At 34.8% G+C, this 72,089-nt stretch overlaps 1 protein-coding gene across 1 annotated transcript; it reads left to right on the top strand.

Annotated features, from left to right (window-relative positions):
* Nucleotides 1-16,588: 16,588 nt before the first annotated feature.
* Nucleotides 16,589-56,903, top strand: LOC129947923 (putative uncharacterized protein DDB_G0288537). Its single transcript, XM_056058689.1, has 5 exons — nucleotides 16,589-17,457; nucleotides 54,041-54,664; nucleotides 54,774-54,876; nucleotides 55,399-55,424; nucleotides 55,735-56,903. Exons 2-5 carry the CDS (start codon nucleotides 54,151-54,153, stop codon nucleotides 56,184-56,186), a joined length of 1,095 nt encoding a protein of 364 aa, XP_055914664.1. The 5' UTR covers nucleotides 16,589-17,457; nucleotides 54,041-54,150; the 3' UTR covers nucleotides 56,187-56,903.
* The last annotated feature ends 15,186 nt before the right edge of the window (nucleotides 56,904-72,089 follow it).

The following is a 72,089-nucleotide window of genomic DNA, read 5'->3' on the forward strand; positions in this document are numbered from 1 at the left end:
TCTCCCCTTCGCAATAATACTTCGGTTTGATTTTTGTTTTTACCTTTTTCTTCGCGTTCTCCTTGACAAACAAAAATGTTGATGAAGTCACGATTTTTCTTTCAATGAAAGCTTAGCCCATTGAAATCAAAAAGGGACCACCACGCGTCCATAGAACCATCGCACCGCCCGCCACCATCATCATGCCACCATTATAAATATTACGCTCGCAATTCTGTTCCAACTAAATGAAGATATCACCAAGTTCGCGAACGTCAAAAACATAAGATTAACAAAAAATATACCCAAAGGTAAAAAAGAACGCCTCGACCCAAAACGAAAGGTATCTCATTCTCATCCTCCGCTTTCATGATCTGAACATACATACGATTATATGAGGGAGTGATGCTGCATGAAAGACTCGCCTGCTGCATCTGCATTTGAATCTTGATTCGGTCTTTGAAAATCGGAAAAGATTCATTTCACTGCTACCACAACACAATCCTTCCTGTTTATGTGTTCTGCACTTCTGCTTCTGATGCTTCTACTTGGCAGAAGAACGCCCAGCAATTCTAGAAATTTAAGAAATGACAAACAACTGTCTTTGCGTTTGTGGTAACATACTCACATACTCAAGCGTAAAAGCGTAGGTACAAAAGGTATCTCGGTATCTTTGTGCTTAAGCAGCAGCGCAGCGATACTTTCTCAAACCATTTACCAAACCATTCGCATTGGTGATGTTTACCTGAATTGGAAACCAAATTAGTATATGAAAAGAACTCGCAGCATAGTTTCTGTCTCCACCGAAGCCGCCGCCGCCGAGTTCTTTGCTTTCGGGGTGGTTTCAAGAATTAGAGAATCTTGCAATCACATCTTCTATTCGAGAGATACGCGGGTTTGTCTCTGATGAGCACCCAAAGACCTCCAAAGCGAAGTTATATAGCGTTTCCTATACTTGTCCTAGAGTCACATCATCATCATCGTCCTCATCCAGGCAAACACACATTTCGCATTCCTAATTTTCATTTAGGAGAGTTAGTTTCGTTTTCCATGGGGTATGTCTTTCAAGAAGCCAGTGTTGGGTATTTTCCTAGTTGGGCTCTCTCTAAGGTACCCAGCATCAAAAAGACGAACAGCGATCGGGGCGCGGCTGCGGAAGGACGAGTAGCACAGCAGCCATAACATAACATATCCCAGAACCTAACTAATGCAATATCAAGCAATTTACTTTTGCATTCAATTAAAAGCAAAATTGTGGCATCGTTTCTAGGGGTTCCTTAAAAAAATATGGTTGCCAGAGGTTATGTTATAATGGTACCTCAAAGGTATTTAATTCATTTAAACTCTGGAAATTAGAGAAAGAAGGAACGAAAAGTTGAGTTGGAAGCACTTTTTCATTATTAAACACTTAACGACGATTATGATCAGAAACAACAAAAAGAAGCGGCAACCCTATTGCTATGGTTTTATATAGATTTTCTTCGATGTCGAACCATTTGAAGAGTGGTGGTAAATTCGCGAGCGATGTTGGCAATGTTGATGACAGTTCAAGGAATCAACAAGCTCCGGGGATTTGCCAACTAATCGAGGAGCTCCCTCTTCTAATACTGAAGCTCAATTGAAAAGACGCTATAAGAGATCTGAGTCGGGAAAGTCATGGTCATGGGACATAAGTCAAGTTAATTTATTGGTTCATTCCACCGCCCGGGGAAATTGAAAATAAATTAGCATGTATGTCTCAAAGAGAGAACATCATGCAGAGTTCCACAACACCGACCGCTCCGATCAATGAGGTTCAGTTCAGTAGATGAGTTGCTCATCGGATTACATTACCTACAAAACAACTGCATTATCCAATCCGAGGAGATAGAGTTGTGAAATCCGATCGATTGTTCCAGTTGGTAATTGATCAGATAATTTTTGTCTATCTAAGAGAGCTTGAGAGGATTCCTGGATGGTCTCGTCTTTTATTCGCTGTGTTTCCTCAACTTTCTGGGACGATTTTATTGATTTGATGACGACAATTAAAATGGAGATGTGATTGAAAGTAGACAATTGTTTGAAACCACGTTTGTTTGTGTGACAGGTGTTTGCAAATGCAGTGACATCACTTTTAATGGCTAAATAAGGTGCAGTTATTTTTTATTAGCAGTAAGTTGTCATCGTGAGTCAGTGAATTTTCAATTTATTTTCGATTAACTCCGACTTTCTTAACTTTGTCTAATGTACCTTGGGTATAGATTAAGGTCATTGATTTTTGACTTTCTTTTTTTTTGAAGGACTCAATACAAGTCGTAATAAAAATGCGCAAAATTTTTTAACATAAGAAAAGAAATCGTAACGTGAGAACTAATGTCACATGTTTGTGGCATTTTATTGATATATGAAGTTTTATTTTGGTGTTAGAACAGATTGTCTTGCTGTACTTTTAACGTATATCTGAAGGTTTTAAAAAGCTCATAAAGGTTTAAATCACATTGCAGAAAGCAATTAAACTTCCTTGATTTTAGCTGACTTAGTCTACACTAAAACAAAACCTCATTTTTTATAACTCATTCACACGACGCATTCAAAATGAGCTCCTTTTTCATTATAAAGTGATTAGCTTCAAGCATCATCATGTAGGTATAGGAAACCTGATGCGTTATGCAAGAGGTCCCTATACTAACTACAAAATGGTAAACAGAGAGGAACTTAAGCCAAATTAATTGGTATGGTGATGCTGATGGGCGAGCAATTCGCCTAGGCACCCCTAAATACATAATAGCTTTCTCAGGACATTTTGTTTATCCCCGGTAGGCTGTGAAGATGATAAACTTGCCAAGAGCTGGAAATTGCCCCAACACATGTTCAATAGGAATGGTAGTAGGTACCTTTGCACTGCAGGGGCACTTACCTTAGCAATAAAGCGTTAGGACGGCCGGTTTCGCATCACCATCGCACCTTTAGCGTTTAAGCATATAACATATCCACTAGCATGAGTATCTATAGGTTAGGTAGGTATACCTTCAACTTCGAATAGATTTATATTGTGTTGTGCTCGTGTTTAATTAAAAACTCATTAAGCTCGTGTTGCTGCCAATGACTATACGTTTGTTGTTGGTTGATGGTCGTTGGTCGACCATCATCAGGAGTTAAATGGCACGCATTGTGATCGGATGTTGCGGGATTCTCAATTCTTGATTCCCTTTGCTTTGTGTTTTGTTGTGCCTCTAAGGCTGTTTAAATGTCTTCTCTTAGCACACAAACTGGCTTTTAAGTAATTAGTATAGAGGTTGATTCAACAAGGATCAATCACTTAAAAGGTGGAATGTTGATGAATTGGATGGACTCTCAATTGTAATTATCACCTTGTTGCTGCAAAGAGTTGGTGTGCATATATGCATGCATTTTATATATGCATCATGAATGTTGGATACTTAATTATTGCTTTTTTATTCCTTTTTTTATATTTTTGAAACAGAAACAGAAAATAGTGTTGTTTTTGTAATTCTAGCATTTGCCAAAGTATAGGAAGTTGAATTTTAATGATTAAAGCAGTTTTGTATTCAGATTTTTTGTATTAAAAAAGTCGTTAGGAAAGAGCTTAAAGCAATGAATTGAACTCGTATCTTATCAAGGAAGTAAACTTAAAATGAAGAGATAGACACTCACTTTAAAGTTTTTGAATAAAGTATTAGTATTTCATACAGTTAGTATATGTATTTCATACACCAATTTAGTTTCAAGCTCAAATGGTTTTTTGAAGTCACACAATTAAACCAAACAACAGATTTGATTGTTCACCTGGGCGTATACGCACTTTTTTAATGCATAGAATTTCATAAATTTACATACACCAGTTAGGTTTAAAGCTCAAATGAAATAAAAAACGTTTATTTGGACTCTATTTGATGTTTGTTCAAATTCAAAAAATTAAATCAAACCATAGGAATTGCTCGAAATATGAATTTAAAAAAATATTCACCTGGGCGTATACGCACTTTTTTATTTTGTAGAAAAATTTATTAAATTCATTTATATGTCTGCTCGTTGCTGATGCATCTCTTTCTTAAATACAAATTTCATGCATATTTTTACATTTAAACTTATTAGCGGATATGGCTTAACCACTTCAGGTGCCGTTAGATGGTTCTAATTTCTCGTACTTAAGTTTTACCTATTAATTCAATATTTACAATCTTATTCTGCATTCTACTTAAGTTATATAGGAAGGAACCTTATTTATACTCTTTACTTTTTGTACGCACCTTCCTCAAAACTGTAAGCCGTAAATATAAAACCTCCGTCTCATTAATTGACCTTCAAGTAAATAAATTTAAATAGCAATTGTCAATGCCAGTGGATTGTCTTTTCCTTTTCCTTCAGCTTTAGCCAAAACAAACCACCACCGCTACCACCTTTAACCATCAAGAAGCCTTAATTGGATCAGAATCCTTTTCTGATAACCAAGAGTAGAGAGCTGTCGGTGATGTAGTTGGGTATAGTGTGGTTCAGTTGGTGTAATGCAGATGCGCTAGCACTGCACGGTGCTAAAGGATTAAGAAGAACCAAAACCAAACGAGAAAAAAAAGCGGATGCTTATAGTGTAGGCTGCGCAGCACAGAACGCGCACAGCACAGCACATCCCATCGCCATTGCCATCATCAGAATGAGCGTGGGATGTGGGTAAGTGATTGAAGTTGCATATATTTAAGGTAAAGAAACTGGGAATCTCCCTCGACTCAAGGAACTCGAAGCCAATTACTTTTAAACGAATTCGCCGCATAAATCTTCTCTCGCAATGATAGTGGAAAGTATTCATTTAGATTTTATTAGATATGTCCTCGATTATAACTCACAGGGCTTCATCAATAGGTCATTGTATAAGTTGAGATATGCATTTTTACAAAAAAAACCACGTGATGGGGGCCAACAAACTCTCGCGCAGTCGCCGTGGAGTAGGCACTCAAACTTTCGCATGGCTTGATGGAAAAACCCAAACAAAAGACCAAAACAATAAAAAAAAAAACGAATTGAAAAAGCACTTTTATTTTTGATGCTTGTGGCAATCTCTCTGGGCCACATTCATTTCATGGGGCCATTGATAAGGCCCTATCGCAACATGGGAACACTTTTAAAAACTGTTCGGCCCGTTCGCGTTTTTATGCCTGATTCGCGTTGCACTCGCCACTATACCGCCACCGCCGCTCCACACTACCGCGGGGCCAGCACACATAAAAATACAATCTTTATGAATGTGACGACCATAAGATGATGGTCGGACGATGACGACGACCATGGCGGGCACAACGTGAGCCTATGCTGTGCACTCGCTTTTCATATCGCCTTCTTATGCAGCACTCACGCGCCATGCCGCCATTTTTGCCACATACACACACACACCAAATAACTGCATAGTAATGTGAATTGTGCTCGTTTAAAAAGTCTCCTAGCGCAAAAACGTTTGTATCTGAACGTAACGTCATGGGATGTCAGTCAGTTAGGATATGCGATCGTGCAGCGGTTCGGTTCGATTCAGTCCGGTCTGGCTTATAGGCCAGTTGGCAGTTATCTGCATAGTGTCTGGCCCCGAAAGGTGGCTGCAGATATCTGCTAACCGAAAAGCTTGCTATGGTTTGTGTATATTGTGTGGTCTGGACTAATTTACTCACCCATCCAAGGCATTCATTTCGTGTCTAGGACTGACTACAGCATCAGACTACTTATCCTGTCACATGTTATAGCTCTCTGCAGTTTCGATTCCCGAGGAATGTCTTGCAAAAGCATATAGAACAGATACCATGGCAACAATAAAGCACCGCGGTATTGTTCTAATCTTCCCAGCAATTTGGAGCTGAAAAATCATCCCATGCTTGTCTACATACAGTGTACAGTGTAGGTTGGTAAAGGCACCTTAAGAGTACCAATATATTAAAATTTTATAACAGGAGGTCAAGATCGGTATCCGGCAGATATCTATAGCACTCTTTGAAATTCGAATTTCTTAAAGATTCGCATGCAAATAGATTCTCAGCATCATCCAGCATTCGTAGGTACGAGTATACCTTCAGCGCGACACGACCGAACTATGATGGCAGCCATTCCATTTGACAGAAACCATTTATTACCACACTTCCCCTATCATCAGTTTTGGCTTTAATGTTGCTTAACAGGAAAACGAAGGTGCAAGCAAATCGAACTCAATTGCCATCTTATTGTCACATCAATCTTTCAACTACAAGCTAAGGCCTGACACAGTCACAGAGTGCAACTAATCATCACCTACAACATATAACAACAACTACAAGGCAATAATGATGCTTGAAGATTTATACCTTCATAATGCACTGTTAGAAAATTACCAGGACAATAATTTCCTAATTCTTTTCTAAGCAATTGATGTTATCAAGTGTGTTTTTTCTTTCAGAAATGTAAACTCCGTTAAATTTCCGAAGACAATTCCACGACCTTGTAAGACCTTTATATTGTCAAAACGGAAATTAATCAATTTTTTCAAAATTCTAATTAAAGCTCAAATAAAAGACAACAATATTTTCAAGAACTTTATCTGGAAGAAGTTTTGAGAAACATTTCTCCGGTTATTCTAAACATATTGTCGGACTTAAATTTTCTTTCTTTCAGTGTATTTCAAAAAGGAACGCAACAAATGACATTTAAGAGCCAAGATCCTCGATCTTCTTCATCTTTCGAATAGTTGTAGTATGTCGCACTGTTGTCCGCTGCTGTTGTTGCGCGATGCGGTGCAGTCATTCACACCGTTCGGTCCGGCCGTTCTATGTATACACCACCTTCTACCATCATCATACATTGCGCTACTCGTTGCTTAAAGTTTGTATGGCTTCTTGGCTTCTTTTTTGAGCCTTGGACTCCTGCTACTGTTCTTGTTCGAAAGTGTAATTCAACTGACAAGCCGACAAGTCTACAGAGTCACTATGTCTTACTCCTTTCGCACCACACGTCCACATTATTTTATTATTGATTTATACCTTTCAGCAATTTACTGCATTTATCATAGTAATTCAGTACATTTATCATTATAACTTGCCAGCAGAGTATTATAGTTTGTTAACGTAGAGAGGGTGTCGGAGACCGAAAAAATCATTGTAAATTTTACTATAGCAGCTGTACCTACAATTGAGTAGGGGATTCATGCAGCTCAGCTATTGAAGTTTGTGGACCTGGTAATGGTAACTACTGCAACTTCTGCAACAGATCTCGAAGCTCTCTTCGCGATGATGATGATGATGATGATGCACTTCTAGCAAAAGGTTGTTTTGCTTGTTATTTTTTGGTATTTGATTGCTGCACTACTGCGCATGCACTGCGGCGGTGCGCAGTTTAGTGTTTATAGTTGTCTTTGTCTATGATGGTTTCAAGATACAATGGAAGCCCTGCGAGCAAAATAAATATTTTTACTTGTACAAATTTTTTGCTTCTTTAAACAATATTTTCAATAAATTTGCGAACTTGCGGGAACTTCATCAGCTTTTTGTTTTTGGTTTTCATTTTTCTTTCATTTTGTTTCGCAAGAGAAAGTATAAATGCAAAATAAATTGGCAACTTATATAAGAAAACAATAAAACTATTTATGCATATCTGTTACCGAATATATGTGTTGTTTATAGCTTTTGTTCTTACTTTGTAAATAATTTTAGTAATTTTTTATAATCAGTGATGCAATAAATTTACGTTCAAATATTTATGCTTATCCAAGTTTTGATTGTAAACCTATCATTGATAAGAGAAGTGCCAAGCAAAATGTGTTACTTTTTTGTACCTCTTCCAAGTAATAATGTTGGAAAACCGAGTAAGTAATTCCACATTCATGTAGTGCTGTTCAAGAAAAAATCTCTTTAATTGACAGTAAATCCAATGTTGGAAGTACTTTGGATGTACTAATGATGCAATTCTAGAAGTACGGATAATATGATGCAATCGTTTAAAGGGGCGTCCCTCGAATAACAACAGCCTCTTAATTTTTCAAGATCTTTCTGATGATTTTAAGCTGAATCTTAAAGATTGCTTTGATGATTTTACTCTTCATGATCTGCATCAGGGAAAAAACCTTTTCTTCCTCTCCAACAACGAGACAATTTAGTGGATTAGAAGAGGAAATATTGGTTTTAAATATAGGAAGAGTATAGGAGACAAGATGGAACCCTGTTTCACACCAAATTTTATATGATCATGTTGTTTATAAAGATTTATTTGTATTATTTCAAAGCTTAACAAATATTCTATTTAATTAACCTTCCACTGTGTCGTTATCTATGATATTAATGCAACATATAATTACAATGTGATAAGACAGTTCTCGAGAAAGTTAAATAAAAAGTTATGTTACCAATGATTTATTGTAAATATATCTTCATCCTAAAATGAACTCCAATAAATTAAGTGAGTGAATTAACTTAAGTCGAATTTGTTGAATATTTCACAAAATATTTAAAGTAATGTTCCAAGCCTTAATTTTGTATGCTGACAGTTCCTTAAATAGTTTTTCTTAATTTATCTAATTTCACATTTTCACCAAGAGACAGATTTTATCGAGTTTCTTAAAGTCATCAAAAAAATCTCACAAAGTCTCCCGCTTCTCAACGGAAAAAGCAATAGAACTTCCTCAGAATAATACTCTCAAATTATTTTATCAGCTTTCCAATCAAATGAACTTCATCCCACTTCTGACACTTTTCTGTATTCAATTGCAATTTTATAGTCAACCCATCCAATTTATTTTCTTTGAATCCTTGTTGCCCACGTTCATATAGAGTAGGCAGGGTATAAGGTACAAGCATCCATCCCATCATCATCCAACACTGAGAAGTCCAATATAAATTAAATTTAATACCAATCTTCGGGAAAAATCATTCAACAAAGTCCCTGATCCTAAGCTCTGGCTCACCTTCTTCATTTTTTCTTTTTTTGAACAGATGTCATGAGAGATGAAACCTCAAAGCATAGAAAACCACTTCATAGATCTCCTTACGCCTCCAACCCTTCTTTTTCTTTTGCTTCTTCTAGTGACGAATGGGCACGTCTCGACGACGACGCTGACGGTCGTTGGTGTCATTCAGCTTCGGTATTGTCAGTCAGTGCGCCAAGAAAGAAATATGATGGAGCAATGATGAGCTTTGAATGTGGCACCGAGTTCCGGTAGTGTGCGATATAAATTGATTTTGTTATCGCTCCTGATGATGAGGCTATACAATATAGGAACGTATGTATGTTAGTCATTCTCATAAATGACAATGTGGGTTTGAATTGTTGAGTCGCGTCATCGCCACCTTATTTTGATGAAGATTATTGTTATGAAAAATAAAGGACGACGGACGTGTTGCTGTATCCTAGAGATATATCGTCCATTTGGAATTGAAATATATTTAATTGATGGATAGAAATGACTAAGGCAGATTTAAAAAGAAAAAAGGTTTGAAATGTGATGAAAACAGGTAGCACCAAAGAAAACTCCACCCTTTAGTCAGTATAGCCTTTCAGAGTTTTTCATAATTCTATTCCTAGAAAAACTTATTTCCTATGAAATTAAATAATTTAATCATGTTTAAAGAACTTTTTTCCCATGGTTTAACATGAGAGCTTATTAAACACGAAATGTAATGGCTTTAATTAGCAATACTTTGTTCAAGCTACATTCATAACTAAACTTAACCAATAATAAGTCTTTTTGTTGCTTAAGTTAATCTCTTTTGCATGCTTAAAGTATATTTATTCACTCCAAAGATGATCCCTCTTTATTTTCTAGTTAAGCCTTCTAGCCAATTACTTTTTGTTCTAGTCAACACTTGTAGGTACCAATCATCTGAAGATAGCCTCAGCTTCTATAGAGAAGTTAAAAAAGTACCAAAAACCAGACCCAACACCAAGTGAAAAAACAACCTTTAAACCGATATAAACAATGTCTGAAAAGGAATGCCTTGTGGCTTGAAGTTTCTATGTGAAAATCAGTCAAAATAAAACTCACTCTTTGGTCTGCTTGCAGCTCGATTCTCTGCAGCATGTTGCTGCCGTGATGCACAATACACCATTCGTAGCTATATAGAAGATTGCACCTTTGCATAGGACCTGGGATCCATCCATCCATGCATCTCTATAGACGTTGTCCGCGATCTCACTCCTCTGAGCTGAGCCGTGCCGCTCTACGCTGCAATACCTGCTCGTACAATGTACTAAAACATACATGTGGACCTGAACCAAACATTGCATACCACGTCCGCGCGCCGCTTATACCGCTGTTTCGTAGTGAATTTTTCCTTTAACGACTTAATTTGCAAATTACACCCGAGAGCTAATTATAATTTAAGTAAAATAAAAAATTCAACAACAAAAAGAAAAGGTGAACAAAATTTAAACGAAAAAGTTCGTCCGTTCACCTCTTTTGAATGATGCCGTGTCGTGTGTGTAGAATGTAGATACAAAAGTTAACCACAAAGTGTCTGCAAGAGCCATATGCAACTTATTTGCATTTCAAAACTTTGCACACATAAAATAATAAGGAAAAAATTTATAAAAATTGAGAGAAAAAATTTAACCTGCAATGTTTTGGTGTCAGTTTCATCGCACGAACCTGTCATGGATACACCGAAAGACCGGTGGTGGTGTTATACCTGGGCTGGTATATGAGTATTATACGTAAATTCTGAAGCAGGTATTTTTGATGAGCTGCACCGGACATTTGAGAAGAATGAATGGTGTAATCTACACCTACTCCTCACTGTCATTTGTCCATGAAATTACATCATCAGAAAGACAGAAAGGTCCTGGCAGGCGTGGTGAGGCGAGACACAGCAGCGCAGGCAGGCAGGCGGACAAAACCATCGTCCTATCAAAAATACTAATATTTCTATAGATATCTTCTGTATAACATCAGTGCAGAGTAGCGATGCGGTGAGGTGGTGGTTTTAGGTAGAAGGTACCTCTGCGTCTGTATGCTTGGGTCAACATCGATCCTTTTTAACTCATAATCAACTATACGACGACTTTTTACGGTTCATACCTTTGTGCCAAGACAGAGAATACCTGACTTTGATATTTTAATTAAAAAATGTTAACCGCCTTTCCATAGAAGGTTTATGTGTTTTTGTAACGTCTCTATGCCCGAATGCCCAAGAGAGGCCGCATGCAATGATGCGATGATGGTTGGTGATGATGGGAATTGTGAAGTGGAGAAAAATCCTGTACCTGGATTTTGGTCCATACTGAGATTAAGGAATATTTAATCGTGAATTTATTTTAACTTGCAAGGTGAAATCAAAATTCAAGTAAAAGTGTTGATATTGAAAAAAAGTACATATCCCTTATTTACACTAAGAGTTTAAAGTATTAAACTATAGATGTAAGCTTGGATTATTGCAGTTCTCAACTAAAATTGTAAAAACATTAACAATTAGTGTTATTCTATCCAACACTCAAGAGATAAAGGCTTTTCAAATTTGGAAAACTGCCAAAAAAAAAACAAAATCAAGCTTGCAGGTACGAAAACCTGGCCCTTAAAAAATGTGTCTATAACTAACAAGGAAATAGTATTGAATTAATATTGTTAAGGGAAATTTAAGACAACTTTTATCAGACCATGGAATTTGTTTTGAAAGAGATAGTTGTATTCTAATGCAGCAGGATGCATTGTTTATTTATAATTCGGGAAATACTAACGTTAACAATTATTATTAATATAATATATACTTAAAATCTTAAAACTGACCATACTGTACAGGCATATTTCAGGACTGGTCTCACAAACGAAACAAAAAGTAATTTTAAAACATAAGAGTCAAGGAAATCACGACCAAATCTCTTAATAGAACTCAGAACTCTATTTCCTTTTTTAACTATGAAGTTAATATGTTCATTAAATAATACTTTAGAATCTAAGACAATACCCAAGTCTGAAAATAAATATACTATACTTAAAGGACAAAAAACAAACATGTAACTTAAAACGATTTGAACTTTTTTATGCGTAAAACTCATGGTTTTACATTTGTCAACATTTAAAACAAGACGATAATTATTGCACTATTCCCTGAATAATATTAAGTCTTCTTGCAAGAGAAGACAGTCAGATGTAGAGTCAATTTTGCTAGCGTTTTTCAGGCTGAACTGCTGGCAATAAGGAAGGCATGTAAGATACTTAAACAAAACCCAAACCAAAACCGAAATGTGGCTATCTTTACAGACAGTCAGGCAGCTGTCAAAGCCATTAACTCGGCCATATCCTCATCTAAATGGGTCCAGCAATGTCGCGATGAGCTTGCGAGCCTGAATATTAACCTCGGTGTCACCTTGATATGGGTTCCGGGCCATAGTGGTATCGTGGGAAATGAACGGGCTGACGAGCTAGCCAGGCAAGGATCGGCCCTTCATAGCTCACTTGCGGAAATGGTAAACATTCCTCTTGGTGGAAGGGTAAAATCTTTTCTATCTACCAAACTGAATCAAGCCGAAGGTGGAGCAATTTACCCAACTGCATTATATCTAGGAAGATATGGCCCACCTATAACAAAACCCGTACAAACGATCTTCTATGTAGGCCAAAGCAAGACATAGCCAGGATTGTTGCGGTTTGTACCGGACATTGGCCTATAGGAGTACATGCAGAGAAGTTGGGTACCTCTTACAACACCTTTTGCCGTAGCTGTAGTGACTAAAGGGAAAGTGAAACCATAATCCATTTCCTCTGCAAATGTCCTGCTTTGGCAAACACCAGAATGAAATTCTTTCAAGAACTCGATGAGCTATCTGAGACAAAGATTAGAGACCTAATCTTTTTTCTCAATGCGACAAAATGGCTCTAACATAATCGCTATGAAGCTTCTCTATCAATCTATTCCTTTCAATCAATGGTAAAACGAGTTTTTGGTATCAAAACGGCGCACTACAGCTCTAATTGGATCTCAGGCTAGGTTGCCTTGAGATCGCCATTTCTACCTACCTACCAACCTAGAATCAATTTATTTAAAAATTTGAATGTCATCAGCATATTTTAGAACAGACGAATTTTGTATGAGCGAAACCAAGTCATTTATAAATAAAACAAATAGAATAGGACCAAGGTGACTACCCTAGAGAACACCAGAATTCACAACAAATGAAATCGAACACTCATTACGAAATTTAAGACTATAACGACTATCTTTCAAATATGAGGAGATCCAGTTTATGAAATAGTCGTTAAAACCTTGCTGTGATAGTTTTAAAAGTAATGTTTTATGACACAATTTGTCAAAGGCCTTGCTGAAATTAGTAATGGCACAATCTACTTGTTCACTTTTTGAAAAACATCTAAACAAAATTACGTAAAGTGAAACAGATTAGTAACAGTTGAACGCTTTTTAACGAAACCATGCTGGTTGTCACAGATTATTGAACTATAGTGAAAAGAAAGGACGCTACGTACAATTAACTCAAACAGTTTAGGTATTACAGATAGTTTAGAAACAGGTCGGTAATCCATTATTTCGTTTTTATGACCTTTTTTTTTACTGGTATTATTAAGGAGCTCTTCCAGATAAGTTAAGAGTTTCTTCAAGACGTGTTGAAAAGAACACATAACGCAGTATATTTCTTTAAATGGATGATGGTACACCGTGGGGACCAGGACTAAAACATTCGTCAAGTTGTAGGATACTATTAAAGACAGTATCTTTATTTATACCGATAGAAGGGAAGGGAAGTTTGAAATAGTAGTAGTTGTGTTAGGGAAACTTATAATAATATGATCTTTAAAAGCATCTTTGAAGTAGTTTGCAAGCACGTTCGCAATTATACTTGGCTCATTACTATTTGATGTCGAATCAGTAATTAAGTTAGGGTACCCATATGATTTCTTCTTACGATTAAAGAACTTCCACACACTTTCAGGACTATTTTTATGGTTTAATTCAATTTTCCAAATAAAGTTATCTTATAGGATGTTAGAATATTCAGTGTGAAGTTGTTTTAGTACAATAAACGTCCTATGTTCATCATCAGTTCCTGTTTGATTATACTTCATCCAAGCTTTGTTGTTTTTTAAGTTTTTAACGTGAGAATTATTTTGAGTCTTTTTAAATGAAATCATTTTGTATAAACAGTGAAAAAGAGTTAAATTAAAAAATGTTACACATATCGTCAATATTTAAGTTACATTCTACTTTGCATTCTATCTTATGCACCATCGAAAGCAGAGTTCAAGATGAATCATTCTTAAGAAATTTTGTAACATGTATCTTGAAAATTTTTGCAAGTAGTTTGGCAACATGTATCATGAAACTTTTAAAACAATGTTAATTGAAGCCATTTTGTGTAATGAGTGCGAAAAGTTGAACTTCCTCCGCTGCTGGATCGAATAAATTTAAGCTGAGAAGCACAGTGTAGCAATTATAGCCGTATAAGAGCAATAACGTACTGAATATCCTCTTTGAAGATGTCAACCGTCCCTAACCCCACAAATAATATTTCAGCGGCGTTATATTACACGATCAAATGAAATACGAAATTCAGAATAAATCAAGTGATTGCTATCAAAAAAACAAACTCCAAAAAAATGTTTTACTAGGCTAAAAACGACACGTTAAAAGGAAAGAACTCTGCATAGAGGACCTGCGTTAAGTTATAATACTTATTAACGTCTTAACTCTTATTTTTAAAGATCATTTGAATTATGTTAACCTTAACTAAATGCTTTTCAAAATTGTGTTGTTAAATTTAATGCATTTGTACAAAATTGGAGAGAAAAAGTAAGTATACGACCAAGTGACCCATTTTGGAATGTTCGTTTCTAAAGCGACCAACAAATGAAACAAAAATATTCTTGTAAGAAATAAAAAAGTTTTTTATTTATACTTCCAAAAATCTTCAAGTACTGTTACTTTCTTAAAAAAAAGTGACCCACATATATAACTTCCCATGGATGCCCTTTAAAATTGTTTTGTCTTGTAATTGTATAAATTTTAGCAACTTCGAAAAGTATGTAATCAATAATTAAGTTGTAATTCTTTTTTTCAAAAAAATTGAAATCTTAGTCGGTTCTTAGTAAGTTTTTTTTTTCGTAATTAAAATATCAGTTGGTTTTTGTTTAATATTTCTGACAGTTAACAACAAGAAAGTTAAAAATCGATGTCTTCAATTCTTCCGAAGATATCCGAGTTCGAATTGTAGTTTTTAGTAAATTCTAGAAATAGTTTTTAGGGGTTTATAATTTCTAAAAAAACATAACTAGTGTCTAAAAGTTTATTCTTTGAAACATACAATAATTATTTTGAGATTACACTACTTTTTGGCTTTTAAAATATTGGAAGTGTCAAACATTTTATTATATATTGAATACAAACTTGTTATAAGGCCATAGTGTATAATTTAAAATCTCATTGATATCCTTTCTGGTTCGTGAGAGATTTCAAATCAATCCCATTTTTGAAAATATTGCTATAGCGAACAAAACACCATTGACACAATATTCGATTTCATCTGTTACTACAAGTCTTGCTATCAATGCCAGAAGTTTTTTTAATTAGCTTCGGTTTATAGATCCCTAAAAAAGAAGATTTTCAATTCTCAATAATTCTCATTTGTAGATGAACGAACTCTTAAGAGCCTCAATTAGTGTCTCAATTGATAATGTCAATCAAATTTAATGAATTAACAGCATCATCATCGCAAATCTAAATTTTCAACTCAATCTTATACCTACTACCAAGCAAAACCAAATCATTGAAGTAGATAGTTGGTTTGGTTCTCTTTTGAAATAAAGGTAAATTAATTGGCTCTTTCACTTATCGCTACTCAGCATTTATTGCTTAAAGAAACTCAAGCTGTATACAAGCTTAAGGAACAAGTGGTATGAGTACGAGCATTCGAATCCATATCCAAAAGATACAGATACAAATATCTATATCTATAATATCCAAAACACTAAATGGAAACCTCGCTCTTGAGTTTCCACTCATTTTCAGGTGTTAAAAGTTAACATTTTTTTGTATGATACAAGAGAGTGGGAGTTGAGACTGAAAACGAGAAGAGCCCAGGCCGCCCAGGCACAGGCACAGGCCCAGGCCCAGACTCCAGTGACAGTTCAAGTACTCTGTCTCAAAACTCCAATTGGAATACTGGAAGCAAATTAAGAGGGGAAGTGCACTTACATTTTTACCTGTTAAAGGTAACTTACCTAGCTTATGCTTGAGTCGAGTTAATTAAGAGCGGTTTGAGTAAAAATACCTGTTTAATATCCACAAATTCCAGTTTTATAAACACAGGTGAGAATGAGTGGTTTTATGAGCTGATTGGATTTCGAGTTTGAGTCTTTTTAAATACAAAAGATACGAATGTATCTTTGGATACAAACCGGTTATCGGAGTTCTTTTTAAAACCAGTACTTAAAATATACCTGACAAGGTATATGCTGTGCAGAATGGTAAACAACTTCTCTTTGAGTCTTACCAATGTTTCATTTATCTTCACGTTCCTACAGCTGTAGACGTACGTACCCAACCCTAGAAGATTCGACTCAACAAAATTAAAACCTCTCTGGAAACGTCGTCGTCGTATACCCATAACTTCTTTTCTAAGTTAAATGTTCCCAACAGAAGAGCCTGGCATTCAATTCGGGAATTTGTATCTAGAACGCATGCCTGGGGATTTTTCATTTTGGTGGCTCTTTGGCGTTTCCCGTCCGATTCGATTTTGGTTCTCCGTCAATCTGGTTGAGCTTTCCATTCGATTGAGTAAACGACTATAGGAGTGTAATGGTCAATCGCTAGGTCCATCTATTTTCATCCAGTGCCAGTCCGAGAGTCCGAGTCCGATTCCGAGTTCCATAGGCCCCCCTTGCAGTGGCTTTGGCATTGAGTGCGATTCAGTGTTTGAGACCGGTTCAAGTTGTACGAGGCGATTTCTTTGAATTAACGGACTGCGTTGCAGTTGAAATCGGATTTAAACAAAAAAAATAAATGCACTTATTTTTTAATTGAATTAAAAATTTAGAAAAAAAAATACAAATAACATAAACGAAAAAAAAATTGTGAAATCTGTTAATTAAACAGTGTACCGTTGTTTATATTGAGATTGAAAAATAATTAAAGTTTTCAAATTTGAAGTGAAAATTAATTAAATTTTCTTTTTCGGAAAGTGTGAAAAGTTAGCGGGGTGTGTCGTTTCGTTCGTTCAACGACGACGACGAACGTTTGTTTTTCGGAATTTTCTTTTCCTATAAAGAAAACGGAAAAACGAATTGCAATCGGGAAAATTTCTAGTTTTTTTTTCACGTGAAAGGTAAACGCAACGTAGAGGTCGAGGTGATTGGAATGTGCGTTGGTTTGTTTATTTACTGTGAAGTGCAAACACCCCATTAAGATCAATCTAAAGAGATTAATATCTTTTTTTCCTGTGTGCTCTACTGAGGATTAATTAGCTGCTGGAATTTGTATCTAATTTTTGATTCGATTCTGTGTTGAAGAACTTTCCAATTTGAAAAGAAAAATTAAGGTGAGTGAAGCAAATTTTATGTAGATAGTTTTTTTTTTATATGAGAGTAATATCCGTTAGGGAAAATTTAGTTTTAATGAGCCATTTATTGTAAGGAAAGAAAAGTGGCTAAAATATTTAAGATTTTCAATTTTTCGTGTGCTTAGGTAGAAGACTTACAAGTTCTTAAAGATTTAAATGAAAAAGTAGAACATTTATTGTAACTTTCTTAAAAACATTTACGAATAGTCAAAATGTTCAACTGTAAATAATTAGTGCGCACTCTAAAACTGCATTTTTCGTTGCCTTCTATTTGTTGTTCCTTTAAGATTTGAAAAATTGTCTTGCCTAACTAATGTTACTTATACTTGTATAAATGTACATATACATACATAGGTTATTTTGTGTTTAAAGTATTAAAAGAAAATTCACGTTCAACGTTCTATTTGAGAACAGGGGTGGAATCTGCTAAAATGATAATTTGACGATCATATTTTTGATAGTCAAATTTGACTATCATTTTCATTCCGTCCTTCAATGTCACAATTCATTGTTGCTATGGTGAAATTTTTAAAAGATTCCTATAAAATATCTAAATAAAAGTATCAAAATGGGTCTGTTTTAATAACATTCTAGCTTTTCTTGTGATTTTCCGAATGTCGAAAGAATGTGTTTTGTACCAAAAAAGGTAACTGATAAAATTTTCCATTCGTTTTTTGTAAGCGTCTGGTAGCTATTTTTGGAAACTACATACGAGTAGTTGTAGGAAAATGACTATGTGACTTGTGACAGCTTTTTAGGTAACAATTTGACCTCATATCACCTTACATAAGAACGAATAAGATTATTTTGACTGTCATTTATCAACAATCACCCTAGCCGATTCCATCCCGGAATAACTTTGCAGCTTTACCATAAAACATGGAATGACTTTTCCTATGGAATTGTTTTAACATTTCTGAATACTTCACCCACTTATTAAGGAAGTAGATAATTATTGTGATAATTTGGAATCTAAGCTCGTTGATAAAAGAACTTAGGTTTCCTTTTGGTTTCATAAAGAAGAAAAGTAAAAGTAAAGTTTAGAAAAGAACAACTTCAGAAATGTTTTTTAACTAAAAGTGCTGCTTCTTATCTCTTAATCAATAAAATGAGGGATTTGTTTAAAGAACAACTTTTATTGAAGCTTGGAAAATTTATAATTCACTATAGGTGCACAAGTTTGGGAAATAAATGATACCAAATCATCAAATTTATCAAATTTAAAAGCTCGGAAACTCTGTACTTTTTGATGCATAATTACTATTGATTTCGAATATATCAACTTACATATTTAAAGCCTCTTTATTATTCCGAATTTAAAAAGACTTTTGAGAGTTTTCCATTTTGGAAATTTAATTCAAAATAATACCTATATACTGATCAAAAGGTTTTATTATGAAACCCTTTCTTTTGGTGGTCTAAACGTTATATTAAAATTATCACAAAAACTCTTGGGTATATCTTTATTTATTGAACGCCAAAGGTCACAAAAATCGTTTTTTCAATTCCGTCAAAATCTTGAACCAATATTTTCAATGGGGCAGAAAATGCAGAGTGCGCTATTTATTAATGTCTGAGATTAAATTCAAGTTAGAAAAAGTGTAATTTGTGTTAGAAAACTATTCAAAGCTTAAGCGTGCCATAACTTATGACTCAGACACGAGATCTTACTAAGCTTTAAACGCAATGTTTAGAACAGCAGAACAAAATTGATGATGGTTCAGATTTACAGCTCTCATTTTTAGGTGTAACCTCTAACTTACAGATCTATGGATGTGAAATATGATTTAATAAATTAGAATCACAACTTTATTTTCTTTGCACAAAAATTTTGTTTCTTTATTTTTTGTGAATATTATTGATAAAGCTTTTGGTTTTCTAATTTAATGTGTCAATTTAATAATAAATGAAAAGTCCAGGACTAAGAGGCTAGATAGTAAAACCAATCATTAGAACTTTTTTGGCAGGTCGATTTTAGCAATCATTCAAAATTTCTATCATTGAAAAATGTTCCTTATTGAAATCAAGCATTTTCGATGAAAGTTATTCAAGGTGACACTGACAGATATTCAAGGAAAACTAAAAGCTTTCAGTGGAATAATTTTTGTCTTAAATTGTGAAATAAAAATCAGAGGTTCGTTGAAAACCATTGACCCACTAAAATATGGTAAAAATAAACTAAATCTTGGATCAGGTTGAGCTCAAGTTTTTTTTTGACTAAAGAATAGTCTTAAACTCTTTTCCTTGATTTTGATACCAAACATCACAAATTCAACTTTTTCAATAACTTTTAAACCTTGGAACTAAATTTTCAATTATACAAATTTATGATACTTATAACTAGCCTCTTAAAATCTAAAAGTCATGTTGGGGCGTTATAAAAATATGTTGAACTCCAATCAATAGAAAGGATGTTTAGAATATGTGTTTTCAGATAAGCATTTGTCAATGTCTACAATCGGAAAATTGCTTAGGTACTTTCATAGAAGTGATATGAACAAGCAGTTTCTTTCAGAGCTGAAATTAGTGTGAATTTATTGGCATTGTATATGAAATGATTCTGAAAGTAGAACAGAATTAATTTAAAAATCCACATTCTTCATAAGACAACTCATATACCCTATGTACATTTAAACTAAGACCAAATGAGTGTGGACTCAGTGTTAACCCAGCCTTAAATTACTTGAAATTCCCCAAAGAGAGTCCTTTTGTTTGTGTCAAGTGCATTCATTTTAATTTCCCATTGCTTTTAAAGTGACTAAGGGTATTTAAAATTCAAACTTCTTCCAAGAATATCAAGGTATAGATAGGTTTGGTAGGGTACAGGGGTACTGTACGAGTGTATTGTAATTGATACCCATGTAAACCAATCAACATCAACTTAACTTATGGTTCGAAGCGTCTCTTTACTCTTTTGTGTATCTTATATCTACAATGGCACTATGGCCGAGGTATGTACGTATACAAGTCGAAGTATACGTTAGGATATAGGTATAAATGCAGCATTAATTAGTTTGTCTTATCTGATTGACGTGCATTGATTCCAACGAATTTATACTAAGGTTAATAAAAACGTCGTCCGAGACCAAATTGTTTGAAAGTTATAATCTGATCGTGTCGATAAAATATTACAGAAGCGACAGGCTTATAAAAAGCTTTATTAATTTTGTTTCTTTTATTTTCTGTTTGTTGTTGTTTTGTTTAATTTTTTTTTTTTTTTTGAGAAGAGAAGAAAATTATCTTTTTTTAGTATCTTAATGGTTTTAAAAATAGGTAAACAAATAAGCTATTCGATTTCAAGAAATTAATCTTTATTTATTTCTTTATTATGGAGGCATGTAAGAAGAAGTTATTGTTATATTTATGAGTGAAGCTTTGATTCACCTAAAGGTACTATGATCGCAATAAAAATTTTTAGTATTTTTGTTGTTGCTGTAGTGTGGTTAATTTTTGTTGTGTTTTGATAATAATCATGGATTTTTATACGTGTGAATGGAGTATTGGAAGAGATTATTAAAGATATAAAAATATCTATAAAGGAGAGACTTAAATGAATTGATCAATTCGTTATGTGTGACATGAGCCATTGGGAAAAGGTATTTTCAGAAATAACAGAATTTGGAAATTAGGTTCTTAACTATTGAGTTATTTTGAAAAAATGGCTTATAGTGTGATCAAAAGTTTAATGCCTTACAACAAATGGTACGAAATTTCATCTAACTTACAAATTTCTCATTTCTTTATGAACATACTCGTAATAAAGTTTACAACTTTCTTATTTGAGATTCACCTTTTCACCATCATCATCTCAATCAGTAGATATTTGGAATCCGGAAGTAAGCCAATAGAGTAAATCAAAATTGAAGCAATTTTCCATTATAATTGCCTTAAAGTGAAACTAGTTTTGGTGAGATTTTGTTGATTCTAATATTTCAAATCATTTCAACAACTTTGAAGGTGAAATTTAAATGGAATGGGTACCTTTATCCATTTAAAGTAGTTCAAATCGTTCCTTCATATCTCAAAACACGTGACATCAATCAAAAACTGAACCAAGCGTAGCTTAATGTACCACACTATGTTGTTGTTGTGATTGAAATCTTTCTTTTTTTTTACTACAAGAAATTAATCATCTCCGTTACTTAGAAATAAAAAAAATAATTTCTTAAGCCACAAAAATAAACAAAAATTAAACGGGAACACTACATCAAACAACTTATGGTTTATTTTATGTATAAAAAGAAACTCCAGACTCTGGGAAGATGACTTCTTCCGATTAAGTCATTGTTCGTTGAGAGAGCTAATTAGTCGTCGAATAGATAAAAGCTTTTTCGTGTCATCGCCTATGTATTTCAGTAACCAACGACTGACTGCCATCACCAAATAACATCAACCAGCATTCTTTTTACTATAACCCATATCCCCCAACCTTTGAACCTCCCCTCTTCCTCCTCCTCCCCCTCCCAATCCACCTCTCTCTTACCAAAAACGAAATATAAAGAAAATAATAAAAATGAAGAAAAATAAGTTACAAAATTCCAAGGCCTTCTTAAGTGCGTGTTGATTAAGTCATTAAATCGCTAGGCATCCGAGCAAAAGGTTGACTGAGGTGTGCGTTAACTGCATACCATAGTATTTTCTTCTTAAAGACTCTTAGAGTAGCAGGTAGCATCTTGAAAAAGTAGCTACCTACCTCAGGTTTTCTTCGTCAGCTTCTTTCACCTCTCTATACACACATAACATAGATAGAAGATTGTTATGGCCTCTAGATAGCTGCTATAGAGCATAATTATTTCTTCTGTTTTTTTTTTCTCTCACTAAGTGTGTCGTTGGCGGACCAGTATTAACCATAATTGGATAGGAAAACATTTTAGGTGAGATTTTTATTGCTTAAGCTGTCTAAAACTTATCTCATTTTCCATTTTTCGTTGTTAATTTTTGGTCTTCTTTTGGAAAATTTCTCTCCATGTAAAAAACCCAATTTGTCATTGGAACAAATCTTACATATTGAAGAGACATCTAATTCTCGATTCAACCGATAAATAACAAATACCATATTGTGGGAAACATAAAGACCTTTAGGAGAGTTTTGGTGGGGTATAAGAAGCTCAAGAAATTATTATTTGATTAACTTCTCCTTATCAGTCAAAATCTCTTATAGGTCTTCGTTTCTGCAATAACACACAAGAAAAATCACCAAATCATCAATTTTATGGGAGAAGATGGAAGAAGAAGAAGAAGAAAGTTGATGATGAATCTTTCTTTCTTGACAAAATCTGGTTCTTTCAAGGATCACAATTCATTCAGCACGCCTACGCCAATGTTACATTATCCCATCAAGTCTATGGCAGACACGTGCACAACCAAACAACTAATTCAAGTGGAAAACAATCTAATTTTGTTTTCCTATCGTGAGCAGTTTTGATAATCACATATGTATACAAAAGAGGTAGAACAGTCATTGAGCTAGGTTATTGCTGGAGGCCGTAATTTTCTTGTATCCTTAGATTTAGCAGTCTATTTTCTATAGTTTGAAAAGTTTTCTTCAACTCAACTAAAAATGGTTTATGAATATTAAAGATTTTCAAGGACGTATTGGAGAGTGTTGCCAGTAGGAACATTTGTAAAGGAAAAGTTTTAGATGACTGCCGGACATCCTGTTAACGTTTTCTTTTTATATTTTGGGCACTATCAAAGGGTAATGAATGCAATTTTAATCATTAAAAAAATGCAAGCATTTGCGAGCATTAGAAAGTTACTCTTAAGTTTACACTTAATTTGGTTTTGTAGCTGGTAGATCCACTGCAACTAACCTCACTATTAAGTGTTGAATGCACTTGAGAAAGGTTATCAGTATGATGTTGTCTTTACTGACTTTTCTAAAGCTTTTGACAGAGTCAATCATGATGCTTTACTCAAACTTTTTAAAATGGCTAAATTCATACTTAAGGGATCGTATTCAGTAGGTTCGTATAAATAATAACATTATTTCTGCACCGGTATATGGTAAGTCGGGTGTCCCGCAAGGAAGTCCTCTTCTTTTTTTGTTGTTCATTCCCGATGTGTTTTTAAATTCAAAGTGCTTGATGTACGCAGATGATCTTAAGGTATTTCGTTGTATAAAATCTGAACATCATTGTTTTCTTCTGAAACAAGATCTTGATGTTTTATCGGACTGGTGTTTAGCTTACTGTTTACATTTGAACATTTCCAAATGCCAAAGCATAACGTTTTCTCGAAACCATCGTCCAATTAATTTTATCTACAAGATCAATCATATGCCATTGTCCGTTATAACCTTTAAAAAAGATCTTGGTTTGATTTTTGATAAAAAACTTCACTTTGTTAAGCATATAGATTTTTAGTTGCTAAAGGCAGTTCAATGTTAGGTTTCATATCGCGAAACTCAAAGGAGTTTTTCGATCCACACACCTTAAAGTGTTTATATTTTGCGTTTATAAGGTCTTATCTTGAATACTGCAGAAAAATCTGGAATCCTTCATATTTTCTTCATTCATTTAGAATCGAAAAGATCCAAAAACGATTTAAAAGAGTTGTAGTGTATGAAACGAGGTGTAAACTACTCGGTATTTTGCCTCTTAACATTCGTAGAAAGTATACAGTGGTTATGTTCATTCGTGATATAGTAGCAAATCATATTGATTGTTGACAAATTTTAGCTCTAATTGGGATTAATGTTCCTGCGAGATTGCTTCGAAACCAACCATTTTTTAATGTTCCATGTCATAGAACTGTGTATGCTTCCAATGAACCAATATTCAGGTGTTTAAGAGAAACAAATACTGTTTGCAACATGATTGATTTCAATGTTAGTAGATATTTATTTAAATCAAATTTATTGTTAATTCTAAATAACTTTGCTGGTGGTAATGTTTAAAATTTTAAATTGTATGTATTATATTATCTAGTAATTACTAAAGTACCTATTGTAACTTTGTTTGATGAATAAACTAAACTAAACTAATTTACTTGTTTGATTTAAGCCAACCACCTAGTTAATACCAACCAATCTTTTTCGGTTAATTTCTAAACCTTCCTAGATAAAAAAATAAACAACTAGTGTGAATTTAGTTCAGCAATTAAGGTGGTTGAAATTAACTAGACTACTCAGTTTAAATTAAGAAACTACTGAATAGAAGAACCCAACCTACTCAATGTAATTTGTTGAAATAAGCCTAGCTACTTGGTAAAGGCTTACCAACCTTCTCTTTTAACCTTCTCTGCTGAAATTATCCAACTTCCTTCGTTGCAATTTTTAAAGTATAAACACAGTGAAATCACTATTAACATACTTCTCCATATAACATTCTTAATGTACGGTTTAAGAAAGAATCTCTATGCTTAACAGAACGTCCTTAATTCAAATTCGGGGTAAACTAGTGGGCTATCAATAATAACTTCTGAATTATTTAAGCTTGGTAATGCAACTTACTTATTCCAGACTTACTTATGTTTGTGATTGTAACGGTCACAGATGAAGTATTGCTGAGAAGTGAACTGCTAATTCAAATTAAGAAATAGAAAAATGTTTCAAATTGCATAAAATTAATCAAACCATATTTTAAAGTCAGTTGCTTACTACAACAACATTCTTCTAAATCGAAATTGGTTTTGTTTTAAATTCGTTTCCTATTTAAATACTTTAAATACAAAAAAAGTAAAATTTCAAGACCTATGACTTCGGGTCTTTCATTTTCCACATTGTCAACCCGAAATACATAGAACTCTAGATTGATTATCACAAACAATTCCAATAATATTGGTTTTCTCCAAAAGGAAAAGCAACCAATAAAACTCATGTGCAATAAAGTAAACGCTTGACATATAAAAACAAATATAGATACTCTTACATCAAGAAGTGGCTCAACTTTTAATAACACACAAATCTCAGTTGGTATATATAATAATTGACAATAATAGGACATCCTGGCAACCACTTACAACTACTCTCTTTCCTATCCTTGTCCTTAAAAAAGGATATTCCGAACTATATTGTCGTAATCACAAGAAAATATCTAACAAAAACCCATCAACAGCATCAAAAGATACAAAAACAAAGAAAATACAAAGACAAAAAAAGAGGTAATAATAGAGAAGAAAAAAAAAATAAAAGATAGCAATTGGAGATTAGGAAAAGACCACCATAAAGAGAAAAAGGACTAACCGAAAGGAGTGGATACAATATTTACGATTATTACGCCCAAGAGGTATCATCGTTTCATGTTCTGGTACAATATACTTCTTCCACTAGCATTTAGAGAGAGAGAAAGTCTCATAAAATCCAAAATGACAACATAACCCAAATAAGGACCTCCTACACACACTATATAAATGTACCATCATCATCATGAGGCAAACTTAATTTTTGGTCCTTGATATTAAAGTATCTACCTATATATACCGATATCTACCTACACGCTATATATACAAGGAATCAGCAACATTCACTTCACTTTCAACTTTATATCCAGGATATCATCAGTGATAAGCGAATAAATGGTATTTTATCTCAGAATTGTTTGTTTTTGTTTCTCCTTAAAAGGATATTTTCTATTATGAAGACGAAAAATATACCGACAAAAAAATTCAATGGCTTAGCTACTCGCAATTGTATCAAAATCAAAAGACTATTATGAGCATCCAAAGACAGCACTCAAGGATATGGAATTCCATGAAGAAGTAGTACATGGCTAAAAATAAACAAAAACCAAGGTAAAAAGGAAGGAAGAAGAATAAAAGCTCAGGCATTTAATGCTCTTTCTGTTTAAATTCATCATTTATCATTACACATTCTGTGCCTCGAGTGAATGTCGAGGGATAACAAAAAAAGCAGTGACATGAAGGGGCTAGAAAATAATCTCCAAAAAAAGACAACCAAAAAAGAACCTTTAAATCCATTTTTTAAGCAAAAGCAAACACAGTTCTTTGGGAGGAATCAGAAGAGATGAACATAAACATTTTTGAACGTTTCCAATCTCCAGGGCTCAAACGGGACAAACTAAGAAGCATTAAGAAAGGAAAAATATCTAGGGAATCACCATAAAAAACACATCTAACAAAATTAATCAATCATCTATTTCTTTCCCTAAGACCATAGCCCCACACATAATAGGATACTTCAATGGCTCTTATACGTTATGTACTGTTATATTCCAAGAATGAATATTGGTCAACTTAATAATAATAATAATTCAGCCTTGTGGGGTAATTTATATTTCATCTTGAGGAATTTTTGGAATTTTCAAAAACTATTTAATATAATTTTTTTAAATTTATATCGTGTTTTTTTCGGGGCGTATATTGAAGTATGCTAATGGTGTAAAAGGCAGCACACTTTTTGTGTACCAACTTGATTAACATTTTGAGAAAGTTATTTTCCATTTAGATTTTCAAATTAAGAACATAATTAATTTTTTATCATTTTTTTTATCGTAACTTTTTTTGTTTATTAATTTGATAGGTTCTACATTTGGTTGGAAGCTATGAGTCGTATAAGTCGTTTCGTTATTGGTTGCAAAAGGGCACAACATTCTTCGTATATTATTGATTGATATGGAATTTTTAATCAGTTTTGGGGAATACCCGTATAAGATGAAAAAGTTTTTGAATTTTTCTTCAATTAATTGTTTTATAAACTTTGTACGAGAATATGATAAGAAAAGTTGACATAGAAAATGAAAATTCATACTGCCTCCAAAAATCATTTAGAGTTATTATCCTTTCTCTTTTGTTTATATTTCTATACAAATGTTCTGGACAAATTTTTTTCAAACTACTAAACAAGTATTTTTAAATTTGAAGTTTTATTCCATTTATCAAAAACGCTAAATATGCCTTTGTTTCCGATACAGATTATGAAACCAGAATTTTGACAGTGACAGCTGTCAAATGTCCAACTGTCAGATTTATTTGTTTTCGTTGTTCAGTAAAATTAATCACTGTGTACTGTATTCCGTCTATAATCTGAATCTAGAAGAGAGTCTTAGAGAAACTCTCAACTCTCTTTCAGAATTGAAGTCAATAAATAAAGTTTATAATAATTGATTTCAAAAACATATTAATTTTCAAATTAATTTCACTTACCCAAACATTCTAGAGCAACAACAGCAAATCTAGAAAAATTGAAAGAAATAGATTAATATGTTATAATTCAAATATTTAAAAAATATTTTAATAATTTATTTGTGATTTTAAAGGTGTTTCCAGGTTAGTCTTAAGTGACTGTGCATGATGGAAACGGACATACTTAGGCCAGTTTAATGGCCCATTGTGATACCACATGTATCTAGAGGCTTCCTTCTAACCTCAATGGAATTAGAGTTAGTGATATGATATAGATCGTTTGGAAGAATTCTCCCAGGCAATTCTTGCGTTTTTGAGCTAGAGCAGGGCAAGTACAGAGAAGGTGAAGAACTGTTTCCTCCTCTTCCTCATCCATACAGCTTCTGTAAAAGTCATTTGATAATACACCTATTAACGTGGCGTGCTCTCCTATTAGACAATGTCCGGTAATGACACCTACTATCGAGCTAATATGCGGTCTGCTAGGAGATAGCAAGCACCTTGAACGTTTTAAATCTAATGTTGGCCACATGTTTTTTGTGACCTGACATAAAAGAAACATTTTTGAACCAGAAGAAAATTAAAATGTTTCAGATTTTTTTTATTTATAATTTACAGGCACTCAAAGGGCTATTAGTACCCTTTATATGTTTATATTTAAACACAGTGCATTAGAAAAATAGGGAAGGATTTAAGAGGAGATACCGATGCACATTGGTCTTAAAGTCCTGAACATCAAAATGTGAGGGAAGAGCAGAGTTGGCCAAAGCATTCCACATTATCGATGTGCGATTTAAGAAAGAATATCTGTATTTGACAGTACGCCCGAAATTGAGCTCAAAGGTAAACTTATGAGCATTCCTGGAAGTGTGAGTATTACGGCTGAATCGTTTAACGGTTGGAATGCAATTGGCTAATTCAACAGAACATTGTTTGTAAAAATATCGATAAAGCAACGAAAGGCATGAAACATTGCGGCGGTGTTCTAGATACAGAAAAAAACATTTATAAAATGTTTTCTTTGGTGTCTTAGTCTAGACACACCTTAAGAAACAATACAATAAAATTCGCTCAAAAGAAGCACCAACACTTCAAATAAGAATATTTTAAAATTGAATTTACTGGATTTTTAAGGCTATTAACGAAACAGCAATATTTTAAACGTTTTTTGAAATCTTGAAACATTTTTTTAAAAAACTCAAAACGTTTCAGATACAATAGAAACTTTTATGAAATGTTTTTTCTTGGTCTGGACGCTCACTAAACATGTCTGAAATGTTTCTGTATATACAATGCAGAAATGTTTCTCAAAGCGTTCACATCAAAAAATAAACAAGTCAGACACAAATTGTTCTAAGCAATGTTACCTGAAATGTGTCTTAGTCTGGGCACAACACAGTAAAACTTGCTTAAACGAAACATAAAAATGTCAAATAGGTATATTTTAAAATTCAATTTACTGCGTTTTTAAAGCTATAGACGAAACAGCAACATTTTAAATTATTTTTGAAATCTTGAAGCAGTTATAGAAATTTACTTTACATAAAACAATATCTTATCTCTTAACAATTTTCTAAAGTTTCAATTCCGAAATGGCTGACTTCTGAGTTTCTGATATTTCAAATTGACAGACTTGTTTCCTAGATTTGTTTTTGTTCGTTATGCGTCTTACACAAAGAGTAAATTTTAAGACAAGTCTGCTGAATGAAACATTTTTGACAAAAATTAATATTTTACCAATTTTAGGCTAATTTTTATTGTTCTTTTTAAAAGCATATTTCGTACCAAAATGTTAATAAATAATAAATGTCGAAATTATAGGTGAGAAGAAATGAGAGCTTTCAGAAAATGTTGTCTTCGATTACACTTATCGACAAAGCTTTGTTCATTGGAAGCGACCGATGGCTTTTAAAGGTCCTAAATTTAAATCAATATATTTAAAAAAATATAAGGGTTTCTTATTTCTTGAAGTATTTTATTTTTCCATGAAATGTGTGACTGGTTTCCAAACTGGACACAAGTCTTTAAATGGTTTGGCCAAAGGCCGTCTACCAGATTGAAATTTCTTTTTTAATCTACAAAAAAGGTGCAATCCTTAAAACCTCACCAATTTTTCTCAACTATTCTGGTTCTATAGCGAAGAGCGATAAATAATTATTCATACCGACGGTCCCCACCTAGTTTTCCATTCAAGAAGTTGATCGTCTCTTCTAAACCGATTATATCTATCCAAAAAAGCGATTTCGGAACTCCTGGTGTATTGGGCAAACTTCGCGTTCTTTGAGATTGCATTGATCGCACAATATTGGCAATTCTGGACGGTGAGGAATGTAGTTCAAATTGATGAGTTCACATTTTACTATAAATTACAAACTGATTTTTTTTGTACTGTTTTTGGCCAAGAAGTAGGTGTTGTGGTTAAAGAAATGGTTAACTTTAAATAGATGCTCCAGCTTCAGTCATAAACTTATCGTACATCATGTTGCCGACTTTTTTTCAGTGAGTCATCAAAATTCAACTTAGATACTTTCATCTTCTGATATTGAAAAAGTAGTTGAGCATTCAAGTGCCAGCTTCTTCCACTCTTAAACACTCGAAACTTCAGAATTGATAGTTTGCGTCACCCATCGCCAAAACTCTTGACACGTAATTGAAATGAATTTTAAGTGTGTCTAAAAATAGGAGTCCTATTCCTGTTTTAAGATGTAACACATAAAACGGGGGAACTTTTCCACAGCTTTAAACGATCGATACACCCATGCTTGCGCTCCTTAAAACAGTATTGCAATTGCGGTAGCTCAAAATAATTGGTGTTAAGCTATGTGCGAAACACTATTTCTTAGAATGGAACTTCTCCACAAATCTATAATCCCTTCTAGTATTGAAATACTTATAGTGTTTCATAAAATATTTAAAAAATGTCATTAGCTGTTATTTCACCTGTCTATCATCATTTATCTTAAAGAATCTGTTAAATTTAAGTTAAAATAGACTTAAAAATAAAAGTCTATAGAGTTTGAGAGCCATGTTTGTTCTTGTAACTAATCGTTTTCCTAAGCAAGACAAGTACTGAATATATAAAAATAATGTTGAAAACGGGTATTTTTAAAATTTTACTAGATAGTTTAATCATAACTTCGAGTTCAAAATCAGCGCTAAGAATTTGACTCAAAACGTATTTTTCAAAATCACGAAAGCATTACATTCATAGCTTCTAAAACTTCATAACAAAGTCAAATGAAGACTCATAGTCATAAGAAATAGAAATTTCCTGGAACTGAGTATCTAGAAGACACATATTTTAAATTTGCAAAATAATCATAGAATTTGTAAGGAACTAGTAACATTTTCCAGCACCGTTTTTGGTTTTCTTTTATATTTTTAAAGTGACATTTTATAAGAACCTGATATGGTAAAAAAATGATAGGGCGAGTTTCTTATTCAGGACAACTTAATCCTTTGAAAGAGTATTGTTTTGATGTTAATACAGAAAAAAGACTTAAATAATCGGAATGAAAAACACATATTTCAGATAAGTGGGTTTTACTCTTAAGATTCTTTTTATCTTCTCTTGTAATATTATTTAAGAATTTGAAATAATAAATGAACAAAAAGTGAAGAATCCTTACGTTGATATTTTTATATAAGCCTGATTGATTGCTTTCAAAGTAATTTTTGGAGCATTGTTTCAATTTGAAAATTATTCAAAAGTACCCTAAATATACATAATCAAAGAAGAGCCACGTATGAATATTTTACGAGAAAGTCCTTAAAATCTTCCAAGAAGGTGTATACTCTTTACAAGTACCTATATGTTTATAGGATGTAGCACATCCTTGTTAAATCGCACTTGACGAAATGAAATACATTTCCTATTAACTACAATATTAGACTTCTCGAAATAAGTCGTAAATTGTGCATGAAGATTTATTCATAGAGGTAGATATTTTGTGATGAAATGAATTTAATAGAACACGATATACTTAAAACCCAAAAGACTGAAGAAACAAAATACATTGAATATATATATGAACCAGAATAGACTCACACTTACAATACAAATGTAGGAATTTCTGTAGGGCTTACATAATATGACGGTGTCAATTGTTTATATAGAATATTATGGTTGTACGTACATATCTTTGAAAATCTGCAACAAATGCGAATGTAAATGGTGTCTGGGAAATATAACATTCTGGTTTTCTGGAATCTCGAAGGGAATTGTTCTTTGGTTGGAGTTGGAGGTTGGCAAGTGGTCTCTTGAGACGATACGCAAACTTTGCCTATGCTTCTCATTATGATGGCGTTTTCTTGCTCCAGTTGGCATAAGGAATGCTATGAGATTGTGTTTGGTGGTGGTGATGGTAAGGGTGCGGAAGTGGGAGGGTATTCGGATGGAAAATCTCAGCATAGGAAGTAAAGATATTAGAATCCATTATCCTCGTTTGCCTACTGTTTTACACCATGATACTGTATTATATGTAGGCTGTATGGAGTCTGAAGACTAACGACGATGTAGACTTTATAACATCGTCGTAGGTGTGTTGTACTTAACGATTGAAAGAGAGTACGATGGCCTTCGTTAGAATGAGATTTCCTGCAAAATATAATTCTCGCAACTTCTTGGCAAAGGCATCATCTTTATATAAAGTGAGGAAAACACACAATGAATCTCTGTTGAAGCTTAAACAAAGCATTTCAAAATGTGTGTAGAGAATAAAATTACACAAAACAAAAGCTTATATTCAAAATGATTAATCATAACTTCTTATGGTTGGAGGAATTGAAAAAAAAAACTTTTTAAATAAATGAAGAAAAACATGACTTCGAGGAAAAGATGGAGTTTCTTGCACATACCACAATAAAAAAATGTGTGGTTTCATATTAAAATATGAAAAATTCATAAGAAAAATTATTTTCGGAACCCCACCAGGTTTTCAAGTTGAATTTTTGAATAATAGGTTATTAAGGCTCAAGGTAAACATTAAATTTTTCGTTGCTTAAGAAAAATTACTTCAAAAAATATAAGTGTAGGATGTATGAACTCAAAACAATAAATATTTAAAATTTCGTGGAAAAAATTGAGTTAAGTTCTTGTCTATTATTCATAATGCATAAATTATGTGGTGGTAAATGTTGAATTCTCAGAAGAATTAAGACATTTTTTGTTATTTTAAGGTAAACTAATTTTAAAGGCAAATCCAATATTTACTCCCCTCGAAAAATTTAAAGATAAACTTTGGTGGAGAGCTTGAATTAAACGTCCTTCACACTTCCTTAAAAATGCCATAGATTTGGAGTGGGGAACAAAAATTCAAGAGAGGGCTGACGATGTTAAAGGTTTTTGAAAAGAAAAGAGCAAGCAGTTTTTTCATAAATGAAGAAAACTTGGAACGAACATTTTTAACGAACAAAAAGTGAAGAACTTTCGGAATTGGAGTAGAGGACACAATGCAAAGAAGTGTAGGATGTCTTCTGGTTCTTTGGTGCTACAAAAGCTATTGAATGCGGCATAGAGTTAAGATTCAGTATTTCGACTCGGGCTCTAAATATGTAACTAATACCCAGAAAAAAAAGTTGTCATGTTACCAATCATCGATACACAACCTGAAATTTGGCCAAATTGTCGTATTGACTACCAACATAGTCAATATGACAACCTTATTTTTAAAAATTGACTACTGGATAGTCAAAAGAACAATTTTCGATTGTCAATTTTGGGTAGATATCGGTTTTTAACAAAAATTGTTATATTGGCTACCGCAGTTGTCATATTGACTACCAAAATTGACTATCGAGAATTGTTATATTGTCATATTGACTAACGTAGTTGTCGTATTGACTACCGCAGTTATCATATTGACTATTACAGTTGTCATGTAGACTACCGCTGTTTTCGTATTGACTACCGCAGTTGTCACAATGACAGTTGTAAATATCCAAAAACTTGGGTACCGTAGTATATACAGCAGTGCACAGTTGCTTGAAAAACACGATATTTGGATTTAAGATCAATATTTGGTTAAAGTAAAACTTAGTCCTTATCAAGCTTAGAGCTACTTTGGCTTCGTTGATTTTTTCGTTAACGTGTTTCGAAACATTACGATTGTAAGACAGCAAAACTCCAAGATTTTTGAAATAATACACGACATCAATAGGCGCGATTTTTAGTTACCAGTTTTTTTCTGCGAGTCTTCTTCTCTGACGCGGTTCGAAAATCATTATTTTTGTCTTGTTAGTATTGACACAGAGACTCCAGGATTCACAAAATATATTAAGTTTGTTGATTTGCAGCTGAGTATTCCACCCGAAAGTACATCATAAAAGTCATTAATAAACAAGGCGAATAATATCGGGCTTAATATACACCCTTGAGGGACACCTGATATTGTTTACAAACATTCAGAGAATTTAGTTCTGTCCCACACTGATGCAGTAGATGAGGCAAGAAAGTTGAAAGCATTAGGAACTTACGTGAAATTCTTAAGGATGACTTTTTTACCAACGTATCTCAAAGCGTTGGTATCCAAAATATATCTCTTGTATATCAAAGGTTGGTCCCAGGACACTACCTTGTGGTAAATCGACTTGTATTTTCTTTAGATTCGAGTAATTTTGGTGATTCCATTATCTAATACCGCCTGGGAAGCTCGATGAGCAGTTTTTACTCAAATCCCAGTAACCAAAACTTTATGGAAAGCTTGAATACAACCGAGCATATCTGCGTTTCTTCAAGTACTATCGGGTTTACAATCCATTTGCAATATTAAGATGACGGATTAAACATTTATTCTTTTAAAAACATTCTAGATCAATAAATGTGTATGTTTTCAAGATTTCGAAACATATAATGAAACTACATATGCAAATTAGTAGGTCAAGAAAATTAATTGAATGATATTTTGGCTTTGAAGAAAATGCAAATTCAAGATAAATTCACTATTTCTGTTTATTTGCTGAAGGCTAATTTATGCAATAATATTGCTCTTTGCTTTTTGAACAGCTTTGCAGATCCTTTTATTTCAATAAGGACACAAAACAAGTTTGATATAGGTTAAGGAAGAAAATGAATCGCATAGTCATAAGGACACATTGATATTTACTATAGAATTGAAATTTTCAACCAAATTCGATTTTTGGTCTAAGCTTTTCAACAATAACCATTCACCATCCTGACGGATAAATAGTAACATTAAATTATGCCAAAAATGTTTACACAAATGTGGTCTTTTTAACGAATGCGATTGTATCCTTATATATTTTGTTTTCCGAAACGAAAAAAAAAGGAACCCATTAAAATGCTAAAATTACAATACGAACATTTTACACATTTATATTTATTTTCTCGTATGTTGAAGTTGAAACCTACATAAGCCCAAATTGAAAAGTCGTATAATACATAAATGTCAAACCTACGGTTTTGTTTTTGTTGTGTTGTAATAAAAAAATAAAAAATATCCCAAAAAATACTTTTACTCACAAAATAATACAAAAAAAAATGGAGAAAAAGAAAATAATACGCCAAATATTTCATTTATTTTAACACAAGGGTAAGGGTTGTCCGTTGTTATTGTCAGTACTTCAGCCCGCTCACCCTTTTCTGTACCCCTACACAAATATAACCCGTCTCGTCTGTTCTGTTTTCTGTTTTCTGGCTTTAAAACAAAATCCCTTTATTTTGCGAATTGTGTAGAGAGGATTTTGTTAAGTCGACAGAAGAGGAAGACCCCCGCGGGGAGAGTATAAACAAGAAACGTGGTAGGAATTCAATTCAGCTCAAGCAAAGTAAAGAATGAAATTCAATATCATACCCACTCTGGATGTTCTGTTGTGTTGTTAGCCATGCAAGATATTATATCACACAATCACTCGTATGTACGTACGTTCATACGTTTTAATATAACGAAACCCTGTTTGCTTCCCCCCGATGTATACCTACCTTCCTATTGACTCGACGGACTCGAGTATACACCAAAACAGCCCCCTCCAAAAGTGATATCATAGAATTCCAGGATAAAGGAATTTCGTCATTTCGCGCTTCATTTCAAAACATACAAATATACCTTCACACTCTGGCATATACCACAGGATCAGGAGCAAGAGCCGAGGTGGTTGATGTGTCCTTATTGTGTTCAAGTGCGAAAATGAAGTGTGAGAAGCAGAAACGCAGGTGGAGAGAGGCTTCAAAAACCATACTGGATATGTACCTACCTACAAATAACTCTTCTTCAGCCTTTATGTCTGGCTATACCTACTTTGTACATAGCATTATTCTATCCTGTCCTGCTGGGCTTCCTCTTTCCTCTTTCCTTTTTCCTTTTGCCTCTGAATGAAACTGGAAGTGTGATGTTTCACGAATGATTACGCGTAATGGTGGCAAATTGCAAAGGACCGCAACCCAAAAAAGGACGAGGACGACTATTTGTCGGAGTGTTGTCACTTTTCATTTTGCCCATTGTCCTTTGGTCTTTGTTTTAACTTTTTGATAAAATTCACACCTCTTTTTTTTTGTTGCGAACTTTGTGTTTGTTGTCTTGGTCCTTGGCTCTTCTTCTCCTCCCCGGTTTCCCTTTCTTCTGAGTCTTTTGAAAACAAAACAAAAAGGTCTCGAGTCGCAAAAAATAGTTTTTGCTAAGCCGAAAATTCCCATGACGCAAAAGAACATTTAATTATATTTTTCTCTGCCCTAGTCCCAGTCCCAACGGTCTCTAGGTTTTCTACAGAAAGGAAGTTGTTTTTGTTTTTTGTCCTCGACAGAACGATACAGTTACAATCAAATCTTCTTATACTGATCCCTTAAGAAAGATCCTCCTGATGGGAATAGATATAGTACCTAAAACTTAGATGAATATCTATCTTCTATTACTGTTGGTAGAAAGGAAAAGTCACCTTTCATCCCCGCCAGAACCAGAAAAGTTGTTTGTCACATTTGTCCGGGCTAAAAGCTATAACTGGTAGTCCAACTAACCAAACCTTGCCCTGTTACTCAATTCAAGTCTCGCCTGTATAAGGAAAACGACGACGGCGCGCGGCGAGGGAAAAAAGAACTGAAAACAGTTTAAGAAAATTCCCATCGGTTTTGAGTGGGTGACACATTTCCAGTCCTCTATATTTTTTTTCTTGTTGTTTGTTCTTTCTTTAGCTTGTCCTTATTTATTTTCCCAGGCGATTGCGGTTAAGCTTTCTTTAAAATTCCTTCTTTTTGTGTTGTGTACTGTTCTGGGAAAGTGTAGAAATTTGGGGGAAGGACGAGTAGTTGTTGTTTTCCCTTTTCACACTTTGAACAAAGTTTTTCATTACCCCCATACCCCTCCGAAAAAGCCTTTTTCTTTTGCTTTAATGGGCTAGTCAGTAAGCTGATAAAAGTATTTAAGTTTTAATCGGCCATAAGGATAAGAAAATTAGGGGGAAAAATTTATATAAGATTTTTTTTCTTCTTCTTTTCTCTGATGTGGGGGTGAATGTGATGGGTGGAATATTATAGAGGGTTGAATTAATCTTGAAATCTTAAAGGGGAGATATACATAATTTAGGGTTTTTTTGTTGGCATCATCTGTGTTGTAACATTTAGTGGAAGTAAATCAGCTTAAAGTTGACTAAACGATATTTATCGGTCAGTAAAACAAATAGAGGGTTTCTTCAAATGAAATTTAAAGCCTTTGAAGGAATTAGGTAAAGGAAAACAAACAATTATTTTGGAAAAGAGGTCAGACAGAGAAAAGTTGGAGACTTATTGATTTGTTCTTGTTATGTTTTCGATTTCGGGTTGTGGAGGAAAAAAGATACAATCGGTTTACAGGATGTAGGTGAATCCATCGTACAAAAATAGGTCAGTTTGCTTTCGAAGAAACATGTTTCTTAAATTGAGCTAAGTTATATGTTATGTAGAAAGGCGAGTGAAAAAGCTTCAAAAGATCTCAGAACAACTTTTCATTAGATGAAATTAACAAAAAAAAAATGTCAACCATCAATTTCGAGTGGGAAGGAACTTCTCTTACCTACTCTTTGACACCAACACCGAGGGTTTATTATCATGCCGATGAGACTATAGAAAGTAGCACATAACATTTCGGGTTTAGAAGGCGTCTACTTGCTTCAGGACAACATGGTTAAATTAATTTAGGAAATCAGCGAGACACACAATGCCCACGCTACTTAGCTACTTAATTGCAAACAATTTGATTCAAGCACAAGAACAGCACCAACAAAGCCAATTGATGTAAAACCTGGTTTGGTTTTGCTAGCCATGGTCAGATCCAACCAAAGACGTATTCCGACATGGTTTGGATAAGTTTAATTTATTTATTGTGCGCGTATGTAGAATTTCCTAGTGATTACGATGGACACAGCCGCACAGGGGTTGAAATTGATTGACCGATTATTTGAGGCATTGACTAACAAAGTACCAGCGATAAGGACATTTACCAATCCTACTCCTGCAGCAATGAAATTATTATCCGAAAAGCAGAGGTATTTATTTTGAAAATATTTAGCGTACTGCAAATTAGAGTAAATATTTTCCAAAATAGGCTTAGTTAAACTTTGAACTTTTTAGTAAAATATAAAGGAACATTCAACTAAAAGAGAATGAAAATAGTAAAATGGCAGCTAAGTTTGACAGGTATAAAATTTCAGAACTGCCAACTTAAAACTATGAAATGAAGTTCAACGGCTTAAGTGTCTTTTAAGTAACGTGAATTCATTTAAAAATATTTAAAATGATTAGTTCTTGGAAGAAATATGAAATCACTCTTATTTGAGAAGGGTTGACTAAGTCATGAATTGTAATAACTCGCCGTTCTTACAATTTCGAAAACAGTCTTTTAGATGCAATAGAATGAAGCTTAACAAACAATAATGCACCTGATTTTTGACTTTTTATAAGTTTGAAAACAAATTTATTTGCCTTAAGTAGACTTAAGTCGTTTTCACTTTTTTGCACAGAAACAGAGTCGTAAATAATGAACTTCCACCTGGATGTATTTAATGAAAGGCACTGGTGCATGCCAAATGTGTCTCTGTTAATTATCGTTGAATTAACAATTTTTACGCCAAATTACTTCATGTGTTTACCTTCATCTTTCATTCTTATCCAAAAGTTCTAAAGGCTTGATGAATCTCAGCAATTTTTTTTAAGTTAAGTTAACATGTAAATAATTGTAATTTAAAAATCACAAATTCATGCACATACTGCGTACACGTGCCTACTCTGTTTCTAGAAAAACGCCTTCAAAAAAGAGGTATACATTAAAAAAAATCCTATCCTATATCTCAGCTATTAATTTACCCCCTTCCTGAATTGAGGAAGCAATATTCTAACAGTACTTAACGTATGTGCAATATATTTTTCCACCACTCACTTACTTGATGATGATTATTCACACTTAAGACCTCCCACACAAGTCGCGCAAAATTCTAGACTCTATCGCGCCTTAAAGCCTCTTGACGCATTTGACAACAGCAACAACAACAACGAATACAACAAAAAAGGAATAAACTTTATTTTATACAAATTTCCTGTCATTTATACTGAAGGCGAAATAATTACCAACATTTGCTGAAGACAAGCAGAAGGTATCTTTAGTATTTTGCATTTCGGATGGAAATGGTTAAGAGAAAAAAAAGATCAAAATCAACCTGTGTGCAAAGTGCCCACCAGGAAGACGTTACGATAAAGGTAGGTCTAGGAACCTATACTTTCATTGTATATGGCACATACCAGTACCTTTGGCCTGGGATATTCTTAAGGTAGGTTTTTTCTTTTTCTGTGTATTGTGCTGTATGTTGTATGTTTGGAAAGTTTCGAAGTACAATTTATTCTCATCACGTTTCCCTTTAAGGTGTGCACCTTCTATACCAACCCACCTCCAAGGCTAGAAGATATACATAGGTTTCAGATGGTCAAGAGAAACAACAATCCTAGACCTATTGGTAACTTGTATGTCTATGTTGTATCTCCATAAGCCCGCCAAAAATGTATTCCAACAGTAGCTGAAAAGCTGAAGGTATGTTGGAATGAAGATATTTTATTAACCACTTTGTTGGTGATGTTGTCGGAAGACCCAACACACGGTGGGTCGAAAAGGTGGCGGCGCAATGATAGTTTCCTTTAAAGTGTGGCGGCGGCGGCGGCAGCACGCAGTAATTTTTATCTTAACAATTTGTATTTTCCATGAATTTCTTATGATTAGTTTTTTCATCCGTTACATCACACTTGGGTGGTAGTGGCAATGTTGCCGGTGGCGGCTAGCCGGCGGTGTTGCGCACCATTACCTTAACAATGCTGCAGGTAGAGTCCGATTATTCTTCATAAGGACTTGGTTTTAATCACTATCGAGAACGTGACATCGATTAGAATTGATAAATTTTGAAGAATTTTTTCGAAATTATGAAAAACATTTAAAAATTAAATTGTTTTCAAAAGTTTTTACGTATCTACAAAAATTAAGCTGCTATACGTCCGGGGTGATTTAATAGGAAGATACATTTAAGGCTTATAAGTAGGTTCCGATGTAATGATTTGTTTATAAAAAGAAGGAAAACCAAACAGGGGTATTTTAGAAATTATTCAAGAACAATAGATGGTGCTTACATTTGGCTCCTTAATCTGTGACTTGTTTTATTGTTAAAGTTAGAATGAAGGATATGAAATTAGTCGAATCTAAAATTTTGTTAAGAATTAAATGTAAAAGAAAAACAATGTTTAACTAAAATTTAACCATAACAAATGTTTTTAAGGTATTAGGGTTTTAAAAAGTTACAAGCTTTATTAAAAACTCAAAAGATCAAATTCTGGATTTAGTATTTTCTTCTGACGCTATTAGTACTCTTGTTCTAGAATCTAGACCACGAATTACTAATTTTGATAAATATCACCCCCCCTCCCCCCTTGGACATTTTTCTGACAGTAATTCCTTTGATTGTTTATTAAATTTGGACTTCAGAAGAGCTAATTTCCAGTTGTTGTGTGAAGATTTAACCATTTCGGAAATAACTGATAACTTAGCTTTTTCTAATTTTGACGAAGCAGTTTCAACTTTTTATAAGATCCTTCATAATTGTTTAGAAAAAAATGTACCTTTTAAGAAATCAATAAATACAAACTATAGTACACGAAAGAATTGCGTTTACTTCGTAACAAAAGAAATAAGGCATGGAAAACTTATCTCAAAACTCTGTCTCCAATCAACTTCTCTGTTTATGTTGAATTCTTTAATGAATTTAAGTCTCTTTCTAATTTTTTATACGCTAGTTATGTTACTCATAAGGCACCTCTTTGAAAGAGAATCCTTAAAAATTTTGGAAACTTGTAAACTTAAAGAAAAAATCAGATGGCTTTCCAGTAAACTGCTCTTACAAGAACCTTTCGTTAGATACAACTGTTGATAACTGTAACGCTTTCGCAACAAATTTCCGTGAGTCATTTGTTAATAGCCCTGAGGAAGTTGATGAAGTTTATTTTCATAATCTTCACTCCTTTTAACAAACTAGCTGTAGTCACATAACTGTGCTACAGAGTACGGTCCTTGATCTTTTATCTGCGTTGAATGATGACTGTTAAGCCGATCCCTATGTCATTCCCCCGATAGTATTAAAAAAGTGTAGTTATGCCTAAATTAAACCCCTTACGTTCTTATTTAAACTTTCTCTAAAAACAGGCAAATTTCCCAGTAGATGAAAGAAGTCATTTCTAACACCAATTTTCAAGAAAGATAACAAGTCGGATATAAGCAACTACAGGCCAAAAAGCTTTCATGCATTCCTAAATTGTTTGAACAAGTTTTTTGTGAAAGTGTATCATTTTTAAGTGAAAATCTCATTTGCGAACAGCAACATGGTTTTGTGAAAAAAAGATCAACCTTTACTAATCTCCTTACATTCTCAAACATGTGTTTAAATGCTTTCGAACATGGTTATGAAGTTGACTGTGTATACAGTCAGACACTGCCTTTTCTAAAGCTTTTGACCAAGTTAGCCACGGAATTATTTTATTTAAACTTAAAGCTCTTGGTTTTCTACAATTTTTCTTAGCTTGGATCAAATCATGCCTTGAAAACAGATCGTATGACGTAAAATTTAGAAATGGTATTTCTGAACCTTTTGTTGCTCAATCTGGTGTTCCCCAGAGAAGCAATCTTGACCCTTTTCTGGTCATCCTGTCTATTAACGATGTATCGTCACTTTTGTTGATGACATGAACATTTTTAAAATTATAAAGTCCACCCATGATCGGATCGTATCCTTTTACAAACCGACATTGATAGTTTCACTTTTTGGAGTGGGAAAAATAGCTTTACCCTCAACCCTGTAAATTCCAAGACGATAACTTTTACTAAAAAATGAATCGTTGGTGTATTTGATTTGATCTTCACATATAAAGATTTAGGTGTTTATTTTTTTTCCAACTTAGAGTTTACGCATGACATTAATTTTATTGTCAATAAGTCAAGTTTTATGCTTGGTTTTATAAAACGATGGGCAAAGTTTAATGATCCCTATGTTACTCTTTTTTTTTACAGTTGCCATGTTCGTCCTCATCTTAAATATGCATTGCAAGTATATGGACTCCTTATTACGAAATTTAATTGACAAATATTTGTGTATTTAATAGATAAGCTTCGATACTAAGTCCTACCATATTTAAGTTTCCAAGAACTGAATGATCCTTAAAATAATCCCCTTCCTGCATTTATAATTGAAAATCTAATTCAAATCGAAGCATTAAATTTATTCAACCATCAAGCCTCTCAATAATGTAGATCTGATAAAATATGGAATCCAAAGTCCTCTATTTAAGCTTAAGTGAAAATTATTTGTGTGTGTATAGCAAATCTTCTTTAAACAACTTAGATGTAGTAGAATAAGTTTCCCTAGCTGACTATTTCTTAACTTAGATTTGTCATTTTCAATTAATTTGTCTTCACATGCAATCGTCTCATGAATGTAATCCCTTTTCATTTGCAAAAATTCATTGAAAGTAAAATATGAAATTGAATTGAAGCCTTCCACATCAAGGACATCTCCTATTTTAGTATATTTAACGTTCCCAAAATATTCAAGGAAATGTTTAAGTCTTCAGTTCATTATAGAAATTAGGGAGGGGGGGTTAAGTCTATACTCAAGACAACAATATTCCATTTCCCTATATTTTGCTGTGCAAATATGATATCATAAATATACATCTTAAGGATCAGAAATAGGTACTTTGAATGTCTCATTGTTCAAACATGGACTCAGGATAAGGCATATAGCATTTATGTTTGTTTTCTTCAAGACGATAGAAGAAAAATATGGCCGTTTTTCGGAATCGAATTTTCTTATCATCTGGCACTTGCTCTCGCACCCTGGAGCTATTTTCACCTATTCCGCATTCAAACAAACCCACTTATTTTTCTTTATCCCTGACGAAACTTCTTTTATAAGTCTTGACTCCCCCTTATACGAACTTACCTATATAGGAAAAGGTTCGATTGTACGATTGTTTCTTGTATTTCGAATCATCATAGGTAGAAATTAATTTGCCGATCGTAATTTGTGATTGCGTTGAATGGCTGAACACACCATCTAAGAGTCTTACAGACCTCCCCATCTATCACCTCTCTATAGAAGAACTCCCTCTCTGATGATGTTACACACCTTAAAAATTGATTCAAAAAAATAGGTAGGCAGGTAGGTATACAAAAAGAAGAAGAACAAGAATGACGCCAAGACGGACAAATTCGATAAGGCAGAAGCGTGTGCGAGTGTGAAGCTATATGATGACGGCTAAAGGAGGAAGTTTATTCAATACAATACACCGGAAAACAAATCAGTAGGAGGAAATCCTTTTGGAAAATGAAAACGAAGAAAATCGGGTATATAGATAAAGAGCAAAGAGAGGCACCTTCAAGCCATAGTATCCAAGACACACTGAAAACGTGTGTCAGTGGTGTATACGCCTCAATTTAGTTCCTCATCTTCTTCTTTTTCGTGTGCAAATCAGATGTATCGATTTTTAGCTTCGAGAGATTAGGAAAGTTTCAAACTTACGAGTAAATTGATAGAAACAAAAAACAAAAACAGCCTCAAAGCATATAAATTGTGAATATCCTCTAGAGAGCTTAGGCTCTATATCAACAGAGGAACCATAGCCGGAATTGTGCAAAGTCGTACAGCGTGAACTTTAAGGGCCATCTAAATTTTTCTTGACAGTTTTCAAAAAGGGCTTTACATGAATTTTGAGCATTTATGTACAAACTTTCAAAGGTTACACATTGAACCATACAATTGTATCGAAGGTTTGCAAGAGGTGGCTTTTTTAGGGTTTGAAAATTTCGGTAAAGTTGACTTAACAGTAATTTCCATTTCTTGTTTATTCAATATAATAGGATAACCTTCCTTAGGTTATCATGGACTTCTTTGATCAAGGTGTCAAAGTTAGTGAATGGTGGAAACAGCCATTAGTACATAACAAGGTTGCCACCCCTTAGCAAATGAAGTTCAAAAGTTCTGTAATAAAAAAAATATTGTTCAGAATCGACAATTTTTTGTCAAAGTTTAACAGTACTACTTTAATATGGAAGCGAGTCGAAATGCTGTATTTTAAAGTACTGTATGGTCAAAATTCTGTATAATCATAATACTGTATGGTTAATATTCTGTATTTCAAAATACTGTGCGCCCTTTTTACGTTGTCAAAACTATTTTTATTTTTTAACCTTATTTACAGCATTTTGAAAAACGACATTTTGAAGTACAGAATTTTGAGATACACCATTTTGATCATGCAATATTTTGTACATACACTTATTTGAAATACAATATCTTGAGATACAGTATTTTGATCCATAAGGATTGAACCTAACCCATTTAATACGATTCTGCCTTAGAGGCTCTTAATAAGGAAATACGCTCCTGTCAATTACCACTCCCATCTTATTCAAAGTAATCTCTGTACTTGTAAACGCATTCAAATGAAAGACATTTATTTAATTTGCAATTATGCCTACGAAGTTTTTCTTGTTGTTGTTTTTCTTATAGTTGATTGTTGCCTGATGTGAGTAAGCGTTGCGTTGTTCCTTATATGCATAGTGAAATCATATCTGCAAAACGCTGCCGATGCCTCTGATGCCGACACCCAACGATGAAAATGTCTTTGAATATTGAGATTTTCAATGAAGCACGTATGTAGAAATATTTAGCGGATGGCACATATGATAAGCTCATGTTACCACAAATATGCATCTGTTAAAAATATAAACTCTTATTTTTACGAGTTTTGTTAGGATGGTGTGATCGTGGGTTAAACAGGTGTGTGGGGTCAATTGTTTTTGTTTGGCTCATAAAATACAAATTAAAATATCATAACTTTGAAGGAAACTGATATTTTATTGGGAAATGAGGACTTGATGTCATTTATTAGAAAACAAAGGAGTTTATTGCAACAAACTCAAAACATTTTACAAAGAAGCGAAGTTTGCAGCGTCTTTTTAGAGAGTTTAATTTTTTATCGAAAAAGTCATTCATTCACAGAAATGAGCGTCACCGAAGAATGGAAGAAATGATCTAATAACTTCGGAAACAAATATTTTTTACTAACGTTAAGTTACTCATGATGAACTGTTAAACTTTACTGAACAGAAATATCAACACAGTTCCTGGAAATAAACACAAACAAACCTAAGTCGATGGAACAAACTTTACCAAAGTTAAAATTAGACAGTTTATGACCTTAACTTTTCTTTGGAATCTTTCTTAATCGTTTAATATTTTGGAGCCGACATATCTTTCTGATCTAATGATATTTGCGTCTCTAGTGAAGTTTTTCGAAGAACAGGAGTCACTCCATTTTATTTCTAGGGAAATACTTTAATCAAGGCTGCAAAGTAGTTAAGGACATAATTCGTAACCATTGTGCTCCTTAAAAATAATTGCATTATCTATTTTTCAAAGAATTCATTGATTGGCAAAATACTCCACATCTCTTATACACCCAAGCCTTGAGACCAGTTTAATAAGAGCGTTCTCTTGAACATTTGAAAAAGAATTTCAAAAACAAGTCATAACAAAAGACAAAATTTATCACTTAATTTCTATAAATTGCTGTATCCTTCTACCGGACGCGGACGGTTGCGATGGTAAAGTTAAAAACTACCTCACTTAACAACGTTAACTACTAATCACAACAATGTTGCCAATCAAAATGTGTCCATGATGTTGTTTCCTTTTGCAACCTTTTATGGTCATAACGTGATCACTGATCACACACAGAACTATACAAACTAAACTAGATCCGATTCCGAGCACAGAAGATGCGATGCGACGCGAATGTGACTAACTGCAGTTAATAGCTTAATTGATACAAATTTGCGCAATCCAACTTAACAGGAGTAGCTAGGTACGTGCGTTCTTATGGTATATGACGTCTATAAACTCCTGTCAAACGAAGTACCGTCTTTGGTTCGGAATTGAAACGGAAACGTAATGTGCTGGCCGGCAATGCAACGCAACGCGACGCAAACAAAAAAGTGATGTATGATCTGTCAAAGTCATGACGATTATCGATCGGTTGAGTTGTTCTGGTGTTCTGTTGTTCTGTTGTCCGCTGTCCAATGTCGCAATTGCATTTGCCACTGGACTTGGCATCATGGTCTTGACTCTTTGAGTCGTTGAGGAAACCAACAAAAAAAAAAAGATACCTATATTTCTACATTCTACCTTTTGTTCTCGCATTAGAGGTGGTTACTTGGTTAGTCTTATAAAGGACTGAACTAACAGAAAACTTGATCCCCCTCTGCGAGGCCGGCCATTAATCTGGCACCCTGCAACAGGCCTTAATGACACCCAAACAACTGTGTTCTTTTTATAGGTTTTTGGGCTGAGATGTTGTTTTTTCTTATTCGAAATTAGTTTCTTTGAGAGTTTTGTGTTGTTTTTCTTCCAGTTTTTATTCCACCTAGAATTCGTCTTGCTGTGGTCAATCACCAGGGTTAGGAGAATCTAATAAGCAAAATAGATGATCACAAAAATGATTGCGCCTGGTCTATGGGAATTCAATCGGTACACAGTGCAGTGCACAGCTGGAGGCTTAGACTGCGCGTATGATGCCATTTGGATTCGTTAGCTTAAGGGGTTTTTATTACCTGTCAAAAGCGCGACGGCCAAGATTTGTTCTTTTTTTTTTGAAACCTGGTTCTAGAAGACGACGACGGACGCAACGGTTAGAGTGTGTTTTCTTGAAAAATTCAAAATAAAAATGGAAAGGAAAGGAAACGATGCTAGGCCATTCCATCAGTGCCAGAGATAGTCAGGTGCAATAAAGAATAATTAATAAAAGCCGTATAGTACAACTACAAATATTAAATAGCCGGATTATGATGCGCTATTATAAATGCTAGTTAATGAATGAAATTGATTTGCTCGCATCAGTTGAAGGAAACGAGCGTTAAATGCATGAAATGTGTATTAACCTCTGATGTGCTGGCTCATAATTAAAATTTTTAAATAATATTTTCTTTTTGGGGGAATTGGGATTGTCTTTTGTTTTCGATGAAAATAGGAGAACCTTTGGAAAAGATTCAACGATATTGATTTTGATTATTAATTAAGTTTTTTTTTTATTGAACTATGAATTTTTAAACTTAATGTTCTGGGAAATTTTATCGGAATTTTAATAAAGGAAATAAAAGAACCAACTGGCCTTAACCTCTAAAAGCTGCACGTACCAGGTCTATTGAGTTTAATATGGTGCAAACATAAATTTATCAATTTAATGACACAACGATGACAATTTTATGGTATGCCAGGGCAATTTCTCTTAAGCCTGTGAAAAATGTATTTTTGGAAGTCACATGTACAATAGATGCGACTAAAATTACATACCATACTCTCAATACTTGTGAAATTATCAGTCCTGATCGATGACTTATGTTAATTCGCAAACTCAAGTTTTCCCAATTTTGTGTTTTTGTTAACGACAAGGTTTTAAAAAACAATCATTACAAAACTAGTTAAATTAAGAGTTGAACGTAACAAACGAATCTATAGAAATATTCCCCCAGGCTAAATGGTCGGGGAAACTAAGGGATAGGAAGCTGGAAATGTATTCATACCTTCTCTTTGGTGTTCTTAACATTGTGTTAGTTATAAACTACCAAGGAGTTTTTGAAACCTGTTTTTCGTGATTCCATCTGCTTTTATGTAAACTCTGTACCTAACCAAAATTGTCAATTTATTTTATTGGGCATAAACTTCTTCATCATAATCTTTAAGGAAAATGAAGATAATTCCTGGGAATTAAAACAGTATAGAGAACATTTCCTCTTTTTATTCTGAAATCGCCTTATGTGGTGACTTTAATTGTTATTTGGTAAAATGGAAATATCAAAATCATTAACTGAACTAATGCACAGCCTAAGCTTATATATAACTAATTTTAGTAATCCAACTAATTTTACTAATGTGCAACACTCTTAGATTTATTCTTTACCTATAATATCGAAAACTTCATGATCTACGACCAGTTTTCCGCATCTGCCATTTCGAAACATAATATAATTTTTGCTACCTTTGGTTTTGTTCCATAAACGGTAGCTACTACTATTGAATATCATGATTTCAAAAATATTGACTTGGCTCAACTGGAACACGATCTCTTTCAGATTAACTGGCAACAAATATATTTTATGGCTTCCTCCGATGACCTGGTTTTATTCTTAGACAATTCTATTCGTAGTTAATGCGATAAGCTTGCACCAATCGTGGTTTTTTCTAAAAAATTAAGGAACTGATGAAGCAAGGAGACTTAGCATACAAACAATGAAGACGTTTTCGATTGACTGAGTTTCATAATACTTTTAATGACATTCGAAACAGAGTATATTCAAATCATTTGAGGGAAGATCTACCTTTAAAACACTCTGCAAAAATATACGACATCTTGGAGTAAGACCATTGAAATGAAAATACCCTGAAAACGTTAATCCTAATGTTCTTAATGTTGATTTTACGAAAGTCCAGTCTGAATCTCTTAATGAGGAAGCAATAGCTAATTATATGGAATCAGTGGATCTGAGCTTAAATTGTTTTGAATTTCAGGCAGTTGAAGAAGCTGACTTAGTAGCCAATATTTTAAAAATAAAATATAAAGGTATGGGGTTTGATGAAATGCCCCCTCATATATTTAAATAATACTACCTAACATACTTCCCACTCTTACGCATATGTTCAATACAATCATTACGAAAAGCTCTTTTCCTCATAACTGGAAAGTCGCAAAAGTAATTGATGTGATCAAGAATCCTGCTACTCGGTTAACAGACCAATTTCGATTCTTTCAACAGACCAATTTCGATTCTTTCATTTATTTTAAAAGTCTTAGACAAAAATTTACATAGCTAGATCTCGTTTTTTTTTTTTTAATATCAATCTCTTATGTGTTAACCAATCCTGTTTTAGAATAAATCACAGTTGGGTGTCTGCTATCATTAAAGTAACTGATGATCTAAGATGTGCTATTGACCATGATCAAGTAACAATTTTAGGATTACTTGACTTCCCGAAAGCCTTTGATCCGGTTAATCATACTTACTTAATTAATTAAGGTGGTGCTACAGTCCTATGTGAACTAGGGCCTCACCCAACAAACTTCTAAATTTCTCCAATTTCGCGCTCCAAGTTGGTTGAAGTCACCTTATACTTGTGCGCGCCAACCTGATCCGCGGTCTTCCTCTACTGCGCTGTGGGTGTGGATTCGAAGACTTTTCGGGCCGGAGCATTGGTTGCTCTACGTGATCCAGCCATCTTTTGAAAAATAGTGCCTCTAGTGTTGACGTGTGAGCTCTGCACTATTCTTTCAAGCACGATGTTAACAAAATTACATTACAGCGAATCACCATTTTTAAAACCTTTTTTGACATCGAAAGGTTCTGTTAAGTTGTTTTCAACCTTTATGGAGCAGCGTGAATTCTCCATGGTTATCCTGCACAAACGGACGAGTTTGGCAGGGATGCCAAAACTAGACATGGCTCTATACAGCTCGTCCCTGTAGATCCTGTCATATGCGGCCTAAAAATCGATGGAAATATGGTGGGTGTCGATTTGGTGTTCTTGGGTTTTTTCCAGGATCTGCAGTAATGTGAATATTTGATCAACTGTGGACTTTCCTGGTCTAAAACCACACTGATAAGGACCTATCAGGTTGTTGACGATGGGGCTTTAGACGTTCACATATTACGGCAGAGAAGATTTTATAGGCGATGTTAAGTAGACTGATTCCTTTATAGTTGGTGCAGTTTAGAGTGTCTCTTTCGGTTTTCAGGATCAGGCAAACAATACTGAGGTTTTATTCATCAGGCATGCTTTCTTACGACCATATCTTACAGATAAGTTGGTGCATGCTCTTAACCAACTTATCTCCAGCTGCTTTAAAGAGCTCGGCATTCAAGCCATCCTCTCCAGCAGCTTTATTAGACTTCAGCTTAGATATGGCAATATTTACTTCGTCTATGTCGGGAGAATCGGATTGAATTCAGTTCGTCGTCGCCGTTATACAGTCTGCAGAAGTGGTCCTTCCATATCCTTAGCATTGACTGCGGTTCCACTATGATGTTTCCACTTTCGTCTTTGCAGCCTTCGGTTCTAGGTTTATGTACCTATGAATTTCGTTTCACCTGTTCATAAAACTTTCAAACTTCATTGCTGCTTTTAAACCTCTAAACATCTTCGAACGCACGTTTTTTCATGCCCTGTCTTTTTCCTTCTGAGAAGTCGTTGTTCCTCTCGACTCTTCTGCTCATAGAGCTCATGAGCAGCTCTCGTCCTTTTATGCAGCGCCGCTTTGTGTGGTTGTTGTTTGGCTGCATTTGCCTGCCGACATTCCTCATTAAAATAAGAGTGCCTTGTTAGTGGCTGCTTAAAACCCGCCACATCATAGGCGGCTTCTCTGATTGCATCTTGGCAATGTTTACACTGGTTTTCGATAACTTGTGTTGGCGGCAGAGAACTTCGAGAGAGGTTACTTGTAACTCGGTCGGAAAAGGTTTTGGCGATCTCTGGCGATTGTAGCCGTTCGACGTTGTACCTTCTCCCAGCACCTCCTTGTTTTACCTTGGGTCTGGAAATTCGAAGTGCTACCTTGGCTATAACGAGGTAGTGGTCCGAGTCGATGTTAGCTCCTCGGAAAGTTCGTACATCCATGATTCTGGAAGCTTGTCTGGCGTCGATCGCAATATGGTCAATCTGGTTGACGGTAGATTGATCTGGAGAAGTTTGTTGACGTTGAGGTGTGGGAAACGCGTACTGGCTACCATGACGTTTCGCCCCGACAAAGATGTCTTCCCTTCCTAGCTTGGCATTAAAATCGCCCAGAACTATTTTAATATCGTAGCTAGGACACTGCTCATATGTTTTGTCTACGAGCTTGAAGAACATATCTTTGGTGTTGTCCTCTTTCTCTTCTGTGGAGGCGTGCGCGCATATCAGGCTGGTGTTGCCGAACTTAACCTTGATGAGTTTGGTCATGAGGCGCTCATTGATGCACCTATAGCTCAAGATTGCTTGCCTAAGGATGGCTCCAATGACGAAGCCGCATCCAAATAAGCGTTGTTGGTTTTCGTGGAAGCATTCACCATAGTAAATATCGCAGTTTTTCATCCTCTTTTTGCCCGGTCCATCCCATCGTATTTCCTAAATGGCAGTGATGTCTACTTTATAGCGGTCTAGGGCCTTCGCTAATTCTTCAGCAGCACGTGGTCTGTTAAGGGACCTAACATTCCATTAAAATAAATTTAAATATTATATTAAACCTGCTATGTTAAGTACAATATCGTTTTTGGTTTTTGAAAATTGTGTTTGTGTTTCGTTTAACAACATTTACTATACAGACAAACATGACTTCATTCAAGTTTATTTAAAAACCTACTGACCATTTTAACACGTTTTATATAAATTGAACGGTATCTACATTATTTTCCCTTCAAAACAAAACAATTTATCCTCAGTTGAAACACAAAAGTCTTCAAAAATAAAAAGAAATTTGGGACCAATAACAAGAAACATCACAAAAAAGTTTCTGGCAAAACATATTAAACAACATTTAATGATGATTCATGAATATGATCAATGATTGACAAATAGTGGCTCAGCTTATAATTTCTGACATAACTTTTATTTCTAATTATAAAAATTACGTCCACTTTTCTGACTCAACCTAACAACATACTCGTACATATTACCAATGAGTGTAAAATACACAACGACAAGTGTGATTTCAGAATCATTAAGAATTAAGTGCAATAAATCCGACAGTTCTATGGCTTAGCTTCAATCGTAATATTAACAACTTTTGCAAACATATGAGAAAAGAAGAAGCAAACAATTTCTCAACACCCCCAAATCACCAACAATTCAAATACAACTAATCCTTGAATTTCATTGTTAGGTCATATTAATAAATATTTTAAAACCCACTCTTTCCTTACCAGAACCCATATCAATGTCATGTCTTATATGTAACGATGAAATACAAAGATATTAAGATGAATTTAATCCGAACTTGTCAGATTTATAAAAATTGAAGCTCATAATATTTTTATTATCAAAATAAAACTTTTTCTTCCTGAGTTTTTTTGTATATTCTTGTGAATGTTCAAAAACAGGGAGGATGGCGTATCAGTCCACGAACAAAACCATTCCAATATTACAAACCTTTAGAAACCTAAGTTGTGTCGAATTACATTGTTCATGTCCATCCGAATTCTGACCGAACACAAGAGCACAGGGATCATATTATTTCCCTTTTTTTGTTGCCTTCAAATTATTGTGTTTCCTTTTGGTTTTCCTGTAACTGGGATGTGGATGTGGTGCTTTCGAGTTGCCATATCATTTTCCTCCAGAGGCCATCAGAACTCCGAGAACTGCTGGTGCCAGAAACCATCATCTACCCGTTCTGGTCTATGTTTACAGTTTGCTTTGTGAAAAGTTGACGACATTTCACAACAATCCCCACCTCCTCGTCCCCCTTTTCTTTCTTTTTTTTGGTTTCTGGTTATGGGAATTCTTCTATCTGTTGGTTGGAATTTTTGTTTTTTTTTTAAGGCTGTCTGGATAATTGTGTGGTTAACTTTTGGTGAATGGCCAAAACCACGCACCCACAGTGAGTTCTCGTTGTAATCGGATTAGACGGATTTTTGATATTCTTTCACATAAATATATGTACTTTGTTTGTCACAGGGTGTGGAGCTAGACGCTGCTGGCTGGTGTTTTATTTGTTTCTTCTTGTTGTTGTTGAATGTGAATCATTTATAAGAAAATATGATCTGGCAATCAATTGCGATGACATTGCTTCTTGACACATAGCTGACAGCTGAATGTAAGTGCCACAATATTGACAAGTAGCAAATCGTATAGATATTCCTGCTGCTGCTACTGTTACCACTTTGTTTGGTCGAAATCTCGAAACAGTAGCAATAAAAACTTTTGACACCCTATTGATTTGAAATGATTGAAACAAAAAATAAATAAGATTCCAGATAAACCCGCATGTTATGGAGACGGAGACTGAGAAATTACTTTATACCAATATCAGAATAAAATATGGTATCTTGGATTGGATATAAAATGATTCGGGGTGTGTTACCATCATAATGCGTGTACAAGCATTTACGCACATAAATCATTTACCTCTCAAATGTCAACAGCTTATGTGTAGGCCTATTGAAGTTACACGTTCAAAAAATATAACGTGTCGTTACCACCTCCAGACGACTGACACGACCACGACGACGACGGTCTATAGGTCTTATAATAAGGTAGCTCACAAATTGTTTGTTACAAATTTGTTGCCAGGAATTTCTTCAACAACGACATGACAACTTCGTATACCGGAGATAGGTAAAATGGGTGCCACACAGAAATGAAATGAGCAGACATCAGAAACGCCCTGCTGGGTTGCGCAAGGCTGTAAATTGTCTCAAATTCAATGCGTTTCTTTGTTGTTCAAATTGTTGCTCTTAATTGGATTTATTGTTCGGGAAAAAAATATTTATTTAGGGTTTTGAAACAAGAAAAAATAAGACCAATAAATCATTTGGGTTAAGCAATATTTTTTGGATGAAGCACAATTTAATTTCAAGATCATCTGAAGTGAACTTTTAGTAATTTGACTCCTAAGTCGAAAGACATTTCTGTAGACCAAATTTAGGTTTGCTTTTTTTTTCCTCAACTGTCACGGTTAAAAAGTGTCAAATTCTTAATTTTAGTAAAATGGAATCAGGATTTTACTAGTTACCAATATTTTGAAACCAACATTTTTAAGCATGGCTCCACTGAACCATTAATTTTTTCATCTTCTTTGACATATGTACATATTTGTCATTGGCTTTCATATTTTAGTATTAAGAAAATCAAGCTCAACTATTTTCATTGAAGAATTACTTTAATTCTTTAAAAATATTTTGCAACCAAATTTTAAACCAATTTCCTCTTTTAATTTGTATTACAGATAAACTACCATCAGAATGAAAACATAAGACTGGCTTCAAAAACTACAAACAAAAAACACCTAATCTCAAGACAACCGAACTCAATAACTTATAATAGTTTTAATGAAAAATGCCATCACTCGTAACTGTACTTACAAGTCCGTCCAATTACACAACATCATTTAGGAATCGAACACAATTCCCATCGATTAACAGTGATGGAGGAGGAGGTGATAATGATGGTGATGACGGATTAATTAAACAAACTGCCGAATCAATATTACCAAACTTCCTGCCAGATTCATTTGATTTACCCGCCACGCTTAGTCCACCTGGTGTAGGTAATTTATTAGCATCAGGTTCAAATGCTGTCTATTATGAAGAGACGTCGATGCCTGGATCTGCGTCATCTTCATCGTCTTTATCGTCATTTGAATTCTTCGAAGATGCTGCTGAATTTTTTAATTCACCTCTGCCATTTGATGCTAGTGAAAACGGCCTGTTTAATGGAAGGTTCGTTCCGCCACCACCAAGGCCGCCATTTTTAATGGATGAACCTGTATTAACTGACGGACTGACTACGTGTGATTTGTGCTCATGGGCAATGCCAACAAAGAGCACGTTTATATTTGAAGGAACGATAGGTAAGTTAGAAGACTTTTTTTTTAAATCATTTCATACAAAAAATCAGTATCTAAAGGTTTAAGTGTGATTTTGATGATTGTTTTTTGTGTTATCTTCTTTTTTTTGTAGAGAAAGCATCCGAGTTGGGGTGGCCACTTACGCTTATCATAGTCTCAATATTATCAGCAATACTAGGTGCAATAATTATGATCACAGTCGTTAGATGCAAGAGGTGAGTTCATTTTTCTTCAGATGTAACTTTAATTGCTATTACTACCATCAGATATCAATTGATAGTGGATGAATTTTGGAATTCATTCTGCCAAAGACTCATTTATTAAAAAATTAAGCAACTTCTTTCAAAAGAAATACATCTTCTTGTTATCCTCAAAACTCTTGATTATTTTCAGTAATCAAAACTCTTATCAATATTAAACATCGATAGTTATTAACCATCAAATTGTATTTATCAACTATCAATTGATATTTATCAACTATCAATTAACATTTGTCAACTATTAATTGATATTTGTCAATTATCTAAGTTTGAACTTATAGTGAAATTATATATATAATTACAAAAAACGGAATTAAACTTTCTTCTATTTTAACTTTACACATATTCTAAAGAAACTTTTGCATTATAACATTTCCCTAAATCCTTTAAAGTCAATAAATCTTAAAACTTTATATCAAAAATTGTTCTAATGACAAAATATTTTATTTTTCTCTTTTTTTTCGTTTCATTTTTTAGAAAAAAATCATCGAACAATCGAAATGGTAAGTGCACGAAACCCCAACAACATCCTCCACTTCCATCAATTTATCGGCTTCCCATCTACTATAATCATAATCCGAATCATAATATCACCACCTCTGCTTCTACTACTACTTGTATCTCTACTACCAATCATATTACCACACGCCCTCTACCACCACCGCCACCTCCAATGAGGAAAACATGAATAAAAATCATTCCTCCTGTTTGCAATAAAAAGCCACAACGCACAATAATAATATCAAAATAATAAATAAACAAAATGAAATTCATAGTAACAAAAACCAAACCCAACCCAAAACATTTTTATAGAAACGCATGTTCAATGGTGGTCAAGGAACAAACGGCCAAATAACAACAATCATCTACGACGGAGCAACATTTACACGGCCCATCCTGCAGATAGTATTAGAGGATTGAACGGACAGCAGCAGCCTCCACTGCCAACGCCGATACAGCAACAGCAGCAGCAGCTTCATCAACAAGCCACACTACAGCCCCAGGAGTCGCAACTGTATCAACAGCAGCAGAATCGTCATAATCATAATCACTACCCCCATCCACCGCATCAGCAGCAACAGCATCACCACCATCACCATCAGCACCAGGAGCAGCCCCAACTTCAGCAACAGCACCCGAATCACCTGCAACTGCAACACCACAGCAGTAGCAGCAACAGCAACAGCCTCACCAACATGACCCCCACGAACGCCGCAGATACGTGCAATTGGCCAAACGTTTCAACCCTCGTTGTGCCCAGCTGAAACCGTGTTTCCGCCTTACAACGAAAACCTCGAATACTCTAGGGGCTCAACCGACATGCAGCCATCCAAACTAACAGCAAAGTATCTTTCCTCCATGTCATGTATTCATCCATCCATTTCCATCTACATCTATGTACATCACCATTACCGCATCATACCATCCTCATCCAGCTCCAACGTCAGCTTCAGCAGCGACTGAACAGTGAACAGTTATTTCAACTTTTTGCACTTGGCTTGTCCTTGCCACCCCGGAAGCTACTGCGGTCCGACTGACCTAAATAAAGAAACGGGATGTGGTTGTTGGCAAATGAGCAGAAGGCAAAGGCATCCATCCGCTTCGAGCTCCAAGGTTCGAGGACTTGTGTGCATCATGTTTCGAAAATGCAAAGAAAAAATAAATATGACACCTCAATTAGAGTGGCCATTGAGGATGAATGCCTGTGGTGTCAGAGTTTATCATGAGCTGGGGTTGGAAGTCTCGTCATCGTCGTTCTTCTCGTCCTCATCATCATCCTCACCCTACAGTCGTAGTCTTCATCATCATTGCCGGTCAAAGCTCATCATGTTTTTCTGGCAACAATGATCCAGTACTTAGGGGGGCTGCAGTTCGTTATCATCCCTATTGTAAGTTCAGTTTCAAAGAAGTCTTACTATGTATCGTTTCTATACTGTGCGTTCGAATTTCTCATCTTTTTGAATAATCAAGATTCTTTTTTTTTAGAAAATCAAGTTTCATGCAAAACTAAACTGAATACAAAAATGTTCATATCATTAATCATAATTCAAAGAAATGTAATCCGAACTGTAGATAAAAACTAAAAACTAAACTCAAAGCCAGGCTTATACAAAAATATTCAAAAACAAACTTAAAATTACATACAAAACTCTTTATAATTTTTGTAAATATTAAAATGTAAATGTTTTTGTAAATAATTTATAAATATTGAGAACAAAAAAAATACAAATTTAAAATTGCTTTTATTGTAAGAAAATCTATAAAAATAAAAACAAAACACAAATTAATAAAATATTGTTAAACTCAGAATTCCATTCCTCTTTAGTTATGTAAGTTTTAAAGTTCTATATTATAACAAATGCCAAAGATTATTTATTTAAGTTTAATATTGATAGTCTAATAAAAAGAAAATAATTGAATACAAAAATTAAATAGTTAAACTACTTACCACTTGCAATGTAAACTCTGTAAAAAAAGAGAGACAAATAGAATTTTAATAAGTTAAATAAAATTAAGATAAAAAAGATATAATCTATAAAAGAAAACAAAATAAAACTAATAAAACTACAAAACAATTTTATCATGATCTTAAAATAAAAATATTATGAAAATTATTTGCAATGTTTTTTTTTTTATTGGAAATCGAATTAAAAGCTTTGTTTGGGTCTTCGAAAACTTGAGCCGAATTGGAGATTCGGGACTAAAGGTTAGTATCGTATGTTTTTTTGAGAGCTTTAAATATTTGAATGATAATACAAGACAGAACTATTGTTGAAACGAGGGTGTTTTTTAAGCTGTAAGGATTTGGGAGTTGTAAACACTTCTATATTGAATGCAAAGACATCAAGTGAGTGCAAGGACTTCAATGCAAAAAATTCAATTGATTGCAGCCAAACTATTGATTACAAAATTTAAAGTCAAAATTTTTAGATTAATCAAATAATGCAATTTTGAAGTCATAAAAGACTGCGTTTTCAATAGATTGCATTTTTGTTCAAGCCTGGAAAGAATAAGGATCAGCGATGCCTATGCTCTATGAACACGTTTATGTTTTTCAAACGAATCATAATGATTTGCGAAATAGCAACACAGTTTGACTTTTTGAATTGTCAAACGATCGGTATGACCATATCGACACTTCTTATGCAGCTTAAAAAAACAACCTTTATATGTTTTTGAACAATTTATATTTTCAAAAAATAGGAGGATTTTACATTTTTGTTCGTGTCCTTAGAAAAAAGCTACTATCGATTATATGCAAAATAAGTCTTCTTGTAACAAAAGAACAGCGAAATTCAAAATTAGGTTTTTGTTTGCATTTTTAAAATTTTACTGAGAACAGATATCTCCTAAAAACCTTAAGGTTTTGCATTAGTTCTGTCCCAATTACGACATTCCTCCAAATCATCAGCACGTATACTGTCATGTATAGAAATTCTTGTTTCTTCAGCCACACATCAAGAATATCGAATGCTTTACCTAAATAACTCCTTTCAAAAACAGGAAAATGAAAACAATCGATTATAGCCAACTAGAGTCCGGGTCATGCCTTACAAGTGTCTCGCAATTACGAACCACTGCCTATCAGTGAGTATAGAATTTCTTTTTTCAGCCACACATCAAGAATGTGGAATCTAACTGCCCTTGAAAACAGTTAAATCATTATTATCGTTTCGATAACCAGGGTCCCGGTTATGCCTTGTAAGTTTCTCCTGTTTGTAAAAGCAGTTGCGCTCCAAAAGCTCTAGTGTAAGCGTTGTCTGTCATTTGAAGTTCTATAAGAGACACTCCTGAAGAACTTAATTCTTGTCACAATACAAACTTCAAGGTAGATTGCAAGGTAACAGAAATCGACGTTTTTTTGTTCATGTAGTTTGCAAAAATAGTCAATAGTTATTCAAGTTTCATTATCTTTAAGATTGACGATTTACAAAGGGCACTCGAGCGTATAAGATCTGGAACGATCACATACGCGATGTCGCCAAAAATGCCACAAGATGTTTGGGTTTTCTAAGTAAATGCGAAAAGTTTTTCTCCCCCTCTCATCTGAATGTTATCTACAAGACTTATATACGTCCAAAGCTTGAGTATAACTCCCATATCTGGGCTGGTGCTCCAGCATCTTACTTAAGCCTCTTGGACAGTATTGAACGTAGAGCATTTAGATTGATTGGAGATTTAACCATCATAAGATCATTTACGTCGCTTGAACATCGTCGAAATGTTTCTTGCTTTAACGGTTTACGCTCTAGAGAAATAGCCAGTTGCATTCCACCCCTTAAACAGTTCAAAAGTAATACTCGAGCCCAACTTCGATCGTACTGTCAAGTACAGAGATTCGTTATTTAGCCGTATTATGCGAATGTGGAATGCCTTGCCTCACTCTGACTTTCCCAGCCATTGCAATATTCAGAAATTCACAACCAATGTGCACCGACACCTCCTTTCAACCCCCATCTGCCTTTCATAGTGCTCACACTGTGACTACATGATAAGGGTAGTATTATCCCTTTGAGTGTGCGCTGAATTTTATACAAATTTCGAAATTTCAATTTTTCAAAACCAAGTTAAAATTACATTTAAGATTGATTGATAGATAGAACTTACATAAAAATAAGGGATTGGACATTTGTTGAAGGTAAGAGCCCCAGTTCAGTCTTTTACATAATTAGAGCTAAAAAGCTCAATTCTAGCTTCTTTAACGTTTTATTTGTTTGAATTTCTACGACTTATTGAGCTTTAATCAATGTTTTAAAAAATCGACAGCTACAACCCTATTATTACTTTTGCCAGTGAAGTATTCACCCATAGTAAGGATGTATGTCTAGATACTTAAAAGTTCTTGCAACCATTGATCTAAAACTCCACAACACCTTTCCAAAAACATGTTGGTTATCAAATATTTTAACTTATACCTTATGGGCAGAAGAAAAAGTAGCTAAATAAAGATATATGTAAAGAGTACATTCATGATCCCAGAAATGGCTTAAAGTGGATCGACAACAATCGCTTTTTTTTTAATATGCAAAGCAATCTGATGTGACGTCGTCATCATCGTTGTCGTAGCAGTCCTTGTTGGACGGTAAAGTCGTCACCGGAACGTTTGGCCAAGAGTGGATTTTTCGCGTTGCACATGCGCTAATGAAGTTATGAATTGGCACGACGACGTTGACGACAACGTTATTCGTATAATGCAGCCGGTAACAACATCAGCATCAGCCAGCCGCACCACAGCATGAATTCGTTGCGATGTGATGGAGGCGGTGATAGGAAAATGGAAATTTTTGCAGTTTTTCCTTTTACAAACGGCCAGTATAAGGTACGAGTATATTATAGACAAGTTGTCGTGATTCGTGTGACATACTGTCATACTCTGGCAAGGTAAAGATAGGATTTCTTCGTTCTAGTGACGTCTATGGCCTGGCTTGATCCACTATCGTTTTTGTGCATATTTGAATTTCTGAATAGGTCTCATTAGTCCATGAAGGAAAGTTATCCCAAAAGGTATCTTTAAAATCGAGGCCATTTTCATAGTTCTATCGGTATAAACGTTTATATGAAATAAGGTTATGAATTATGAGGTTAAACCAAGACGTTTGAAGAATGAGCTGATCTGTTAATCAAAAAATACTGTCAAACGTTCTTAGAAATTACAGTTTTATGTTCTAAAAAGCTGAAACATTCCAATATATCTAACAGATTTTGGGCTCTGGTTTTTTAAAGTGTGATTTATTGGTGGTTTTTCTATAATAGAGCTGAGCCAAACAAGAAACTAACACGGTTAATTTTTCTTGCTGATTATAACAGAAATCCAAGTAGTGGCAGTGCAATGTGTATTAAGTGTCTAAATTGTCAGAAAAATAAGCGTTTTTTTGCATCAATACCACTTTTTAAACAATTTCGACTTTTAAGACATCAACAGCTAGAAAATGGAAGAAATGGTTAAATGTTTCTTTTCAGAAGAATCAAATATCAGCTTTTCTATGATATTCTATCAGAATAAGAATTAGGGTGCTTTTCCTGCTAGAACATTGTATTAGATTTTTTCAACTTATCATTTAACAATCAAAAAACATTTATTGCAAGCCATAATATGACCTCACAGGAATTCTGTCTGTTTTTCCTTATTTTTAGCGATAACATCCTTGTCATTCATTGCAACCAACGTGTACAACACTCAACAAGACCCATTATTGGCTTCCAAATTTGGCCAAACTAATAACTTTGCTCAACACATCGTGGCGCGCGATGCTACACAGCTGCACAACTTAAAATCCAAGAGAATAAGACAAAAAATGGAAGAACAAAAAAACGAAAATATAATCAAGTCAACCTCCTGCCCTGACTTGGACCATTTTTTCTTTGATGGGCATCCTCCATGTACTGTACGACCGACGCGACGTGCCTACTATGTACAAAGAGCAAACAAAAGCCTTTGCCATCATTGCCACCACACCACCATCGTCATCATCATCATCATCTGGTGCTGCTCCTTCAGGCTTATCTGCAACGGATGATCAAGAAGTTCGCCCTTGTGGTCCGGTCCACTACGTCTTCCACAAGCCACGCGGTATCCTTCAACTTGATATAGGTAGGTTAGGTACTTAGATATACCTACATAGGTTAAACCAAAAGCGACGAAACAGAGGCAGAGGGTTATGGCTTCGTCCCAACTCGCAGCACAGCCTTAGAAATGCCCAAAAATGGTAATATACGACTGGCGATTGTGATAAGGAATCAGCAGTGGTGAATAAATTCACATGATTCAGAGCGAGCGGCTTTCGCAAAAAGGATGCGAATCTGTGAATTTATGTTAGATAACCCAACGCGAAGCTAAGTGATTCTGCAGATTCCTCTGTTCAAAGAGAATGATGGCCTCATAAAGATCCCGCTTACTTGGATGAGCGAGGACGCGAAAAAGATGAGGTTCGCTCGCATCCTAAAATATGGTTCTGCACAAGATTTCGATAGCCAAAACCGAAAAGTCATATCAAATGGAAAAAATATAAAACAAAAACAAAAAGAGAGAGCGACAGGGAGAGAGAGCTAGGCCTTAGTGTCCACGTTCGTCGTCTCCGTCTCCATCGTCGTCATCCACTTGCTGGTATTGCGGTCAGTGAACGAACGAAACAAACGGTGCACGGTTTCGGGATACTCTTGGTATACCTATGTACCTTCAGGAAGTGGAAGCTAAACCATAGCAAAAGAATGCGCCAAGAAGGGCAAATGGGTTGCATCCATTTGTGGGCTGGCTATAACAGCTAACCTGGTAAAATAGGTAAACTTCTGTGTTGGCCTTTTTATTCTTATTCTAAACAATCTTAATGCGCATTGCAAATCAGCGCTTATCTGTGAGATACGAACTGCGCATTTGGCTCAAGACGGAGAACACTAAGTCTAATCTGGACTTAGTTGTTTGTTTTAATGTCGAATTAGAGAGGAAGCCCATTCATGAAACGAAGTGGAGAAATGTCGGATTTGCGAGATTTCATATTTATTTTACAGGATGACAGGTGATCCTTTGTTTGGGTTGAGTAAAATATATCCGTTAGTTGGTTTGCATTTCGAAGTAGGTTCTTATGTTAATAAAAGAAAGATTCATCAGTTAAGAGGTTAGGAAAGGCACAGATGGACCAAACTTTTTTTTAGGTCAGATCAGTAAAAATAATCTTGATCTTGAATAATTTATGAACCTGGTGTAACCCCGGATCATCACTTAGTTCATGAGGTTAGAGATTTCAACATGGCTTAGTTAATAGACTCATGCAAAATGTATTCTAGATTTAGAAAATCTAACCATGGAATCACTATGATGCATAAAATCAAGGTTAGAAAAGCTATGAACGCGATTTATACAATAAATTAAAAGAAAAGGAAGAATTTTAATCTTTAACCAGTGACACAAGCATTGATCCGGCTCGAAGGACCACAATGTTTTTGTCACTGGTTAAAGATTAAAATTCTTCTTTTTTGGTTTAAATACAATTCGATTGCTTAATCATTATAAAATGTATACTTTATTAAATTATATGTGTAGCTTGAAAGTTCGACAACTAATGACCTTTTCTCATATTACCAAGGTTAAAAGATGATTTTACCAATTATACAAACATAGACAAATTGTTTGACAAAAAGTGTCATTTTTGGCTATTAATTTTGTTGGTTAATTCACAATAATCATTTTGTATAAAACAGAAATAATGATGAATTATAAAAAGTAAATACTTTTACATTTGTTATAATTTAATTTAATATAATTGAATAAATAAATAATTGGTGTACTAAACACAATCAATCGAACTAGTAGTACAGTTTTTGGAAACGTCATTACCTGACATTTAACCGGGTTAAGATTAAGCCCATCCTTTTTGCATCATATATGAAAACCGTTAATATTCTCTAGGAGTCGTAGCCGATAGTTGGAAGATGCTATGCGTTTGAAGATTTGTGCACAAGAAGTTTAACCTCTTTGATAACTAAATAAATAGTAGAGGTACTAAATGACTACCTTGAGGAACTCGTGGAGTATCAAATAGTATCCATGGTGCAATGGTTAGTCCATAAGACTCTCATATCAGATTTCTAGGACTAATCTTTGTCTCTGTTGTAAGTCCCTGGTTGTTCACGATCGGTAGCGCTAACACATTCTGAACTCGCTAGAATTACTGTCATGTTTTTCAAAAATTCGCACCAATATCATCTAAAGTTAAATTAAGCATAAAGCTCGATACAGATTTCGTGTGCTATCAAAAATTTCTGCTGAAAGTAAATCGAACTTATCTTCAATTAAAAATTTCTCTTTCCCAGATCAGAAATCAGGAACTTTTCCTTGTGTAAACGAAAATGGGTTCGTGCTCTATTTTCTCACCTCTCATTTGTTCCCAGTCATTTCCTCGCGTCCCATAAATTTATCTCTGCATAAAAAACAAAAATCATATTCAGATGACAGTATGCTTTTGTCTGGATGTAGATCCGATTTCTTACAATTTAAATGTGATTCTATTTAGACTAAAAAAAGGGAAAACTCACGACCGCAAGACGATGAGCGAGCGAGGATGAGGATGGCGACGACAACGACAACGAGTTCATGAAAGTCGTCCCTTTTCAAAGCAAACACAGATAGTTAGTTATATAGGAAGACCAAAAACCTACCATCAACCAACATTAGACGACCAATAAATAATCGAAGGTGAAAACGTTGCAAGAGACAACACTTTCCACTTGCGGGTACAACGAAAAACGAAAACAATCGATAACAATCCACCAAATCGAACGGACGAATCATCGATGTAGCAGCCACTGTCACCGTCGCTGCCGCCGCCGCCGACGATGTCGTACTGCACCGCACACCCTTTGTCATCGGCGGTGGTGGCAGCGGGAAGATTTTTTAACGATGAATAGTCCTTTTTCCAAGTTGGTAATAATAACAATAATAATCGATCGTTGATGTCCATAAATATATATTTTCCAGCATCGCGTTGCTGCTTCGGCTTATTCCATGGAACATAGTACATCCAGCCACATCGGATCCAATGATCCATCCATATGATGTAGAAGAACGAAAAGATGCCTATTTAGAGTTCTGCTCTCCACAGATGGAGATGGAGCGCAAACAGTGTGAATCTTTACCTCAGGGTCGTTTGGGGTTGCATCCTTCACAGATTGTTTCTCTGGCTGCTCCTATTGTGGTGGCTTGACTTTGGCCTTTTCACAGGTTTGTGCCATCAGCCCAGCGGTTGGTGGCAGCAGCAACGATGTCTACTATATACACCACTATAATACAGCGACGACCGCGCTGCGATGGTGGCGGTAGCGGCAGCGGCGGCGGCGCACGGCATTACACGCGTGATTAATATCAATTGCATATCTAACGTCTAGGAATAAATATCTATTTATGCGCTCGCAGAAGGTCTGGCATGACTTCTTGGTGCACATTCCAAGCCAAGTCAGCATCGCGATTGAACTCAGCCGAAATATTTAGGAGGTGCACCCAAAAGCAGAAGCAACCATAAAGAAATCCTCCTTGTGTACACAATAGAAAGATATTCGTGCTCCGAGGACGATGACGACGACGACGAAAGTTCCGTCGACTGTGGGACAGACGATCGGGGAAACACTGAAGCGGGGCAGTCGGAGCAACGCGAAGGAACGTTTAGATGCTGAGGTAAACTACCATCGCCAGCAGCACGGGCTGTTCATGGGCATAATTCGTTTGTATAGCTCTCTTCAGGGCTTGTGTTACAATTCTTTAACCCGGCAATTGCCTGGCCATGCAGTTGCAAATGCAGCATGCAGCATTCAGCATAAAAAGGAAGCAAACAAATAATGCAAAATAGTTTGTTTTCGAAGCGGGATAGCAAGCAGGATGAAAGCAAGATTAGGTGGGAACATAATTCAAGAGTGGAATAAGGAGTGAAATTTAGTGTGTCCACGGGGGAGAATCTCACAATCGGTTCTGGATTCTGGATTCTGCATTTTGGATTCTAGATTCTTATGGTGGTTATGGTAGTAGCTTGTGGCTTGTGGCCTGTCTTTATGGTGTAAGCAAATGGATTTTGTATGTTAGAATTACGGCAAAATCTATCAATTACACCAAACAACAACTATTCTTCAAAATGGCCTTTTGTATAGCGATTGTTCGTTTTATACCGTAATAAGGATGATTGTTGTTGTTTTCTCTCAAAAAACGACCAAGTAAAAAGAATAATCATAGATATTTTAGGTAACGCTTATTTTTAGATTAAGAACCTAGTATTTCAGAAGTTTGAAAGGAAAAGAGACATCAAATTCAAGTAAAATGTATTGCTTCAAGACCGATTTAAAAATGTATCACAATATTTCCCACCTATGTTAGATAGAAAAGCTAAAAACGGCGATAATGTCCTTGTGTCAATAATTCATCGTTTTATATAATATTTCAAAACATTTATGACCTTAAGACATGGTTTTATTAAAATCATCACTATATCCGTCATTCAAGTCGATAAAAGGTAGAGTCTCCAATACAGTCCCAACATTTTTATTGGAGAGTTTATAAAATGTATCGAAATCACAAAATATGTCCCTAGTATTGGGATTGAACAAATTGTTAGTATAGAAGTTTTTAAAACACAGTTAAAAAAGAAAACAACATTTCTGTCAACAAATTGGAGAGGAAAAAGTTTAAATTTCATTATTTTACAAAACATACAATCACATCATATTCCCTCTATTTTTGTTTAATTAAATAACCGAATTAGCAAATCAATCAGAATGCAGAGGAAAAACATACTGAATCACAAAATACTGATTTTGTCAAAGTACTGCAAGGGACATTTACGCAATTAATCAATATAATTTTAATTGAATTGAAGAAATATCTCGGTTTAAATAACGTAATTATCTCGAAAATGCATGTGAGTATAGTGGAGGTATAACATGCCCTTACCGACCAATATCCAATATTCCCTCTCTTATGTGAAAAGGAGAACCATATATATAGAAACAGAGACCATATCATCAGGGACGAAGAACAGGACATATTCTCTCCAGAGTCTACGATGCAGAGTATTTTTCATGAAATTACGAAACATTCACCTGTGTTTCTGCACTTGACGAAATTCAATTTATATACCTTCATCCAGGTAACGGCAACATTTTCAGCTCTTACCACAGACTTCCTTTTTGAAAAAGAACAACAAAATAAAAAAAATTGAAACGAAACCAAACAAAAATATATCAAGTGCTTACTAAGCTATGGTAAACACTTTGAACACTTTTGCTTCACACAAAACTCCTAGAACCTATTGAATGAGAAAAAACATAGAAACAAAAATCCAATAGATTCTGCAATTCAATTACTGTGTCGCTGCATCGAGAATTCTCTCTGCGTTTGTTCAATCCAAGTCCAAAAACCCAGACTATTGAATTGGATATAAGCAAAGAAAACTCAATGCAAGCACGGAATTGTCATGAAGAATGCCCTATGAATGGTCTGGTATTACGTTACGTATGTTTCATGGTGAGGTACGGTGCAGCAATGGCGAAAGCATCAACGAAAAAGGATATACTTGAAAAAAAGGATAATCCGATTTGCGAAATTTTAGCTTTTGTATCCAATATCCACTTCCACGCCAACATCGCCAAAGCAAATAATGGAATTCCCCCGCTCTACTTATTCTCACAGAAAAGAATGAACTTTCTAGGTACTGTTCCCGTATAGAAAGAAGCGGCTCTTATAAAGGCGAAGGCGACTCATCTTAATTGGTGGCAACTGGAGCGAAGAGCATTATCTTTCAACAATGTAAGCCATCCGCCTTCCTTGTGACCAAAAGTTAAATGTTGATAAGGCACCCAGGACACTTAACATGAAATTTGCTTCCAAGGATGTAATTGGGTCAGAGCCAAATTGCGGAGGGACTTACTCCATACTCTATACGAAGAACTAGGGACAGCAGCTAGAACTTTTATTTCATTTCATTTTGGGTCTTTTTTTTATCCCCAAACTACTTCTTCTACTGGAAATTGTTCCTTGGAATTTGGCTAATGAAAGGATTTTCGACATCCTTCTCCTTCTCATATTAGTTTTACTTTTACTCGTCTATGTGTCTTTTGTAACTAATTGAAGAATTTTTCTGATAAAACGATAAGATACGAGAATAATAAAAATTTAAGACGTGTTTCTATCAGGGTCTCCTCCATACTCCTTTTTGGCTCGGAGAACGAAGACTTCCATGTGTAGTGTATGTATGGTCATTATAGCCATCAGTTCAGGGCGAATGTCTTTGGGTTTTATGACATTACATTTTACGATTTAGTGTCGTCAGTTCCAGAGTTCATGGCTTTCTATGGATATCATGACCAAACGATTCACTTTGGATAATAATCTGTCGTCGATGGGTTGACCCAATCAAAACAATGGATATCAAATTTTTTTTATTTTTATTTACGTCCATGAGCGTGGACATAAATCTTTTGTGCAGTTTAATTGTTTTTTCGGGGTTGGTTTTTTCACAGTTTGTTTTTATATGAGTAATAATGAATTCTTGTTTTTATTGATTTGCGTTTTCCGAAGAATAAAAAAAGAAGAAACAGTCGTCGTTACGTTATAGACTTTTGTAACGTCCACTTTTATTGATTAAGTATCATTTTTTATGACTTCAATGGAAAAAGTGAAATGAATTTTTAAAACGTCCGTAATGCGTATTTCTGAAGTATTGGATGGTCACGCAAAAGAGTCTTAATAGAAATTGACGTACAAATATAAAATTATCTATAAATTTATTAAAAATGCCAATATCCATGAATACAGTTTTTTGATTGTTAAAATGAATGACTTTAAGGGAAATGAGTTAAGTATTTTATTTTAAGTGACATTCATTTATATCATATAAACTTTTACGTCCAAAATATAAAAATCACAACGAAGTTACAATTTTCCGTAAAATGAATTTTTAAGGTTTTTGGAATCTGTCCACATTTTTATTAAGGTTTTACTTTAATTAATTTTCAGGTTCTTGTTTTTGGTATATGTTTCCATTATTTCAAAACCATATACCAATAAATGCAATTAGTCGTTCTGCCTTACGGCTATAGAACAATGTATACAATACACACCCAGCAGCAGATCTTCTACATCGACTCCTTTTGTTCTTAATTAATATCATTCTAATCATATTTTAAATTTTCAAAATCTACCCACCTTCCTTCCTATGCCATCATTGCTTTTGTTTGTAGAGCATTCTAAAAAACCATTCACTTTCAATTTTGAATTTAATAAGGACACAAAAAAAAGGACGAAAACTATGCATTTTATATTTGCGATTGATCCCAAAGGGTATTTTTTGTTGTTGCTTTGTTTTGGATATTTGTTTATAGCCTTTGGCTACTACCGAACTCAAAAAAGAGATGTAAATGCAAAGATAAGCTGATGACCAGCTGCTGGCTTGGTTGAGCCGGGAAGAATCAATATTTATGATTCCAAGCACAAGTAGACGGTAAATGGTTGGTTGCTTGAGTGATTTATAGGTTCAAAGAAAAAGGGATACCTCTGTATTTATGAAGAAAATTTTTAAATTAAAAACAAACTAATTAAAGATTTTTTCTTTTGCTTTGTTATTTTTTTGGTATATAAAGATAACAAAGAAAGAACAAGGACAAGGACAAGTCATAAATAATATAACTATGACACAAAGAAGGTCATAGCTTTGGACTTTTGGTAAACAACAGAAAAACTTAAGTTTGTTTAATTAATATTGAAATTATATTTTAAGGTCATAAATACAATCTAAAAACATTTTTAAAGACGTTTTTTACACAATTTTTTTGAGTAAGTAAATTTAAAAAATTCTATCAACGAAAAGAAATGAAATTATGAGAGAATAATCCGTCAAGTGATATTGATAAAAAATCATGTTTCAAAAACGTATTTTAAATATCTGCGATTATGTCAATTGTTAGTATACCAACAATTAGAAATTTTATTTTGAAAATTATTGTTCTGTTTGAAATACGCATCACGAGAATTTTGTTAAGAAATTTATTTATTTATTCGTTTTAAAAGTTATACACTCTTTTTAGACTTATAATTATACATAACATACAAATTAAATACATAATTTACTTATAGCATTACAACAAGTTTACTAATTTATGTTTCAAAACATTTCTATTAATATTAAAATTAAATGCAAAATCATATTCATTAAAATCCATACCAGCTCTTGTGATAGGATAGTACTGTGGTGAGGAACATTTAAAAACTTACAGTCGCGTGGGCGCAAGTTTCTAAAAGGCTCATAATTATAAAACATAGATAACAAAATTGGACAATCAATATTAAAATTCAAGAAATCAAAAACAAAAAGTATTGAGTTTAATTTTCTTCTCTGAGCAAGAGGTTTTAGATCAATTAAAATAAACCTCGTCTCACAAGATGGAACATTTGAATAAACACATATTTTTCGTAAGCCCAGCTTTGTGAAGGTTTTTTGAGCTTTTTCTAAACGACAAATGGTAGACGCGGTAAAGAGGCTCCATATAACCGTACAATATTCGAAATGTGGTCGGACGAGACTAGAATAAAGAGCTTTAAGTGTATAGGGGTCTTTGAAATCATTTGAATTTCGAAAAACAAACCCTAGCATAGATTTTGCTTTTGAGAACAAAAATTATAAAAGAAGTGGTCCAAGGTGACTACCTTGAGGAACACCAGAAAAATGTATAATTTCCTTAGATCAGGCATTATCAATTTATACCAACTTTTTTTTTTCTGCCTACTAAATGGCTCTTTATCCACATTAGGAGCTGAGAGTGAACACTATTTGAACGCGGTCGAACGCCTTTGAAAAATCAGTGTAAATAGTGTCAACATAATCGGGAGATACAGCCTGCACGACACTACCTCCGACAACGGATTCAGGCTGGTCGATTTCGCTGCGGGGCGAGACGTTCTGGTAGCTAGTACGCAGTTCACGCATCTTAATATCCACAAGTCAACCAGATTGACCACATTGCGATCGACGCACGACACTTCTCCAGTATCCAGGATATCCGAACATTCCGAGAGGCCAACATTGACTCGGACCACTACCTCGTTGTAGCCAAGGTACGGCTACGGATATCCCGATCCAAGCCAAAACAAGGAAGTACTGTGAGAAGATTCGACGTTAGACGGCTAAAATCGCAAGAGACTGCCATGTCCTTTTCCGATCGAGTCTCCAATAACCTTCTAAGGAGTCCTATGCTTCCTGCATTAAGCATTGAAAACCAGTGGCAACATTGCCTTGCAGCCATCAGAGATGCCGCCTCTGAAGTGCTAGGTTTCACACGGCCACCACAGCGAAACCCCTGGTTTGACGACGAATGCCGGCAAGCTCACGCAGCGAAACAAGAGGCATACAAAACGGCGCTGCACAAAAGGACGAGAGCTGCTCGCGAGCTCTACGAGCAGAAGAGGAGAGAGGAACACCGGCTTCTTAGACGGAAATAAAGAGAGCATGAGAAGCGCGCGATCGAGGAGATAGAGGGATGTCACAACAGAAATGAGGTTCGTAAATTTTACTAAAAGGTAAAACAAACCTCCCAAGGGTACCAGCCACGAACCGAAGCCTGTAAAGACGATCAAGGGAACATCGTAGTAGAACCACAGTCGATGCTGAGAATATGGAAAGATCACTTCTCCAAATTATGACGAACCGAATTCCGCTGTAAGGGAGATAGAACCACTCAACCTCGGCGACGCAGATCAACAATTCCGCCCACCCGACCTTGACGAAGTGAAGATAGCTATATCTAAACTTAAGTCAAACAAAGCTGCTGGAGCTGACGGCATCACCGCCGAACTATTCAAAGCAGCAGGCGATGACTTGGTAGGGAGCATGCACCAACTCATCTGCAAAATTTGGTCGGAAGAAAGCATGCCCGATGAGTGGAATCTCAGCATAGTGTGCCCGATACATAAGAAAGGAGACCCTCTAAACTGCGCCAACTACAGAGGCATCAGTCTCCTTAACATTGCGTATAAGATCCTCTCTGCCGTATTATGTGAACGTCTGAAGCCATTCGTCAACAACCTGATTGGTCCTTATCAGTTCAGACCAGGAAAGTCCACTATCGACCAAATATTCACACTACGGCAGATCTTGGAAAAAACCCAGGAGCTTCAAATCGATACCCACCATCTCTTTATCGATTTCAAAGCCGCGTATGACAGCATCTATAGGGAAGAGCTCTACCGAGCAATGTCTAGTTTTGGCATCCCTGTCAAACTTATCCGTTTGCGCAGAATGACGATGGAGAATGCACGCTGCTCTATCAAGGTCGGAAAAGATCTTACCGATGCATTTGATGTCAAAAAAGGTTTTAGACAAGGCGATGCACTGTCATGCGACTTCTTCAACATCGTTCTGGAAAGAATTGTGCAAAACTCAACCGTCAACACTAGAGGCACAATCTTCCAAAGATCCATCCAATTACTCGGATACGCAGATGATATTGACATAATTGGAAGATCAAAGCGTGATGTCAGTGGAGCGTTTTTGAGCATTGCGACGGAAGCGAAGAAGATGGGTTTAGTGGTCAATGAGGGCAAGACCAAGTATATGCTGTCATCAAAAAAGGACACTGAACGACGACGTCTTGGACAAAACGTCACCATGGACAGCTATAACTTTGAGGTAGTTAAGGAC

Source organism: Eupeodes corollae, chromosome 2 (genome assembly GCF_945859685.1).
Source record: "Eupeodes corollae chromosome 2, idEupCoro1.1, whole genome shotgun sequence".
Classification (NCBI taxonomy): domain Eukaryota; kingdom Metazoa; phylum Arthropoda; class Insecta; order Diptera; family Syrphidae; genus Eupeodes; species Eupeodes corollae.

What these genes read in the sequence shown, in the direction of transcription:
- LOC129947923 (XM_056058689.1), top strand. Translation starts at nt 54,151, where the DNA reads ATGCCATCACTCGTAACTGTACTTACAAGTCCGTCCAATTACACAACA. An exon ending in ACAGTCGTTAGATGCAAGAG is followed by an intron (nt 54,877 to 55,398) that starts GTGAGTTCATTT and finishes TTCATTTTTTAG; the next exon opens with AAAAAAATCATCGAACAATC. An exon ending in ATCATCGAACAATCGAAATG is followed by an intron (nt 55,425 to 55,734) that starts GTAAGTGCACGA and finishes ACATTTTTATAG; the next exon opens with AAACGCATGTTCAATGGTGG.